The 69675-nt window shown below is 44.9% G+C and overlaps 2 protein-coding genes across 3 annotated transcripts; both read left to right on the top strand.

Annotated features, from left to right (window-relative positions):
• The first annotated feature begins 30998 nt into the window (after nt 1-30998).
• Nucleotides 30999-47982, top strand: MAT1A (methionine adenosyltransferase 1A). Its single transcript, XM_070781976.1, has 9 exons — nt 30999-31323; nt 34974-35051; nt 35865-35987; nt 38785-38897; nt 39236-39379; nt 43354-43572; nt 44606-44788; nt 45123-45256; nt 45894-47982. Exons 1-9 carry the CDS (start codon nt 31230-31232, stop codon nt 45994-45996), a joined length of 1191 nt encoding a protein of 396 aa, XP_070638077.1. The 5' UTR covers nt 30999-31229; the 3' UTR covers nt 45997-47982.
• A 141-nt stretch (nt 47983-48123) lies between these two features.
• Nucleotides 48124-67877, top strand: LOC109553947 (pulmonary surfactant-associated protein A). Of its 2 annotated transcripts, XM_070781978.1 has the most exons (6): nt 48124-55863; nt 61902-62053; nt 64622-64816; nt 65067-65186; nt 65923-66000; nt 66446-67877. In XM_070781978.1, the coding sequence occupies exons 2-6, from the start codon at nt 61939-61941 to the stop codon at nt 66820-66822; spliced, it is 885 nt and encodes a 294-aa protein (XP_070638079.1). In that variant the 5' UTR covers nt 48124-55863; nt 61902-61938; the 3' UTR covers nt 66823-67877. The 2 variants fall into 2 exon arrangements, with proteins under 2 accessions (XP_070638079.1, XP_019809836.1); XM_019954277.2 differs by lacking the exon at nt 48124-55863 and having other exon boundaries at nt 61910-62043.
• The last annotated feature ends 1798 nt before the right edge of the window (nt 67878-69675 follow it).

Genomic DNA, 69675 nt, shown 5'->3' with positions numbered 1-69675 from the left:
TTCTCCATTGAAAGGTCTTGGCACTCTGTTGAAATCAATTAAGATAATGTATATGTATGGGTTTACATACATTGTGGACTCTCCATACATACATTATGGACTCTCCATGCTATTCAATCAATCTATATTACTGTTTTTGTCCCAGTAATACCCTCTTTTGACTATTGTAGCTTTGTAATTTTTATGAGTTTTGAAATTGAAAAGTGTGAGCCCTCCAACTTTGTTCTTTTTCAATGTTTTGGCTATTAGGCCCCCTTGACATTGCATATGAATTTGAGGATTGTCTTTTTCATTTTTGTAAGGGAGGACACTGGGATTTTGATGGGGATTTCATTGAATCCTTAGAAAGGTTTGGGATATATGGTCATCTTAACAGTGTTAAGTCTTCCAATTCACAAACACAAGATGTTTTTCTATTTAAGTTTTCCTCATTTCTGTCCAAAATGTTTTGTATTTTTCAGCACACAGGCCTTCTTGGTTATATTTATTCCTAAGTATTATTAATGCTATTATAAATGAAATTATTTTATTGATCTCTCTTTTACATTGTTCATTACTTATGTACTGAAATGCAATTGGTTTTGTTTATTGGTCTTATATCCTGAAATTTTGTTGAATTTATGTATTAGCTCTAGTAGTTTTTTTCTTTTTGTGATTGCTTAGAATTTTTTATGCACAAGATCATGTCATTTACAAAGAGAGATAATTTTACTTCTTCCTTTCCAATTTGTGCCTTTTTATTCTTTTTCTATTCTCTCAATTGCTCTGGCCAGAACTTTCAGTATAACATTGAACAGAAGTATTGAAAGCAGGCATCCTTGTTTTGTTCCTGATTTTAGGGGAAAAGCTTTCCATCTTTCATAAGTAAGTATTATGTGACTGTGGTGTTTTATAGTTTTTTTTTTATCAATTGAAAATTCCATGTATTCATGATGTGTTAAATGTTTTTATCATGATATGATCCTTTTTATGTTTTTCTAGGGCCAATTTACTGGGAATTAGTTAAGGATATTTGTATCCATATTCAAAACAGATACTGGTCTATAGTTTTCTTGTGTTGTTCTTCGCTTTGGTATCAGTTTAATACTGGTTTCATAGAATAAGTAAGGAAGCATTGCTTTTTCTTTTGTTCTCGGAAGAGTTTATGAAGGATTAGTATTAATTACTCTTTAATTGGTAGAATTTTTTTAATTGATAGAATTCACCTATAAAGCCTTCTAGATCTATACTTTTTTTGTTGGAAGCTAATGATTACTAATTCATTCTCTTTACTTCCAGTATTTCGGTTTCTTTTTGAGTCAGTTTTTGTAGTTTATGTCTTTCTAGGAGTCTGTTCATTTCACCTAAGTTATCTAATTTGGCATAGAGTTAACATACAATCCTTATAACCCTTAATGGGGTGCATATATATTTTTGAGTTAGTGTATTAATTTTCTTTGATAAATACCCAGAAGTGGAATTTCTGGATCATATAGTTTTACTTTATTTTTTTGAGGAACCCTGTACTATTTTTCATAGTGGCTACACCAATGTACAATTCCCAAAAGAGTGTACTGGGGACTCATTTTCTTTACATCCTCCCCAATACTTGCTATTTCTTGTGTTTTTTGATAGCGTCATTCTAGTGGGTATGAAGTGCTATCTCTTTGTGGTTTTTATTTGCATTCCATGATGATTAGTAATGTTGAGCACCTTTTCATGTTAGCCATCTGTGCATCTTTGAAAAAATGTCTATTTGGATCCCCTGCCTATTTTAAAAATTTTTTTGATATTGAATTGTATGAATTCTTAGCAGATATATGATTTTTCAAGTATTCTTTCCCATTTGGTAGGTTGCCTTTTCCTTTTGTTGGTGGTCTCTTTTGCCATGCAGAAGCTTTGTAGTTTGACATAGTCTCACTTGTTTATTTCTGGTTTTGTTGCCTTTGGTTTGATGTCAAATTTAAAAAATAATCACCAAGAATGATGTCAAAGAGCTTACCACCTATGTTCTCTTCTAGGAGTTTTATGATTTGGGGTCTTTAATAATTTTGAGTTAATTTTTGTAAGTGATGTAAGATAGTGGTTTCATTCTTTTGCATGTGGCTATCCAGTTTTTCCAACACCATTTATTGAAGACACTGTCCTTTAAAAGAAATATGTAAATAAATAATACTCTGGTTTAGAATAATGCCTACTTAATTTTATTTATTTACAGAAACTGCTTCTACATAGCTCTATTTTCTCCCTCTTTTGTGCTATCATTGTCACAGAAATAACACTTTCAAATTTGTATGCCCATTAACACAGATTTTTAATTGTTGCTTTTAAATAATATAGGAGAAAAAGTTACAAACAAAAATACATAATTATGGGTATAAATGTTCATTATTTCTTCATGGGAATTCAAATTACTGTCCAGTTTCATTTCTGCCTGAAGAATTCTCTTTAGTATTTCTTGCAGAGCAAGTCTGCTAGCAATGAATTCTGTTAGCTTTGTTTTAATTTCTCATTGATTTCTGAAGGATGGTTTTGTTGAATATAGAGTTTTATCAGTGTTTTCTTTTAGCACTTTGAATACGTAATCCCACTGCCTTCTAGCCTCCAAGGTTTCTGATGAGGAATTAGCTGTTAATTTCATTGAGCATCCCTTGTATGTGATAAGTTGCTTCTCTGTTGCTGCTCCCAAGATTCAGTCCTTATCTTTGGATAGATTGGTTATGATTTCCTTCAATATGCATCTCTTTGAGTTTATCCTACCTGGAGTATACTGGGGCTTCTTGGATTTGTGGTTTAATATTTTCTTTAAATTTGGGAAGTTTGGGACCATTACTTCTTCAAATATTATTTTAGCTTCTTTTTCTTTCTGCAACTCCTTTATGCACAGTTGGTATAATTGATGGTGTTCTATTTGTCTTTCAGGCTTCATTATTTTATACTTTTTTTCTTTCTTTGTCTCAGAGTGAATAATGTCAATTGACCTATCTCCATAATATTGATTTATTCTTCTGCCAGCTCAATTCTGCTATTGCATTCCTCATATGAATTTTTCATTCTAGTCACTATTTTTCAACTCCAGAATTTCTATGTTTTCTTTAGTTTTTATGGTTTATTTTAGCTCTATGAACATATTTAAAATACTTGATTTAAGGCTTTGTCTAATAAATCCCACACTTGGCTTTTCCTTAGGGACAATTTCTAATTATCCTTTCTTTTTCTGAATATGGGCCATACTTTCTTGTTTCTTTGCATACCTTGCAATTTTTTGGAAATTGGGTATTTCAAAACATATGTATTATATATTATAAAACACTGGTGAAAGAAATCAAAGAGGACACTAATAGATGGAGAAATATACCATGTTCATGAATTGGAAGAATCAGTATAGTGAAAATGAGTATACTACCCAAAGCAATTTATAGATTCAATGCAATCCCTATCAAGCTACCAACGGTATTCTTCACAGAGCTAGAACAAATAATTTCACAATTTGTATGGAAATACAAAAAAACCTTGAATAGCCAAAGCAATCTCTAGAAAGAAGAATGGAACTGGAGGAATCAACCTGCCTGACTTCAGGCTTTACTACAAAGCCACAGTCATCAAGATAGTATGGTACTGACACAAAGACAGAAATATAGATCAATGGAACAAAATAGAAAGCCCAGAGATAAATCCACGCACATATGGACGCCTTATCTTTGACAAAGGAGGCAAGAATATACAATGCATTAAAGACAATTTCTTTAACAAGTGGTGCTGGGAAAACTGGTCAACCACTTGTAAAAGAATGAAACTAGAACACTTTCTAACACCATACACAAAAATAAACTCAAAATGGATAAAGATCTAAACATAAGACCAGAAACTATAAAACTCCTAGAGGAGAACATAGGCAAAACACTCTCTGACATACATCACAGCAGGATCCTCTATGACCAACATCCCAGAATATTGGAAACAAAAGCAAAAATAAACAAATGGGACCTAATTAAACTTAAAAGCTTCTGCACAACAAAGGAAACTCTAAGCAAGGTGAAAAGACAGCCTTCAGAATGGGAGAAATTAATAGCAAATGAAGCAACTGACAAACAACTAATCTCAAAAATATACAAGCAACTCCTACAGCTCAATTCCAGAAAAATAAGTGACCCATTCAAAAAATGGGCCAAAGAACTAAATAGACATTTCTCCAAAGAAGACATACAGATGGCTAACAAACACATGAAAAGATGCTCAACATCACTCATTATCAGAGAAATGCAAATCAAAACCACTATGAGGTACCATTTCACGCCAGTCAGAATGGCTGCAATCCAAAAGTCTACAAGCAATAAATGCTGGAGAGGGTGTGGAGAAAAGGAAACCCTCTTACACTGTTGGTGGGAATGCAAACTAGTACAGCCACTATGGAGAACAGCGTGGGGATTCCTTAAAAAACTGGAAATAGAACTGCCTTATGACCCAGCAATCCCACTGCTGGGCATACACACTGAGGAAACCAGAAGGGAAAGAGACACGTGTACCCCAATGTTCATCGCAGCACTGTTTATAATAGCCAGGACATGGAAGCAACCTAGATGTCCATCAGCAGATGAATGGATAAGAAAGCAGTGGAACATATACACAATGGAGTATTACTCAGCCATTAAAAAGAATACATTTGAATCAGTTCAATTGAAGTGGATGAAACTGGAGCCTATTATACAGAGTGAAGTAAGCCAGAAAGAAAAACACCAATACAGTATACTAACGCATATATATGGAATTTAGAAAGATGGTAATGACAACCCTGTATGCGAGACAGCAAAAGAGTCACAGATGTGTAGAGTAATCTTTTGGACTCTGTGGGGTGGGGGATGATTTGGGAGAATGGCATTAAAACATGTATAATATCATGTAAGGAATGAATCGCCCGTCCAGTTCAATGCAGGATACTGGATGCTTGGGGCTGGTGCACAGGGATGAACCAGAGGGATGGTATGGGGAAGGAGGAGGGAGGAGGGTTCAGGATGGGGAACACGTGTATACCTGTGGCGGATTCATGTTGATACATGGCAAAACCAATACAATATTGTAAAGTTAAAAAATAAAATTTAAAAAAATCTAAAAAAAGAAACAAAACATATGTATTGACAATTCTGAAAAACAGATTCTACCCTCTCCCCAGAATTTATTATTGCTGATTTGTTCTTCTTCTTGTTGTTTGTTTGTTTAGTAACTTTTCTGAATTAATTTTATAATGTCTGTATGTTTTGTCATATGTGGTCATTGAAGTCTGCTTGGGTTACTTAGTCAGACTTTGATTTGACAGAGGTTTCTTTTCATGTTTGAAACCAATAAATCTTTCAGACTTTGTTGTGGTGTGCATTCAGTGCTTAGGTATGTAGTTTACAGCTCTGCTTTAACCTTCACTTTCTGATTGTGTTGAGCCTCCTCCAGTTGAGAGCTTAGGGTCTTCTTGGGTCTTTCTTAACTGTGTATATAGCCTTAGGCATGCAACCCAGCAAACATGTAGCCTTCTCAATTTCTAGCAATATCCCAGAACTTTTAATAGTCCCCTATGGAATCTCATTCTTAAGCTTTTTGACTTAAGTTTTTGGTCATCTTGTTCTTTGTCCCAGTCATTATCACTGCATCAGTCAGCTATAATGTTAAAAAAAGTTGGTGCTGATTTTTTGTTTGTAATAGGTGAACTTTGAGTCATGTCAAATATAGTTTTTCAAGTGGGATTTTCCATGGAACTTCCAGGCAAGTCAAATAATGACTATTTTCTGGGAATTGGCCTTTAGATAAGTTCCATCCTGATTCTGCCTTTTTTTTTTTTTTTTTGGCTAATAGGTCATTGATTTTCACCATGGTTTCAACATGAAAGCTCTGTTGGTTTTCAAGACTACCATAGACTTGGGAGTAGGGGAATGGGAATAGAGAAAGGTAAGTAGCCACAAAGTTCATGCTATTCTTAAGATTCAGCTATTTTTCTTGAATGAATATTCCCTGAATTTTTGCCAGTCTTTGGTTAATTTTAAGAGTTCTGAAAAAGTTGGTTTTGACAGTTTATACCAGTATTATTACTGTTTTTATGGAGAAGAGGATTTTTGGAGATCTTTATTTTTAGAGATCTTTATTTTTGGAGATCATTATTTTACCTTTATTTTATTTTGTTTTTTATTTTTTTTACCTTTATTTTAAAATTGTTTATTTTTGTTCTTAGGCATCCTCATGAGATAAGGCCAAATGGTACATTTCTTTCTAACATTAAATGAAATCTATAATCATCTATCATGTAAATGATATGAGATGTAAGCCTTTGAATTTTGTATATAAATGTTTTCTGGATTTTAACATTTGTCTTTGAGGCAGTTTTCCACTGCTTATAAAATTGTAAGTTGACAGTTTTTTCTCTTTCAGTATTTTAAGGATGATTTCTTGCTCTCTTCTCATTTGCTTTGTTTTTGATAAGAGATCTAATATCACCCTTAGCTGTTCTTATGTAATATATATATTTTCTCTGATTTTAATATTTTATCTTTATTACTGGTTTTGAACAATTTGATTTTGATGTGCCTTGGTGTACTTTCCTTCATGTTTTGTATGCCTTAGGTTTATTTGAGTTTCTTGGCTTAGGTTTTTATTAAATTTGAAAAAAGTTTTAGTCTTTATTTCTTAAGTATTTTTCACTATCGTCTCTCTAGGGTGAACTGAGCTCACTGATGTTGTAATTCCCTCTTTTTGTTTTTTTGCCTCTCCATGTTTCATTTTTGAAAGTTTCTGTTGCTAAAGATTTTTTTTTTTTCTCTGCGATATCTACTGTTAATCCTGTCTGGTATATTTAGCATTTATAGTTATTATTTTTATAATATCATCCATCCTCTACTTAATATGTTCATTCTTTCCTCTAGCTTCTAAAATGTATAGGAGACAATTAGAATGATTGCATTAATGTTTCTGGTTACTAATTCTGTTATTGCATTGGGACAATTTTGATTTATTTTTTCCTTATTATAGGTTATTTTTCTTCTTTGCTTGGTAACTTTTTATGTGAATTTTGTCTTCTTGAATGTTGACCATTTTTATTCCTACAGTAAATATTTTCGAGCTTTTTACCTAGGTGCAATTAAGTTACTTGGAAATAGTTTGATATCTTTTCAGGTCTTAGTTTTAAGAAGCTTTGTGAATTGGGACCAAGGGTGATTTCAGTCTTGGGCTAATTTTGCCCTGCAGCTAAGGCAATAGTCTTGAATGTATGCTACCCAATGCTAGTGAGTTATGAGGAGTCCCACTTTGGCTGTGGGAAGATCAATTATTTTATTGTAGTTTTGAAACCACTTTATTTTTTCCAATGAAAATCTATTATTTTAAAAAATTAGTTATTTTACTTTTAAATTTTATTGGATTATAGTTGATTTACAATTTGTGTTAGTTTTAGGTGTACAGTCAAGTGATTCAGTTTTACATACACATATATTCATTCTTTTTCAGATTCTTTTTGCATATAGAAAAACCACTTTATTGATGTGTGATTGACAGGAAGAGAACTTTTTCCTGAGTCTTCTTGAGCCATGCTGTCTAAGCATTTCAGGGGGTTCCTTCTTTAGCTTTGTGTCATTTCCTCTTACACAGACATTTATTACCCAGCTGAAGAGGACCGTCTGTAGGTTTCCCTGTGCTGTCAGTTCCTTTTCCTTCAGTCAAGGAGACACCAGGCTTCATATACATCCCCTTCCCTCACTGTAGTAGAGAATACTTTTTCCTCATTTCTCAATGGTTACTGTCCCTTGCTGCTCAGCCATCGCTGTCTTAAAATGTATTGTTTCAGGTATTTTGTCCTGGTTCTGTTTCATGTGCAAGATCTGTCCCTTTTACACCAGTCTGGCTTGAAGCCAAAGATCAAACCCTATAGACTTTTCCTCATGAAAAACTGTTCCTTTGCTATACTCATCTTTCTTAATTTTATGAAGTTTAGTGTGATTATTTTCTGAGGACTTTAGGGGTCCTGAATGTACCTAATGATTTATATCTCTTATCCTGTTTGAAACCAGGCATAAGGGGCCAAATGCCCCTTATGAGTCAAAGAATCGACTTCACATGTTAATTTCATCAAAGAGTGCCCTTTGGACACTGGGCCAAAACAGAGTGTTTCATTCCTCCTGGTTAGTCTCAAGAAAAGCAGCCGGGGAGCTGCAGTTCTGTCTGTGTCAGGTGGAGAGCCTGGCCTATTGGCTTCTCAGGGGGAGATGAAAGCACAGAGGGTCTTTGGGGTCTTTGGTTGGTTTGGTTGGCTGAGACATTGAGAAGCAAGAGCTCTAAGTCCCAGGTGGGCCTGGGGCCTTTACACCAGACCCACTCATTCTCCTCTTGGAAGAAGCAAGAGAGGAGGGTGGTGCAGAGGTAACCTGGCTATTCTGCCACACACATCACTCCATCCTGGGAAATGATACCATATTAGTCTTGTTTTGGCTGAAATAACTTAAAACCCCAATTCAGCTGGCTTCAGGGATCAGATAACTAATCATCTCCACAAGAAGTGCAGGCTCCAAGCATGACAGATCAGGGCTCTAGCTCCCTCGTCTTGGCTCTGTCATTCTCTTCTATTGGCTTCATCCTCAGATTTCTCACAGCTTGACTGCAGTAAATAAATCCGGGTGTTATATTCAGATACAGCAGCATCTTATTTATGTAAGAATTAGGGAGCCTCTATCTTCCTGGATGCTATTATATCCCTAAAAACTGTTTAGCAAACTTCTTTTCCTGTCTCACGTGATTGCACTATATATATATCATCTCCAATCTCATTTCCAACAAAGATGTGTAGTTATCACCCAAAGTACTTACACACCATTGATTCATTCATTGATTCATCAGTTTATATTCTTTTATTCTCAATCTGTATCGAAGACACATCACTAGTTACAGGGCAGGGCCAGGGTGAGGCAAATGTGATAAAAGTTTATGTGCAAACTCTGTAATTACAGGAACCTGAGAATGCCTGGCTCTTACATTTTGCCCCCTAGGCACTCTGTTTGCATTGCCCTAGTCCTGCCCTGCTAGTTACTGTAGGAAATAAAAATAAAGTATTACTTTTTCCCTGACAGAGCTTTTGTGTCACTGAAAAGCATAACCATGTGCACATATTTGGGGCAGTGTGTTTGAAGCAATTAATTGGCACAAATAGGACCAAAGAAATTAGAGGAGGGAGTTATTTTTTAAATTCAATTTATTTTTAATTAAAGGATAATTGCTTTACAGAACTTTGTTGTTTTCTGTCAAATCTCAACACGAATAAGCCATAGGTATGTATACATATGTCCCCTCCCTCTTGAACCTGAGGAGGGAGTTATTTGAGCAAGCTTTATGAAAGGGAGAGCCTTGAAAAGAATCTTAAGGAAAAGGTAAGTTTTGAACATGTGAAACCCATGGGGATGTGAAGTGAAGTGAAGTGAAGTGAAAGTCGCTTAGTCGTATCCGACTCTTTGCATCCCTGTGAACTGTACAGTCCATGGAATTTTCCAGGTCAGAGTGGGTAGCCTGGAGTGGGAATTTTCCACTGGAGTGGGTAGCCTTCCCCTTCTCCAGGGTATCCTCCCAACCCAGGGATTGAACCCAGGTCTCCTGAATTGCAGGTGGATTCTTTACCAGCTGAGCCGCAAGGGAAGCCCATGGGGATGTGAAGGAACTAGTCAAAGAGAGGGCTAGAGGGACTCTTAGGAGCCAGATCACGGAGGCCATGGATGCCAGCCTCCATGGTCTAGACTTGAGATACTGGAGTGATGTATGGAAAGACCCATGATGGTTCTTGAGGGCTTTTTACAGTTTTCATGAAGTATGTGGATGTGAAATTCAGATCATATGGTTAAGGCATAAATTTTGGTAGAGAAGGGAAAGATATTGTAAAGCTATTCTTTGGAGAAATTTTGTGATGAAGAAAAAGTGCTTGAGAATTTTGCAAGGTTGAGAAGGGATTCTCCTTTGGGTAGAAAAAAATTTCATGTTTTTGTCAGTAGGCAAGAGGCCGTTGAGTCAACTTGTGGGCAAGCTGAGAGGCAGAGGCTGGAAGTGTGGTTCAGGAGACTTAGAACAGGGTTCCTGGAGAAGGAGAATTAGGTGTGGAACAAAATTACAGGGGAAGGAAAACACTTTGGGAATTACTCTTTTGCTCTCATCCAGGGGTGGGAAGTAGATGTTCTGAGTGAAGGGGAAGAACATTTGGGATAGTGATGCATTCTAGAATTTGCTGGAAGGACTTCTAGTCCTCTTGGTAAAGAAGGAAAGGAGGGCAGAGTTTGGTTATGTACTTGAGTGAGGATGAATTTTAAAATATCTGCTGGGGGAATGGATGAATAAAATGATTGTTGGGTGACTCTGTGCACCCACTTTAAATTTATTCATTCTGAAAACACTTTATGGATACCTTCTCTGCCTCACTTCCCTTATCTGTGTAAAAAGTTATGATGCCTGCTTCTTACGGTTGTAAAGATTAAATGACTTAATTCATATAAAGCTTTTTTAGCATTGCCTAGCATTTAGTAGGCTCTCAAGTAGTGAAGTTGTTACCACTACCATGTTATTTCATTCCCTGGTGGCTCAGATGGTAAAGTGTCTGTCTACAATGGAGGAGACCTGGGTTCAATCCCTGGTTTGGGAATCTCCCCTGAATAAGGAAATGGCAATCCATTCTAGTACTATTGCCTGGAAAACCCCATGGACAGAGGAGCCTGGTAGGCTACAGTCCATGGGGTCGCAAAGAGTCGGACACGACTGAGCAACTTCACTTTCACTTTCACTCTGCTAGGTAAGAAGAGACCTCATCAGCATTCTTAAATCATATGCTCCAATAGCCCGTTACAAACTCAGAGGTAGGGCAGTCAGGGGGTAATGGAGGTGCCCTAGAGGTGATAGTTGGTGGATATCACAAGACCATGGGGTCTAGAGTCCAACAAGAACCACAGTGGGGTGTGTGGCTCCCAGGCTTCCTGTCATCTGGATGGAGGTGAGTAGCCTTGTGGCTCTAGGGGAGGAGGTGAGTAGCCTTGTGCAAAGAAATGATAGGAGAGGGGTGGGGAGACAAGAGCAAATAGTATAGCTCACGGTAGAGGATTTTGCAAAGATTTGGCCCAGCCAAGGAGTCAGTGTTAAGGAAGGATTCTGACCCTACCAGGGAGCTTGACTGTAAATCAGAAGCAGGACCAGTGCCCATTGTCCAGCCTAAACACACACTCTAAGGATGGGGGCAAGACAGAAGTGGGTTTGTGAGTGGGTGCGAAGGGGTGAGGTGCGAAGTTAGTGAAGGAGAGGAAGTGCACTGAGTGCTTCTTAATGTTGAAGGCTCTACTCTGAGTTTACAGGATTGTTGATGTGAGCCTGTGTTTGAAAGGAAGTTTCAGAAAGTAAGTTCAGAGCTGTTCACCTAACGTGTTGGAGCTGGCCTTGTTGCCCAGTTCTGTGTGACATGTTTAAACTACTGAATGTACTTACCTGTGCTGAGAGTGTTACAAAAAGCTACATCTGAAACAGACTTGACTTTATTTTCCTAGAAGCTCGTTCTCCTCCTCACCTTTTGTCCATCACTCAGTCATGTCTGACTCTTTGTGACTGCATGGACTGTAACACGCCAGGCTTCCCTGTCCTTCACCATCTCCTGGAGCTTGCTCAAACTCATGTCTTTTGAGTCGGGAATGCCATCCAACCACCTTATCCCCTGTTGTCCCCTTCTCCTCCTGCTTTCAATCTTTCTCAGCATCAGCTCTTTGCATCAGGTGGCCAAAGTATTGGAGCTTCAGCCTCAGCATCAATCCCTCCAACGAATATTCAGGATTGATTTCCTTTAGGATTGATTGATCTCCTTTCAGTCCAAGGGACTTCAAGAGTCTTCTCCAACACCACAGTTCAAAAGCATCAGTTTTTGGTGCCCAGCCTTCTTTATGGTCCAATTCTCACATCCATACATGACTATACCTACTCACCTCTGCAGTATCATAAATGGCTTCATTACTGTTCAGGTGCCAAATTTATGATGGAAGAGTCCTCCCTGACCCTCTTGTGGTTATCTTTCATCAAGTACAGGGAGCCTGATACTCCTCTTTCTCTCATGTTCCAAAGCCATGTGATAGGTTTCGTGGCTTGTCACCTTTCTGCTGGCACTGTCATCAGTCTTTCATCAAATTATAAAACATTGCTTGTTTAACACACTATTCAGAATCATGTGCCAGCTCCCTTCAGATAAAAAATGGTAACAGCCTATCCCAACTGTGATCAATGGCCTCCCTCCCTTTACCTAACTTTCCTTATTTCAACAGGTTCCTCTTGTTGGCTCCCCTCTGAGGACTTAGAAAATCCTACCATAGACTTTTGTGAGAGATTCTCAGAGCCTTGCAAAGCCCTCTGCACGTGGTGAGAAAGAGCATGGACTAGAAAGTAAATAATGATGGAACTGCAGGCAACCAGTTGGGTAGTTAGTGCTCTGAACTGTTTACATGGATAGAAGTCACTTAGAGATTCATGGAATTGAGAGATCAAAACAAAACAAGACACACACAAAAATAAACAAAAAGGTACAGAACTGATTGTGGATGAGCAGTAGAAATGCGAGCAGAGAAATGAAGGTGAGAATGCTGCAGGATGCCTGAGAAATAGTAGATCTGTTCAGTGATGAGGTAGGAGGGACACTATGACAAATTCCATAAGCAAACTTGGAAGCTGACTGTAGGAAGAACCCTGGACTAGAATAGTGGTGGGGCCATTGAGGGTTTAGAGGGATTATGCAGGAGGAGCAGATCAGGGGCAGGAAGGGATGCCTGGCAGTTGGGTGTGTAGCGGGGTATAAGGGAGAAGCTCAAAGCCTCTCTGCTGCTGCTCTCTCTGACCCAGAGTATGGGATGGCAGGGGTGCCCTTGTTCGGGGATACTGGAACTAACATTACTGAGACATTTTTCACAAGACCAGCGACTGAGATATATAGTTAATAAATATGAGATGATAACCTTATTCCAAAGTGCCCTCTCCATTAAAAATATTCAAGAGTAGATCATTTGGGCAAACTCCGGGAGATAGTAAGGGACAGGGAGGCCTGGCACGCTGCAGTCCGTGGGGTTGCAAAGAGGCGAACACAACTTATCAACTGAACAACAATAGACCACTGAAAACAGAAATAAAAAGCACAAATTTTAAAAGTTTTGTGAAATTTATTTAAACCCAGAAATCAGGTACATTGAATCAGATTTGTTTCTAAATGTGTATTGTTAGTAGCTCAGTCCTGTCCAGCTCTTTGCAACCCCATGGACTGTAGCCCACCAGGCCTCCCTTAAATCGTAACTATTACTACTACCACTAGATGTCACAAAGATTCAGTTTTTAAAGGTCCTACACCTCTTGTGGCTGTGGCTTTGAAACATTCCTTTTTTTGTACAGAAATAAGATTTTCTAGTATTACCGAGTATAATGAAATACTACTTTAAAAATTTTTAATTATTACAAAATACCCCAAATATACACAAAGGTACACAGAAAAATTGGAAAAGGAAATTGCAACCCACCCCAGTACTCTTGATGGGAAAATCCCATGGACAGAGAACCCTGGTGGGCTGCAGTTCATGGGGTCGCAAAGAGTCGGACAAGACTGAAGTGACTTAGCATGCACAGCACACAGGATAATACAAGCAGTATCTTTCACCCCAACCCAGACCTAACAAATATTAACTTCTCATCATATATGTGACATTTCTCTCATTTCTTGCCCACAGATAACCATTCCCTTGAGATCAGTAAATGCACTGCCCAGGCATGCATCCTTGATGTTTTCATGCAAATGCTTATTGATTTATTCAAAAGTAGCATTGATATTTTGGGGTGAGATTGAAAATGTTAAATGGTATCAAACTATAATAGGTGTCATTCTGCATATTGCTTTTTTCATTCCTGCTATATTTTCAAGATTTATTTCTGCTAATTCATGGATACACTTCATTTATTTTAACTGTTGTACAATGTACCATTGTACCCATTCTTCTATTGGCAGCTGTTCAGACTGTTTTAAATGCTTTATTTGTCATATACATCTTTGAATGTATCTCTGTGGAAATGTGTGCACTTGAGGAAATCTGATTGTCTGCATACCATCCCTTGACACTTAGTGACTCTCTATCCTACATCCCTTTCCAGAGAATCTATCAACCAGGGACCATGTCCCTAGTATTCTGACACTATGTCCTATTGAATGACATCATGTCCTGTGAAACAGGTGAAAACTAATATGTGAGAGCTTCTCTGGTGCAGTGAATCTGAAACTCAAGCATGCATCAGAATATTTGTGAAGTCTTTGAATGCACCCCTAGTAAGGCAGTAAGTCTGGGCTGGGGCTGGAGAATTTGCATTTCTATTAAGCTACCAGGTGTGGTGTTGCTCCGGCTCAGCGATCACCATGTTGGAAAACTGATCTGAGAGATGTGAGGACCCCCGTGTGTGATCCTGGTCCCTATATTCAAGCTTCTAGATGATGGGAAATTGATTCCCACAGCAGTCGTGCGAGTGTTCTGTATAGTCCTGCTGGCAGGATATGGGGTTCCTGGTGTGTCATTCCCTTCCAGTACTTGGTAATGTCACGCTTCAATATTTTTGCCCATGACAGAACTGTAATTTGCTAGCTTCTTTGTCAGTCTGAATTTTTCCTGATGCTTAGTGAGGTTACAAATCTTTTCATGTTTACTGAACAATGGGTTTGGTCTTCTGAGAATTGCTTGTTCATATTATTTATTTATATTTTTTATTGATTTGTTTGTCTTTTTCTTATTGACTTTCTTAGTTGTATGTATTGGGAAATCTCTCAGTTGGTGTGTTGCCTTTTAACTTGGTTTATGGTATTTCTTGTTTAGTAGAAATGTTTTATTTTAGTTAACTGTACCATTTTTTCCATTCATGTTTTATAATTTTTTGTCTTTTAACAAATTGATGAAGCATTAAGTCTGAAAAATTTATATCCAATCTGATTTAAAAATTATCTTTATAAATTATTTCCATGTATTTTAATTTAAATTTTTTAAATTAATTTTCTTCAAGTATAGTAAATTGACAATTTAAAAATCAGGCTAAAGCATGATTTTACCAGTTACATTGAATAATAAAATGACTCTTCAGTTCAGTTCAGTCACTCAGTCGTGTCCGACTCTTTGCAACCCCATGGACCTCAGCACGCCAGGCCTTCCTGTCCATGACCAACTCCTGGAGTCAACCCAAACCCATGTCCATTGAGTCGGTGATGCCATCCAATCATCTCATCCTCTGTCGTCCCCTTCTCCTCCTGCCCTCAATCTTTCCTCTTCACATCAGGTGGCCAAAGTATTGGGGTTTCAGCTTCAACAGCAGTCCTTCCAATGAACACCCAGGACTGATCTCCTTTAGGATGGACTGATTGGATCTCTTCGAAGTCCAAGGGACTCTCAAGAGTCTTCTCCAACACCACAGTTCAAAAGCATCAATTCTTAAGTGCTCAGCTTTCTTTATAGTTCAACTCTCACATCCACACATGACCACTGGAAAAACCATAGCCTTGACTAGACAGACCTTTGCTGACAAGGTGTGTTTCTGCTTTTTAATATGCTGCCTAGGTTGGTCATAATTTTCCTTCCAAAGAGTAAGCGTCTTTTAATTTCATGGCTGAAGTCACCATCTGCAGTGATTTTGGAGCCCCCCAAAATAAACTCTGACACTGTTTCCAGTGTTTCCCCATCTATTCCCCATGAAATGATGGGACTGGATGCCATGATCTTAGTTTTCTGAATGTTGAACTTTAAGCCAACTTTTCAACTCTCCTCTTTCACTTTCTTCAAGAGGCTCTTTAGTTCTTCTCTTTCTGCCATAAGGGTGGTGTCATCTGCATATCGGAGGTTATTGATATTTCTCCTGGCATTCTTGATTCCAGCTTGTGCTTCTTCCAGCCCAGCGTTTCTCATGATGTACTCTGCATATAAGTTAAATAAGCAGGGTGACAGTATACAGCCTTGACGTACTCTTTTTCTGATTCTAGTTAATAACTTGTCCATTGATGATGTTGCTGAAATGATACTTTCAGTGCTAAAAATGAGCCTATTGTAGTATAAATACCTCAGCCTATTTCCACCACTGCTAATATTTTTTGCCTTTTACTTTGATGATTAGGCACTTTCTTCAAGGAGAGAAGAAAAAGAGCTTTTGAATCAGATGACTCTGAAGCATAATTTGGCATAGGAGAGTTTACCAGGTGGGGGGTGTGCAGTGTGTGACTTTCAGGCTGGTAATGGTGTATTTTTCAAGTCATAAGAAGTGCTGACCTACTCCAGGATGTCTCCTATGTGGCTCCACTGGTTGGAGCAGCACCTCCTAGATGTTTATTTGCATCCACACTGTTTTGAAATTCAGTTATCTCTGACGTTGTTGGCTCATTTATTCAAAAGGAGGAGAAGGCTTACTGTGTGCCAGGCATGGTGTGCAAGGTACTTTGCAGTAGTATGTGTACTCCCTCTGCAAGGTAGGGATTTCCCTTGTTTCATGGAGGCAGAAATGGAAGTTCAGGGAGCTTTTTAAGCTTCTGAGACTCTCACTGCTAATCACTGACAGAGCTGAGATATAAACCCAGATTTCTCTGACTTTAGAACTTTCTTGCTACCACTGTGTTCTCTCAGTAACATTCTATCAGAGAATGTTTGTAGGCATTAATAGCTATTAATACTTTAGTGAGACTATTTGCTAAACATTAAGTTATTTTGCTAAACTGTGAAACCTAGCTGAATTGGATATACTAGATGAATTGGATACACCAGCTGAATTGGTTACACTAGGGGAATACATGAACAGGTGGGCTGTTGCTGGAGGGTTTGAACTTGGCTATAACACCTTCTGAGAGCCTGAAATACTGGTGCCCAAAGACTGCATGGGGTGGCAGCTAGACAGGAGGAGTTTCACACCCTTTGATCTTTTTCCTAGTGTAGTGCTTCTCAAATTTTAATTTCTTTTTAAAAATCTTATTTTTTTACTCTTTTGAACTTCTAATTTTTTACTGGAGTATAGCCAGTTAACAATGTTGTGATAGCCTCAGGTGGACAGGAAAGAGTCTCAGCCACACTGGCGGGATTTTGTTAAAGCATAGATTCTAATTTCTGAGTCTAGGGTGGAGCCCTAACATTTTGGATTTCTAACAAGTGGGCAGGTGATACTGAGGCTGCTCATTAGGGAACTACACTGAATAACAAAGGTCCAAAGTATACTCAGAAGGTGTGTGTGGAGGGTAATGCACTGGAGAGGAAAAAAACTGTTTGGTAGACACGTGGGTGGCTGGAGGAATTTGAGGGCCGAGCAGTAGTGCAGCAGTTTTAGGAAGGTGGTGGAGGCTGGGTGGTGGGATGGGGGAGGTGGGTGGCAGGCTCTCTGCTGTAGGTTCAGAGCCCAGGCTGAGCAGCCTCACTTGTCCATTATGGGGTCTGGTGAGTCACTGGACATGGTGCTGCAGTACAGGTGATCCTCATGGCTCAGAAGCCAGTGAAAGCAGATCATGCTGAGCAGTGGAATTAGAGATGTGTTTGCTTCATCATCCAAGGACCCTTTGGGTATAATTCTGGAACATTCAATGGCAAGCTTTCTACAACTGAGGCTATGAGAGGCTTTTTTTTTTCATAAGCTCTGGTAGCAGAAAGGATCAGAGTAGCTGGCAGCAGATAAATAAGCAACCACAACTTTGTGGGTATTTACTTTTTTATTATCTTGAATTAGGGAAAAGTTGAAGCACTTTTAATAGGCAACACAGTGTGGGTAAAGGAGAGAATACTTATAGCTGGAAGGACTGAGTTTGAGTGTGGTGTCACTTACCAGTTGTGTGGCCCAAACTAAGTCATGGAATCTCCCTGGATGTCCTCCTCTGTTAAATGGGGATGGTAGCCTGCTCAGTTACTGTGAGAGCTGACACTCTCAGGAGTGCTTTGTAAACTGCAAGACTTTCTGTGTACATTTATTAATATGGAATATTAACGTCAGAGACAGTAGGAATGGGAGGTTGCTTCCACATAGCTGTGTGTTGCTTTCCAAAATAGGTATTCAAAATCTGTTCTCAGCCCCCCAAATGAGACAGTTTTGTAGACATTCCCAAACATGAAATACTTCTGACCCAACTTTATTTACTTTTGGATGGGAGGCCTAAATTAACTAAATAATTATTTTAGTTTCTTATTTCATTTAAAATATTTAGATCTCAACAATACTATTCAGTTATATAAAAATATTTTCTAGAGTAAATAAGGGCTTTCCTTGTAGCTCAGTCGGTACAGAATCTGCCTGCCTATGCAGGAGACCCAGATTTGATCCCTGGGTCGGGAAGATCCCCTGGAAAAGGAAATGGCAACCCACTCCAGTATCCTTGCCTGGAAAATCCCATGGACAGAGGAGCCTGGTGGGCTGCAGTTTATGGAGTTGCAAAGAGTTGGGCACGACTGAGTGACTAACACTTCACTTCAGAGTAAATAAGGGAAAGACAGAATATCAAGAGAAACTAAAGCCAGATGACTTAATGACTGTGATTTTCTTTTTCTACAATTTTTGCCTCTAAAGTGTTTAGGTTTGGGGGATGGAGATTTGTTTAGCAAAGAAACTGTATTCTGGGGGAAGGTGACAACTTCAGTCTTTTCCATACCCTTTGGCTGTATTGTGAAACTGTAGGTCAGCGATTTAACCCCATTAAGTAAATTGAGGACTGAGGTCAGGTCACTGTCAATCCATACACTTTCCGGATTTCCTACCGGTATTGATGAGTTTAGAGGGCAGGACATGATATTTTAAATTTCTAGGGTCAGTTGGGATAACCTTCAATTTTTAAAATAGAACTTATTTATAATGACTGACTACAGCCATGCTGATTTTAATCAAAATGGAAGTTATATGTGTACATGTAGTCCTTAGGGTCCTTAGCCTACACTGACAGATGTCTAGATACATCCTAGCTAACTTCTCAGTTTAGAGTTGAGAGGTGATGGCTAATTTCTTGAAATCATGCATAGTATATTTAACATTCATATTGATTGCTGTGAATTGATTCATAGATTTGACTCATTATTTTTCTACTTTAAAAACGCTAAATCATCTACAGCAAAGCTGTTTTTAGCTGAGTAGAGGGCTCCATAGGAGCGCCCGCGATTTGTGATTCCCTGTCTAATAACGGGGCCTCTGTGACCCGCCCCTTCCTTCCCTCCAGCGAGGCGTCACTATGCTGGGAGATCAGCGGGCCAATCCCATGCTGCTCTTCCGACCCACCCATCTTCCTGCTTTTTCCTCCAAAATTACTGGCTGACGTTAAACACACCCATGCTGGCTCCATTTTTACTTCAGTTATATATTTACCTTGGCAAGTGTACTTGCTTATGTAAAATGAGTAGTGTTTATTTCATGATAACAGTAACCTTCAGAATATTAGTTTTTAAATATAGAATCGCATATTTATAGAAATTCTTGTAGAAATGGCTTTATTGATCAGAGTATGGGATTATTTTCATACTTTATGTCTGTAAAGACTTTCAGTTTTCTGGAGGCTCATTTAACATAACCTGACCTGTAGAGTAAGACATGGGGAATGTGCGTAACAGGCAATGCTGGTATTTGCAGGGTAGGAGATGGCGCAAGTCCCTGAGAGCACCCAGTCCTCCCCAGAGCGTCAGTACTCACCCACCTCCTGGCAGGGTCTAATTCATCCTGAGAACACACGGTGCTTGTATTTATTGTCATTATTACTCTACTTCGGCATCCCGTGTGTTCACCCAGGTCAGTCACTTGGAAGTGATCCCTGAATCCTCCCACCTTTTTGCTTCCTACGTCCAATGAGGTATCAAATCCCACTTCTGCTTTCCATCTATGCCAAGTAATCTCTCTGCCTCCAGGACACACAGCTCTAGTTCAGTCAGTTCAGTCGCTCAGTCGTGTCCGACTCTTTGCGACCCCATGAACCGCAGCACGCCAGGCCTCCCCGTCCATCACCAACTTCCAGAGGTTACCTAAACTCATGTCCGTTGAGTTAGTGATGCCATCCAACCATCTCATCCTCTGTCGTCCCCTTGGGTGGGCATAAAACAGTAGCAGCAGCTGGCAAAATGGTTTCCATGAAATGTCTCATCCATGCACATCTTTTTTTTTTAAATTTAAATGTATTTATTTTTAACTGAAAGATAATTGCTTTACAATATTGTGTTGGTTTCTGCCATTTATCAACAAGAATCTGTCATAGGCATAAGAATGTCCGCTCCCTCTTGAACCTCCCTCCCACCTCCTACCCCATTCCACCCCTGTAGGTTGCCACAGAGCAGTGGAGTTGAGCTCTCTGTTTCATACAGCAAATTTCCACTGGCTATCTAATTTACATGTAGTAATAATGTATATGTTTCAGTGTTACTTTCTCAGTTCCAGGCACATGCTTGAAACCCTTCATCAACTTCCCTTTGTAATTAGGAAAAAGTCTAGACTCCTTACAGGAACAACAGAGCTCTTCATGATCTAGCCTCTGCCACCACCTCCAGTCTTCTCTCTGGCGGTTCCCCAGCCCACACCCCAGCCTCACCAAATAACTTGAAATATCAAAAAGGCCTCATACTCTCTGTAGCTGTGGGTCTCTGTAAACAATCTTCCCAGTGCCTGGAACATTTTCTCCCAGTGTTGGCTGGAATATTCAGGAGGGCCTGCTCTACTCCTGATATAGAGTAGGCATTTAGTTCACATTCACAGAATGAATGCCTAGCATTCATATGTGAACAGGGAAAGATGGTAGATGCGTGGGTCCCTGGGCAGCCTGGGGGAGCCTGTCCTGGCATGCTGCCCTGCTCCCTTCCTACCGCTGCTGAGATGGCACCCCAGCAGGGCATGCAGCTTCCTATCCACATCTTGTCCCTCAGTACAGACTGGCTTACGGAGAGATGACAGCTAGCCTGATCTTCCGGTGTAAACTTAAACTCGGAGGAATTGTTCCTGCTAAGGCCAGGGGCTGGGCCTCCTGCTAGAGATTTAGCTCCAGAGCACCTTCTTCCTCTTCTTTGGAATTCCTGCTCCTTGGCTGTCAATTGTCAGATTGTATGGTCTTCAGTCTGTGCCTTTAACTTCTCCAAGATTTTTCTTCCTCTTGTGTTTTTTAAATAATTTTATTCAGTTAGTTATTTTTGGCTGTGCTGGGTTTTCGTCGCTGTATGTGGGTCCTCTCTGGTTGTGGCCAGCGGGGGCCATACTCTAGCTGTAGTGCGTACGCTGCTTCTTGTGGTGGCTTCTCTTGCTGCAGAGCACAGGCTCTAGAGTGTGCAGGCTTAATAGCTGTGGCACATGGGCTGAGCTGCCCCGAAGCATGTGAGACCTTCCTGGACAAGGGATTGAACCCGTGTCCCCTGCATTGTGCGGCGGACTCAACCACTGGACCACCAGGGAAGCCCTCAAAGGTTTTTCTCAAGAAGATAATTTTTAATTTTGAAAGTGGTGACACTTTTTTCTGTGACTTGACAATGCCTTCGTGTTATTTCTTTTGTTTTCTGCTGCACTGTCAGCTCCTTGATGTCAGGAGTCATGCTGGGTTTTGTTTTGCTGTTTGTATTTCCAGAGACTAGCGCAGTATCTGGAGCATGACATAGTAGGTGCTCGGTAAATAATTCAGTGAGTCATGGGAATGAATATAGGGGTGAAGGAGCTGAGATAAATTCTCAATTTTTAAAAAAGTTTAGAACTCTTCTTGATTTACAAAATTATTGCAGAGTTAGTACAGAGTTTCTGTATACACTGAATCCCCATTTCCCCTATTATTAGCATCTTACAGTGTTGTTGGATCTCTTTCTCGAGCTCTTCCCTCTGTGATCTTTCCAGTTTTTTCCCCACTCTGGGCTTGCCCTTTTTATCTGTTGTCCAGAAAACTGGCTTTTAGTTACCCTGCTCTGCTGTTCACTTTGTGTGGCTAAGCCCGCACCTGAGACTTAGCCAGGTGCCCAAGAAGAAACAACAGGGGTTGGTTCCGCTTTCTTGGGATTACAGCTCCTCCACTTGGAGAGAAATTTCTCCTCCCTCAGGATTTTAGGCGCCTACAGGCCCAGCTGCCAATTTTGTCACCCTGGAATTGTCTAGGGGCAGGGGCTCCAGAGAACGGAAAAAGGAAAAGAAGTACAAATGATTTCCCTCCACTGTTTCAACTTAGGAATCCCTTTTCCTGCTCTTGTGTCAATAAAAGGGCCTCTTCCAGAGCTTTCTCTGTGTGTACCCCGACACCCACTCCTGAGTTTTGCACTGCCTTGGGGCCAAGCTACAGGAGGGGGGAAAAAGGGGAACCTCCCTGCCTTTTCCGTGATACTTTGAATTTTGTCTCTTCCCCTGTTTGTCTACTACTGTTTACTTTGTAGAATCCTCAAATAGCTACTTCATGCATTCTGTGAAGATGTTATAGCTGCATTCAGTGGGAGAGACAGGGTAGAGCCTGCTTATTGTCCTGCCCCCTCTCATCTGGAACTAGGACTCAGAAGGTGTAATTAACTCTCAGATTTTTAATCTAAGTAACACATACAGGGGACTATACTATAGAGATACATGGATATATTTCCTTCAGGAGAAAATATGCCAACATATTAATCATGCTCATCAATCTGTGAATGGAAGGATATAATATATTATTTTTCTTTTCTGTATTTTCTGAAACTTTCCCGCAGCTACCATAAATTACACCAGAATAAAACTCAACTTTTTTTTTTTTTTTTTTTAGAAGGCCTACTACGGTTGAGTGCTATAATTAGAACCCCACAGCACCATTTAATCTGGAATGTTTTATTTTTATTTCTCTATGAGAAATGAGCCTGAGACAGCCCAGAGGTTTGGGAATGATGTATTGCTTTCTAGTTTTGTAAACATTTTGTTTATGTCAGTATCGGACACTGTTTTGATTACTGTAGCTTTTGTTAGTAAATTTTGAAATTGGAAAATGTGTGTGTTCTCCAACCTCATTTTTCTTTTTCAAGATTGTTTGGCTATTTTAGATCTTTTTCAATTCCATATTAATTTTAATATAAGCTTTTATAATTCTGCAATAGATGCCTCTGGGATTTTGATAGAGATTGCATTGAATCTATAGATTGCTTTGGGTTCTATTGCCATCTTAACAATTTGTTTTTGAACTCATATATGTGGGATGTCTTTCCATTTACTTAGGATTTTTTAAAACTTATTTCAGAAATCTTTAGTAGTTTTCCACTGTAAAACCTTGAACCCTGTTAAATTTTTATTTTATTCTTTCTGATGCTATTGTAAATGGAATAATTTTCTTAATTTCCTTTTCATGTTATTCATTGATAGTATATAGAAATAACTGATTTTTGTGTGCTTATTATATACCCCAAAGTTTTGCTGAATTAGTTTATAACCTCTAATAGTTTACTTTTGTGTGGATTCCTCAAGATTTTCTATATGCAAGATTATGTTATCTGTAAATAGAGATAGTTTTACTTCTTCCTCTGCAGTTTCAATGCCTTTTTTTTTTTTTCCTTGCCCATTTTCTCTGGCTAGAATTTCCAGTACATTGTTGAATAGAAGTGGTGAAAATGGATATCCTTCTCTTGTTTCTGATCTTGGAGGGGAAAGCTTTCAGTTATTTACCATTGAGTGTAATGTGAGCTGTAGGTTTTCCAAAATGCTATTTATCATGTTGAGGAAGTTCCTTATACTCCAAATTTGTTGAATGTTTTTATCATTTTGATTTTTAAGTCCTTTTTCTGCATCAAATGAGACGATTATGTGTTTTTTTCCCTTAGTTCTATCACTATAGTGTATTACACTGATTTTCATATTTAACCACCCTTGCATTTCTAGGGTAAATCAACTTTGGTAATGATGTATATTTCTCTTAATATGTTGCTGAAACGTGTTTGCTAATGTTTTGCTAAGACCCTTTCATCCATATTCATAAGGGACATTGGCCTATGGTTTTCTTCTCTTCTGATATCTTAGTTTGCCTTGGTATCAGTGTGATGCTGGCCAAATAGAATGAGTTAGGAAGTATTGCCTCCTCTTTTATTTTTTGGAAGAATTTGAGAAGGATTAGTGTTAATTATCCTTTAAGTATTTGGGGAACTTCACCAGTGAAATCATCTAGATCTGGGGTTTTCTTTATTGGAAGGTTTTTGACTGGCAATCCAATCTCTTGTTAAATTTTTTTTTTTTCCTTCAGATTTTCTATTTCTTTTTAAGTCAATTTTTTGTTGTTTGTGTTTCTAGAAATTTGCTCATTTCTTCCGGTTATCTAATTTGCTTACAGTTCACGTATGCTCTTATAGTCCTTTTTACTTTCATAAGGTCTGTATTAATGTCACCAACTTTATTTCTGCTTTTAATAACTCCAGTCTTCTCTCTTTGGTGTCTTTTGGCCCATTGAGCTAAATGTTTATCAATTTTGATTTTTTTGAACCAACTTTTTGTTGATTCTATTTTGTGTTCCTGTTCTCTCTTTCATTTATCTCTGTTCTAATCCCTGTTATGTTGTTCCTCTGTTAGATTTGGGTCTAACATGCTCTTTTCCCCTAGATTTTCAATAAAATTAAGTTATTGGTTTGGGATCTTTTAAAATATATATATAAGCATTTACAATTATACATTTCACTCTGAGCACTGCTTTTGGCTGCATAACAAATTCTGTAATGTTCATTTTCCTTCACATCAGAGTATTTTTTAATTTCATTTGCAATTTCTTTTTGATTCATTTTTATTCAAGATTGTGCAGGTTAATTTTCATGTTTTTGTGAATTTTCTAGTTTCCTTCTGTTATTGATGTCTGTATTCATTCCACTGTAGTCAAAAAAGATACCTTGTATGATTTCAGTCTTTTCAGATGCATTGAAAGTTTTGTACCTAGCATATGGTCTACTCTGGAGAATATTCCATGTGCACTTGAGAATAATCTATATTCTATTTTCAAATCGACTTTTCTATATACATTAGTTAGGTCTAGTTGGTCTACAGTGTTCTTCAAGTCTTCTCTTTCTGTATTGATCTTCTGTTTATTCTACATATTATTAAAAATGAATACTTCAAATAGTTGAAATCTCCAACTATTTCTACCTTCTACCTTTAATTATGTCAGTTTTGCTCTGTATATTTTGGAAAGGCAATGCCAAAGAATGCTCAAACTACTGCACAATTGCACTCATCTCACATGCTAGTAAAGTAATGCTCAAAATTCTCCAAGCCAGGCTGCAGCAATACATGAATTGTGAACTTCCAGATGTTCAAGCTGGTTTTAGAAAAGGCAGAGGAACCAGAGATCAAATCGCCAGCATCCGCTAGATCATCGAAAAAGCAGGAGAGTTCCAGAAAAACATCTATTTCTGCTTTATTGACTCTACCAAAGCCTTTGACTATGTGGACCACAATAAACTGTGGAGAATTCTGAAAGAGATGGGAATACCAGAGCACCTGACCTGCCTCTTGAGAAACCTATATGCAGGTCAGGAAGCAACAGTTAGAACTGGACATGGAACAGCAGACTGGTTCCAAATAGGAAAAGGAGCATGTCAAGGCCTCTTGAGAAACCTATATGCAGGTCAGGAAGCAACAGTTAGAACTGGACATGGAACAGCAGACTGGTTCTAAATAGGAAAAGGAGTATCTCAAGTATATTGTCACCCTGCTTATTTAACTTATATGCAGAGTACATAATGAGAATCACTGGGCTGAAAGAAGCACAAGCTGGAATCAAGATTGCCAGGAGAAATATCAATAACCTCAGAGATGCAGATGACACCTCCCTTATGGCAGAAAGTGAAGAGGAACTAAAAAGCCTCTTGATGAAAGTGAAAGTGGAGAGTGAAAAAGTTGGCTTAAAGCTCAACATTCAGAAAATGAAGATCATGGCATCTGGTCCCATCATTTCATGGGAAATAGATGGGGAAACAGTGGAAACAGTGTCAGACTTAATTTTTGGGGACTCCAAAATCACTGCAAATGGTGACTACAGCCATGAAATTAAAAGACGCTTACTCCTTGGAAGGAAAGTTATGACCAACCTAGATAGCATATTCAAAAGCAGAGACATTACTTTGCCAACAAAGGTCCGTTTAGTCAAGGCTATAGTTTTTCCAGTAGTCATGTATGGATGTGAGAGTTGGACTGTGAAGAAAGCTGAGCACTGAAGAATTGATGCTTTTGAACTGTAGTGTTGGAGAAGACTCTTGAGAGTCCCTTGGACTGCAAGGAGATCCAACCAGTCCATTCTAAAGGAGATCAGTCCTGGGTGTTCTTTGGAATGATTGATGCTGAAGCTGAAACTCCAGTACTTTGGCCACCTCATGCGAAGAGTTGACTCAATGGAAAAGATCCTTATGCTGGGAAGGATTGGGGGGAGGAGGAGAAGGGGACTACAGAGGATGAGATGGCTGGAGGCATCACCGGCTCGATGGACACGAGTTCGGTAAACTCTGGGAATTGGTGATGGACAGGGAGGCCTGGCATGCTGCAATTCATGGGGTTGCAAAGAGTCAGACACGACTGAGCGACTGAACTGAATTGAACTGAATTGGCTTATCTTCATATTCACTGACCCTTTTGTCTGCCTAAATGTGCTGCTGAACCCCTGTAATGAATTTTTGATTTCTGTTATTATACTTTCTAGGAGTCGGACAGGACTAAGCTACTTCACTTTCACTTTTCTCTTTCATGCACTGGAGAAGGAAATGGCAACCCACTCCAGTGTTCTTGCCTGGAGAATCCCAGGGACAGGGGAGCCTGGTAGGCTGCCGTCTATAGTGTCGCACAGAGTCGGACATGACTGAATTGAGTTAGCATAGCATAGCATTATACTTTTGAGCTCCAAAATTCCTAGTTGGTTTATTTTTATAATTTTGTCACTTTACTGATATTCTCTATTTGGTGAGACACTATGCTGACTTCCTTTAATTTTTTTCATTCGTGGTTTCTTTGTATCTTTGAGAATATATAAGACAGTTGATTTTAAGTCTTTGTTCCAGTAAGTACAATGCATGTGCTTCCTCAAAGGCAGTTTCTATTAGTTTCTTTTTTCCCCCCTTGCACAAGGGCTATACTTTTTTGTTTCTTTGTGTGCCTGGTAATTTTTTGCTGGAAAATGGACATTTTTTAATGTTATAATGTGGCAACTCTGGAAAAAGATATTCTCCTCTCCCTGCATTTGCTGTTGCCATTTGTTGGGTCACTGTTTCTTTTATGTTTTCCTGAACTATTTTGTATTCTGTACTTTTGTCCTGTGTGGCCAATGAAGTCTGTGTTTCATTAGCTTAGTAGCTGGCCATTGTTTTGACAGAGTTTCCTTGTATACCTGGATCCTAGAAAATAGAAAAGATACCCTCCCAGTTTTTGTGGATTGTCTCTGTCTTAGGGCATTCTGACCAACCTAGATAGCATATTCAAAAGCAGAGACATTACTTTGCCAACAAAGGTTCGTCTAGTCAAGGCTATGGTTTTTCCTGTAGTCATGTATGGATGTGAGAGTTGGACCGTGAAGAAGGCTGAGAGCGGAAGAATTGATGCTTTTAAACTGTGGTGTTGGAGAACACTCTTGAGAGTCCCTTGGACTGCAAGGAGATCCAACCAATTCATTCTGAAGGAGATCAGCCCTGGGATTTCTTTGGAAGGAATTATGCTGAAGCTGAAACTCCAGTACTTTGGCCACCTCATGCGAAGAGTTCACTCATTGGAAAAGACTCTGATGCTGAGAGGGATTGGGGGCAGGAGGAGAAGGGGACGACAGAGGATGAGATGGCTGGATGGCATCACTGACTCGATGGACGTGAGTCTGGGTGAACTCTGGGAGTTGGTGATGGACAAGGAGGCCTGGCGTGCTACGATTCATGGGGTTGCAAAGAGTCAGACACGACTGAGCGACTGAACTGAACTGAACTGAGGGCATCTATAACTCTGCCTTATCCTTAACTTCCTGTTTTGAGAAGCCTGAAGTTCAGCCACAGATGATAAACATGGTCTGCCACTTGTTATTTTTGACATTTAGAGATTCCTCAGGGGTAAATCCAACTGAAAGTGGTATTTTCAAAGCCAAGTTTCTTCAGAGGTTTGTCAGCAAAGCTTTAGAGTTGAAGGTTGTTGCATGGAAATGAGATCAACTTTGGGCCTTCGACACACTGTATTGGGGAATAGGTAATCAGTGGGGCTGGTTAGGGGACATTAGGACAATTCATGTGTAAGGGAGAATGGGACAGTCTGTGCATAAGGGAGGCTTTAATTTGAGTTTATGATGGTAGATTAGGGCTATGTAGTTCTCCTAGCTTCAGCTTTCTAGATAATTACATTGTTGCTAATATCTGCCAGTTCCATCTGAAAAGAACAGATTGATGCTGCTATTTTGACTCTTGGTTGGAGTGCTGTTTCTGTTCTCTAACTGGGTAAAATTTATTGCAAAAGGGAAATCTTTGATCTAGTTCAGGGTTACCAGGGCCTTGCATTTTGTCTTGTTTTTTAAAGCATGCCAATGATTAGTATTTTCTCTGCAGCATCATGTTGACATTAAATAATTAGAGAAGTTGAAAATATCCAGCCACTGGGAGCTGACTGGTTAAATAAAGTATTTTATATCCCCATGTGGGATACTAGTCAAGTGCTAAAAATGAGATGTAAAAAGAGGACAAAAGTATATTGTCAGGAAAAAAACCAAGATGCATATAACATACATACAGATATCTACTTTTTTTCCAGGAGAAAATCATGTACATAAACGTATAAAGTGCTTGTGTGCTTACTCTGTCACTCTGCAGCGCCATGAACTGTACTCCACCAGGCTCCTCTGTCCATGGGATTTCCCAGGCAAGAATACTAGAGTGGGTTGCTACTTCCAACTCCAGGCGTTCTTTCTGACCCAGGGGTTGAACCTGCTAATGCCTCCTGGGAAGCCCCTGTAAGGTGATTAGGTAATATTTTATTAAATCCTTATTATGTGCTAGCAGTATGCTTAGTACTTAACATACCCATGTGATTTCATATAGTTCTGACAACAATGCTATGAGGTAGGAATTATTTAACCCCCTTTAAAAGATGAGGAAACAACACCCTTAAGAGGGTAAGAAACCCACCCTAGGGTGCTAGAAGATTAGAGGCAAAACAGGACCCCAGCCCTGAAGCCTGCACTCCTAACCACTGTGTTCTGTGCACTTTTTGTTAACATTCATCTGCTGAAAGAGTATATGGTGGCCTAGTCTTTAGTAGGAATGTCATACAAGACTCATATAAAGTGGATTCTCAACTAGGTGCCTTCCAGATCCCTCCCTCCCTCTGAATATGTATCCAGGCTGCAGAACCCTCCTGCATATGTTTCTGAAGTGCCACTTCTCTGGAGAGGACATTGTCCCTTCCACTTCCATTCACTCCCCCTCACCCACCCCCTGCCTCTTTACCCCATAATGCTATTATTAATTTTGGAATTCAGAGGGCAATTAGACTGCTTTGTTTTATGACTTCTTGCTAGCTCTAGGAATCTGGATGCATATCTTGTTCTTAAAGCATATTTAGAGCATAATGACTATAGTTGTTAACTGCTAGTGTAATCCAGGTCTACAGTTCACATTAAACATTAGCTCATATTGCCTCCAGGTTTGAAACCAATGTACCCAGAAGAAATTTACAAAGGGACAATGATGTTGAAATATTTTAAGTGCAAACAGGATTCCTGTGTGTTGACAGGGACAAGGCCATGTTGTCTAAAGTCCCTATTTTGATTCCTAATTTTCCATTCCTTTCCAGTGGCCTTTTCCTCTTTGGACATTCTACAATCTTGTGACTAAGCATTCCAGCTCCCTCTTTGTGAAATGCCTCTGATTGAATGTGTATATATAAAATCTCTTACTTTATCCCAGCAGAGGTGACTTTAATATGGAGGGATGCTACTGCCACTGTTGACCAGTTGGAAAACTCAGCGTTTGGAGCACTGGAAAATTTTTTTTAAATGTTCATCTTCTAAGTAAAGAGGGAATTCGGTTGCCAGAATTATTAGTTCATACAACCGTGTTCTACTTTTTGCTTCCCACAGAGCACTGTTTGGTGCATGAGGTTTTGGTTGATTACGTTTTATTGCATTCTAGTGGGAACCAGTTTCTCCACCCATTCTCACTCTCTGTGCTTTCAATTCCCTTTTGTTCCTTGGGCCAAAGGATGCAGCTAGATCTGAGAGCTGGAGAGAGTGAAGTAAAAGATGCTGGCATTAAATGCAAGAGTTGGTTCAGTATATAATCCTGTCTACTTCTTTTCTTGGTCAAAGCAAAAATAATGCAGGCATCTTGCAAGAAGGATGTTTATCAAGTGTATAGGAACTAATGTGTAGATGCTTAGTTTATCATATGTAAGCTTTGGGAAACTGGAGTCTGATGATTTCCCTATAACGAATCTGCCTCTCAGGATTTTTTTTCCCCAAAAATCATTGTTCTCCATAGCCTATCCAGATATTTTTTAACATCTTGCTTGTTAATGTCACTGCCAGCATCTTAGAGAAGTTGACAGTTTATGTGATTTCTATTAGCAGAAAAAAGTGGGCTCAAAAGCTTTTTCTCTAAATGAATCTATTGTTGAATGTCTAAACTGACTCAGAATACAGGTGCATGCTCTGAGAAGGTAGAAGGGGAAGAGCCCAATCCAGACAAGGTATGTGGGGGGGAGGCAGGGAACCCAGAAGCAACGGCCAGCCACCCTGTGCTGTGATCTCAGCCTAAACCATATCCCTGGGAAGGAGTTTTTTACTTCCTATTTGTATCCCTGGGCAACCACAGACCCCCACCTCCTACGTGGGATGTTAGCCTTGGAGCACTGAGGAGATGAGCTGCAGAGCTAAAGCAAAGTCCCAGAGGAGCTTCAGTTCTGCAGAATCTATGCAGCCTTCTTTGCCATACATTGATCACACGCTTAGGGCTTGGGAGATGAGAGCTGAGGGCTGAAATTCCTCAAGGTAAGAAGACCCCCTCTCCCAGAAAATGGACTCCTCCAGTTTTTTCACATGATTATTCAAGTACTTTCACTTTCCCATATATAGGAGTCCCTCAGGAGCAAGCTCTGACCAGTCAGAGGGAGTGACACATCGCTCTCCAGTCCCTCCTCCTCGCCCGTCCGCACCTTTACTCACGTGCTGGCGGACACTTAGGCAGAAGTGAGCCCCGTGGCTCTGCCAAAGACGAGCCTGTTGGCTTTAAAGGAGGAAAATTAAAAAAACCTTAGGCCAGGTCCCAGCATTAAAATTGTTACCTTGAAGAAGCTGAGTGGAGAAGTGTGAAGAGATGAATGGACCAGTGGATGGCTTGTGTGATCATTCTCTAAGTGAGGAAGGAGCATTCATGTTCACATCGGAATCTGTAGGAGAGGGGCACCCGGGTAAGTAGGTGGTCCTGGACGGATGGCAACCTATACGGGGTAGGGGGCTGTTACTGGAGGCCTGGAAAACAGTGTGCATAAATTACTACAAAGGATCTCAAGAAGAACAATATGCAATCTTTTTTATTTTATTAATTTGCAGTTTTGTAAAACATTCACTTGTTATGCAAATAATAGACTGTAAGTTAATGAAGCCAAGGGTCTGTGCAGCTGCCCACCACCAGCGTTTCCTTGGGGCTACAACAGAGAATATATGGTTAGTTAGATAAACATATTGTATGTGTAGAATATATCATCAGGTATTCACTTTATACAGAGTTTTGTTTTGTTTTTTTGGTAAAGCTTTTTTTTTTTTTTTATCAATGAGCAGCTTAAGTCAACAGAGAATGTTCCCACAAACAAGACCACGGGTCACTAAGTTTCGAATGTAAAGCGTGTAGAGTTTAGAAATGAACAGCAGTGCATTCTAATAGGGGCTGAGACAGATCTCGAGGTCCTGAAAGAAAATTCCAGCATTTATTTTTTTTGATCTCTGAGAAGTGCGATGTGGAGGAATGAGAGAGGCTTCCGTGAAGACCACGATGGGAGCCTGCAGTTTCTGGGACAGTGGTTCTCAGACTTCAGGGTGCATCACCATCACCCAGTGGGCTTGTTAGAACACAGAGTGCTGGGCCCCACCCCCAGAGTTCCTGATTTAATACGTCTTGGGTGAGGCTCAAGAATTTGTGTTCTGAAGAAGTTCCCAGGCAATGCTGATACTGCTGATGTGGGAGCCACACTCCGCGAACCACTGATCTAGGAGAACCCTGGGGGTTCACGGATTTATGTATTTAAGCACCTCTTCGAAATTCACCAGAGTATTTGAAGTTTTTGGTGACTTATCATCACCGAGTTTAACTTTTTTTCATCTTCCTCATCCTGGCTATTTCTCAAAGAGCTTTAGTTTTCATACCCTGTAGCTCAGCTTTAGATGTCTCGGTGCACTGCCCCTTCCATATGCTTTAGCCACTGGTTCTCAACTGGGGAAAGTTTTGCAACCCTTTTCCCCTAAGGGCATTTTGTAAGATCTGGAAACATTTTTTGGTTGTTACAGCTATTCCAGGGGGTCGAGGCATGGCCTGATACCAGCAGTCTGGAGAGAGGCCAGGTGTGCTTCTAAACACAAGACCATCCCCCACAACAAAGAAATTTTCCAGCCCCAACTGTCAATAGTGCTGCTGAGAAATCTTGGCTTAAACTGAATGTTGTTTGTAGCTTAGCTCATTTCAATGTAAACAGCATCTTTCATTCTGCATGACTTTATAAAGTTTCTAGGCTTATTTACTCATAGTCTCAGGTTCACTGCTATGTCTGATGTATTTTGGACAGCGCCATGACTTATGAAGGCCATCTACAGGTCAGAAAATGGCCATATATAGAATGTGCTCCACGTGGAGGAAGTGGGTGCTTCTTCAGACAGCTGCCAGTGGTCCCACTGTACACACAGCTATGTGCTCAGTGGACAGAGAATGAAAATTGCAGTCAGTTGACTATTCTGTCTGCTTAATGGCAGCCCTTCAATTTGTCTGATTTAGCTTACCACTGTACATTAGCTGTCCGTGTAAAACAGTTTTCTTGGTGGTTTTCTTCTTGTCATTCCAGTGCTGAATTCGTCTCCATCAGAAAGATAGAATTAATGCTTCCTTTTCAACTTCCAAGAAAACTATTAGCTATCTTAAGGCTACTAAGTGATATTGATAGAAAATTGGAAAGCCTTAAACAGTTGAGAAAGGACCTCCTAAGGCATTATCTTAATCTATGCAGCTATCTCAGTACCCTTGCTCAACTCCAGCTTATCCCTAATATCCCTATCCCATTTCCCTGTGTGTACTGGAAACATGTGACCTCTGTCCTCTGAGCGAGCAGAGTCATCCATGGTCAGCATGTGAGTGGCTCCTAGGAGTCCTGGTGGCTGGGTCTAAAGTGATATTTGAGCAGCAGGTGGCCTTTACTGGTAGGTGGTTGCAGGGGCATGAACTCAGGCAAACCTTGATTTATAACCAGGATCAGCAGGGAGATGGAAAAACTCAAATATATATTTAGTAGCAGCTTCTGAAGGACAGATTAGAGAATTAACCTTCAGATTAACATTTTAACCACAGAATTTCATATGCACTTTCAAAATCAGAAGTGCTTGATTCTGGGCCTGCATTCTTAATTTAAAAACCTAGAAAATGACAAAAGGGACACAAGGAAATTTGAGAGGTGATGGATGTTTATTAAATCTTGATTGCGATGATGGTAACACAAGTATGTACATATGACCAAACTTGCCAAATTTACATACATTAATTATATGCAAATTTTTGTATACCAATTATACTCCAATAAGTCTGGGGAAAATCTTATTAACTTGCAAAGAGTGGACTCTGTGGGTATTTTGAACACTAAACAAGATGTAATATGTGCAAATAGACGTCACTTTTATTTCTGAGTTTGTAAACATTGGCAGTACACATAACTCCAGAGCAGGAGTGGATTTCTCCACAGCGTCTACATGCTTGACCACGAGGAGTCTTTTTTAAATTATTTATTTTGGCTGCACTGGGTCTTCGTTGCTGTGCACGGGCTTCGTCTAGGTGCAGTGAGGGGGGCTGCTCTCTAGTTGCCGTGTGCGGACTTCTCACTGTGGTGATTTCTCTCGTGGAGCACGGGCTCTAGGCACAGGGGCTCAGCAGTTGCCACACCTGGCTTGCTCCAGCATGTGAGATCTTCCTGGACCAGGGATTGAAGCTACGTCCCCTGCATCAACAGGCGGATTCTTAACTACTGGATCACTAGGGAAATCCCATTGATCATGGGGAATATTTAAGGCAAATCATAGAAGAATAAGATGAAGTACCAGCCCGTGTTGAGCTTTTCTCAGTCCCGCCTTGATGAGGAGGTCAGACCCAGCTGCTGGGACATCTGGCCTTCAGGAGGCTGAATGATGGGGAGGATCTCCCAGCGGCTTGTGGAAGTGCTCAGCAAAACAGCAGGGGCAGTGATGTGTGGAGGTTCTCTTGCAGGAGTCTTACAGGTGGAGTCATGGAAGTGGGCGTGGCTTTATGCACCGTGCACTGTGGCTGCTGGGACCAGCGGTACTGTGCATCTACCGGATCTGTCCTCTTCTACCTGCCGCACCTAATCTCACGGACGTCATTAGTGTTTTACATTCTGTTTCTAGGACTTTCCTTGATGTTAGAATTTAAGGAAATATGCTGAGGAATGAGATATTTCTGTGTGTATATCTTAGTTCCTTGTACATCTATATCTATTATTTATTTAGATATAGTTAGATATTCCTATAAATCTAGTTTTCTATGAATAGATACTTTTTAATTGGAAGACTATACGTGTATGTATATGTGAATTACTATAGACTCTTGTAACTGGCTTTGGAATATACTTTTCTTTTAGGGAATTCTATGACTTTATATAATATACATCATCCAAAATTAAGGCAAAAGTGGGAAGAAATAAAAATTCCAAAAATTTGCAATTTCTTATACTTTAAAGTGTCCTCTTGGGTAGACTTAATGTGTAAATTGACAAAATATCTAATTATTTTAACATTTCAGTTTTTAGGCTTAACATGTCTATGAATTTTACTCATGTTCATTCTTGTCCAGATAAGATCTGTGACCAGATCAGTGATGCAGTGCTGGATGCCCATCTCAAGCAGGACCCCAATGCCAAGGTGGCCTGTGGTAAGAAATGCCTGACCCTTCCTACTGGGGACCTGAGTGGGCTCAAATTGAAACCTGTGCCCATGTTGAAGCTCTCGGCACAGCAGAGAACTGGGGACTTCAGGGCCTAGAGGGCCCCGGGGTGATAGGACTAGTCTCTTCAACTTTACAGAGGGATCTTGGGTATCCCTTGGCCAAGGTCAAGGGGTAAGGGTCCTGGTGTGAAGACCAGAGCCCCAGTCTCCTCACAGTCAGCACCTTGTTTTGTCCGATGCTCAGACCCACCCTTCCCTCTCCAGCACCACCCTAGTCCTCAGAGTGAGCGCTGTAGGGACCCGTGTCCCTCTAAGGGTCAACTTCACCCTGACATGTTCATAAATAACTTGCCTTGATTCTGTGCTCAGGACCCCATACCCTAAAGCCTGCAGTGGAGCTTTGGCAGTAAGGGGGCAAAAGAGGCCTCATGTATGTTGGCTGCATTCTTTATGACTGCATACGGCATTGTCTCATTGTAATGCACACAGCAGTCTTATGATTATTTCCGTCCAACAGCCGAGGCTGAACAAGCAGTTCAAGATCGGGTAAGTAGTAAGTGCTTGGTATAAAAACTTGGAATTCGTGTGACCAGTTCTTTCCAAAGTGCAGTTCTCTGAGCAGCCTGTGAAGATGGTCAGAACTTGTGCTGGGCTGCACTGTCTGTTATCACCATGACTGTCCTTCTGGAGCCCGTTCCCGGAGTGGCCTCTTGTGTGGGTCTGTGTCAGCACCGTGAGAGGTCCAGGTGTGGAGCCCCTTAGCCGGCACATGGCCACTAGCCTGCCTCTTTGCCTTCAGAGACGGTGTGTAAGACGGGCATGGTGCTTCTGTGCGGGGAGATCACCTCCATGGCCATGGTGGATTACCAGCGTGTGGTGCGGGAGACCATCCAGCACATCGGCTACGACGACTCCGCCAAGGGTGAGGCCAGGGTCCCCGGGATGGAGCCCACCTAAGGCTCTCCATCTTCTGGAAGAGCAAATGCCTCTACCTCTAGGCCCACTTGCCAGGGTCCAGGTCCAGGGCTCGCAAGCTCTGGCAACAGTATGGCAGCCCAGGCAGACTGGCCCTTGTCCATCTGTTGCTGACTCTGGTCTTGTTTACGGTCCTAACTTCTTAGAAGAGGAAGAAGCTCTGGGTCCCAGGGGCTGCCCTCTCTTGGGGGCGTGTTGTCTGCCAGGTGCTGGGGCAGGTCTGTGTGTGTGTGTGTGTGTGTGTGTGTGTGTGTGTGTCTTCCTACCTAATTGTTGGAGGAACTCTGCTCCACTCCCTATGATGCAAATAAGGAAATTGAGGCTTAGAGATGTCAATAACTCATATAAGGTGGTACAATCAATAAGTGGCTATCCCCAGTTGGGACTCCTGTGCTTTCTGCTAAGCTAGGCTACTCTTCCCCACATACAGAAGGTGACTCAGTCCAGTACAGGTGTCAAAAGCAGGTGGAGGAGACAGGCTGGTCCAGGGTGGCTCCAGTGCCAGGCAGTGTGGGAGCCTGCAACCCCAGGAAAAGGCCCAGGCACTGGCTGGAGTTGAGGAGGAGCCCTGTGATGAGGTGGGGGTGAGAGAACTGATGGCCCTGAAGCAGATGCCTGCACGGTAGGAACAGGCAGGCCAGGAAGGAGCCCAGCCTGGAGGGTGTCAAAGGACAGGGCACAAGGGCCCGATTCTAGGGCTGGGGCACACTGGTCTGCTTATTGGTTGTTTGGGATGTATTGTGGCATCTTCCAGCTGCGGTGACATGCACGTGTCTTTTATGTGAGAGAGGCCCTCTCTGTGTGAGGGCATAGACACATAGAAGCTCAGTGCAGCCACCTACCTGCTGGCTTGCCCAAAGGACTCACTTGAGCATACGGAAATTTTGCAGATGTATCAGGAACCTCTGGGAAGAAGAAACCAGTGAGTACAGGCTGCTTCTCGCAGCCAGCACAAAGGGTGTTCACAGAGCAGGCACGTTGTCTCAGGACAGCAGCTCCCTGCCACGTTACCTTGCAAGCCTTCACCCTGTTCTGCCAAGAATAGCCAACTTATTATTTACTTATTCAAGAGCAAACTTTGTTCCGCGTTAGGTAGCAGGAAAGTCGTTCCCCCAGGGGTGTCACATCCCCTAGAAGAGAGAAGCAGGAGTGGGCCCAGCTCTTCTTGTCAGCACGCCTGCACCAAGGGGACTGGCAGGCTGCAGGCTGGGCTGCAGTCACAGGGCCCCCGGGCTGGAGGCCCCCACTGCTCTTTGCTGCGGAGTTGACCTTTCTAAGCCCTCCTCCTCTCCCCTTAGTGCCCTGAACTGTTTTCCCAAGTGACTTGGAGCCTTTCATTACATCTCAGCACTGAGATTTATTATTTAGACAGGAAGTGTAAGGTAAAATGGGGATTTGGTGAGTCCTTGGTGGCTGAAGGCTGTTCCCTGGTTTGTGTATTCAGAAGCCTTCACTAGGAATGGGGGCTGCAGAGGACAAGGTGGCCTGGCACTCCTGAGTAGAGGCACTGCCTGGCATTAAGTGGGATGCGGTACGAGACGCTCGGCAGCGAGTCCGCGGCAGAGTGTGCACTGAAGAGCTGGGGTGGGGGCCATTCAGGGGTGTTTACTGAGAGCTGGATGGGCTTGTGGAGGGGACGGGGGTCAGAGGAGGAGCTTTCTAGGCAGAGGGTCCTCGTGGAGGTGGAAAAGGAGGTTGTGTTTAAGCTGAACCTGAGTTCACTTTGGTTGAGGGCTCAGCTGGGAAAGCCTGGCTGGAGCTGAGCAGGTTCCAATTTACTGCCTTTGGTGATAGGTCTTTACTTGAAGCTTGTAGGTAAATAGTAGGTTGAACCTAGGGGTATTTTTGTGGTTTTATTTGTTTTAATAAGCCCATTCTGGCCACATGGGTGGGAGAACAGATTGGGAGAGGGTGGCAGTCACTGTGTCACTGATACTTGACTTTGTGGTGCATTTTGGCTCCTCATTCATATCCATCCTGTAGCTGAGCCCAGCAAGATGGGGAAAACCACTTTGGGAAGAGTCTGCAGTCTGCCTAGTGGCTCCCTCTTGGGGCTTCTTGGCCTGAGCTGCTGCTACCCAGGATGTCTGTGTCCCAGGCCCCCGCCCACTGTCCCCAGCCTGGGCCAGGCAGGAGGAAGGGACTTACCTCCATCTCTGTGCTTGAGCTTTGGGTATAGGCTGGCAGGGGCCTCAGCCTCCAGAGGTGTGGTTTTTCCATTTTGCTCCAGGCCCTGTGCATACCTCGGGCTCAGAGCACTCTGACTCGGGAGTGTCTCTGGATGGTCCACACGCACCTATTGTTCAGTATGTTTTAAACTTGGGTTTGGTGTATATTTTTGATACCTGGGCTCTGACAGGCAGTGTTGGAAGGGCCCTTGATGTTCACTTAGTGCAGTGATTTTAAACCTCAGGGAGAGCCTAAGGGGGCAGGCCCTTGGTCATCCACCGCCCTTCTACCAGAGCAGCTGTAACTGTTATCTGGTTTTCATACTGCCGTTCTGCGTAGGGTATATATTTTTAATTGAGGTGTAGTTTAATACACTGTGGAGGGTTTTTGTTTTGACTAAAGAGTTCCATGTGATAGGATGAGAAGGATACTGACATTCCCCATCCTAGGCCTCAGTTCTGAGCCCAGACTGATGGCAGAAACCACCACCCCAACACTAAATGCCCTCTTGGGTGCCAAGCAGGCCCCAGGAGCTCCAGCCTCCCTCTGCTTAGGCCCGCTCTCCTTGTGCCCAGGCTTTGACTTTAAGACCTGCAACGTGCTGGTGGCTTTGGAGCAGCAGTCCCCGGATATCGCCCAGTGTGTCCACCTGGACAGAAATGAAGAGGATGTCGGTGCCGGAGATCAGGTCACTAAATACTAAGCGTGGGCACCACATCAGAACAGCAGTGCAGTGTGCTCTGTGTCACAGGGCTGGCTGTTCATGTGTGATGGTCTGAGTGCGCTGTGGGGCGGAGCTCCCCCGCCCCAATGTCTGGAGTCACACAGCCCAGCTGGAGGGCAGGATGGCTTGGGAATGCCTGGTGTGGCCTGTCTCCCTACCTAGAGTGTTGGGTTTGGGGACCCTGTCTTCCCCTCCACAAGTACCCAGTATAAAAGTCATATGCCTGGGAGGGTGGAGGGCCAGCAGGGCTTTAGATTTGAAGAGAGTTGTCACCTGTAGTCTGAAATGGGTGTCTGCTACAGGGGCTGATGTTTGGCTATGCCACGGATGAGACGGAAGAGTGCATGCCCCTCACCATCATGCTGGCGCACAGACTCAACGCCCGCATGGCAGAGCTGCGACGCTCAGGGCAGCTCCCCTGGCTGCGACCTGACTCCAAGACACAGGTGACCCCCTGCAGGGCTCCAGAAATGTACCTCAAACAAACCGCTTTCTCTTGATTCTGGTCATATGTTAAGATCAAAATGTTCTGTCTGGGCACTCAAAGAATTGTTGAATCTGAAAAGAACTATTTATTTGAAAAATCTTCTGCTCCAGATAAATCTTTTCTTTTCTCCCCTGATCCGCCAACATTTTAGTATGAAAAAGTTTTAAATACAGAAAAATGAACAGTTCTAGATTTTTGGGAGGCGGGACTTAGCATATGTTTACTCTAGTAATATGATTCCCCAGTTCCTACCACAAACCTTCGTAACTGGTTTCAGACTTTTGGCCACTGCCTGTCAGGCCTCCATGTCTTGTGCAAAGCTTGAATACCCCATGAACAAGTGCTGTGTGTAGCTCGCTGCAGCCCTTTTGCTTTGCTTCTCACAGAAAGGATTTACCTTTGCTGATCCTGATGCTCTGTTGCCAGTGGCCCTGACCCCGTGTTCCCTGCAGTGATGAAATGCGCACTGAATCCGGATTTGAGAGCTGGCAGTAATGCAAATGCTGGCACATGCCAAGGCCTCTGCCTGCCTTCACTCTCCACATCCTGATAACCCTGATGGCCTCTTTCCTTGGAGCTCCTTTCCCAACTCTACTTCCGCACTCCAGTGGGGTCTGGACACTTCCTTCTACATTCTCTTTCCTCCTACCCACACTTGTGGGTTATTTTCACGTCTGCACACTTGGTTTCCAAATCTTCCACCTGCAGGCCTATCTGAATCACCAGCCCTCATTTCTCACTCATCCTGCAAACACATGGGCCCCAGGAGTGCTCCTCAGCTGAAGGGGTTTCATGGAGCCCACCTTTCCCCGGCCCTCTCTGTCTCCACTCTATCTGGGTTACTCTTGTCCCTATGGAACATCCCTTCTACTCTGGCCTCTTTTCCCAGGCCAGGCTTGGCTATGTCCTCCTAAAGGCTCTCTCTGCCTGGAAACTTCAGTTAATTTGCTTTGGACTTCACTTTTAATTTCCTTATATCTGCTCAGAACCATCTACAACTTTCTACTTCCTACTTGAGGCGAGAGGAATACCCATTTGTTATTCTGGCATTTGGCAGGCATTTACAGGTTTTCTAGCTTTTCCTTCCTCAATCCCCACCCTAGTCTTTGCTCAGTCCATATGCTTTCACTCACATTCCCTTCGTTTCCCAGTACTTTGCACCTGTGTGCTCACCCCTCACTTTCCTTGGAATCTTTCTCTGGTCCCCACCTGTCCTTCAGTGGCCAGCCTGGTTCCTGCCTCCTTCTGGTCTCCCCTGATCACTCTCAAATGGGACGTCTTCTTATCCTGCACTTGGAATTTGGCTCTTGTGGTTTTATAGTTCAGCACGGTGCTTGTGACTCTGCCACATTACTCCCCAGGCGTCAGGCTGCCCATGATGGAGGTTGCATATTGGCTGTACCTGGAGCAACAGAGTGTCTCTGTGGCCTAAAGGAAGCCCTTGGGACTTCAGGTGTTATCCACATGACCCCCACACTGGGAAGTGGGATCACTCAGGTGATCTTCAAGGTGGTGGGCAGAAGAGCTGAAATATGTAGGTTGTGATGGTACCAAAAGAAAGGAGCCTGCCCTGCCTGCTCCGTTCTGTGCCAGAGCTATGTGGGGATGGGGAAGAAGGGTGGAGATATCCTAGAACACAGATGAGAAGAAGTAAGTGGAGTGGCTCAGATTTCCTTCTCTCTCCATGAGGGTGAGCACTGGAGGGTTCACACATCAGATTCCCTGATATAGCAAAGGCCTCCTGTGTCTGCTTAGTAATAGGAGGTTTCCGAGTCCAGAGGGCAGTGAGGGAGGGAGGGGAAGATGGGCCCTTCCAGGCCTTCCCTTCTTGCAAGGAGACACTGAATTCTCTTATAAATGTCCCCTGCCGACCTCCACAAGGCTGCTGCCCTGGGAGGGGTGCCGTGCCGGAAACGATGTCTGGGCCTTCTCGTCTACTGGTAAAGGATTTTAGTCACCTGCCCCTGGTGTTCACTGTGAACAGAATGAGCCTTTCCACCTGAACAAATTTTTGCTGCTGATAACTAAGAGCGGAGTGGCAGTACAAATGGCTATTTTTGTACCTGGCCAGGGTTGTGTTTTCCGCGGCGTACTTTTCTCCACATCTTGCTGACGTGATGGGATAAGCACAATGCTTGGGGCCCTTCGCTCAGCCACAGCTCTGCTTGGGGTTTGCGGCAGAGTTGGGGAGCCCAGGAGCAGTGGAGATGGACCTCAGCAGCAACTCAGGAAGCGAGCCTTCTCTGAAGGCCTCCCCTCTGGAGCTCCCAACCCCCCAACTCCAGCTCCTCTCCCAGGTCCGGGAGTGCACGCAGCCCAGCAGGAAAGGTTCTGTGCTCGGGACACAGCTGGTGCGCATGTGCCCATCGCCCTAGGATCAAGCCTTGTGCAGCCAGGGCTCTGTCTCTTCCTTTTTCTGGACCCCACCCTATTGTTCTTTGGACCAGGCAGGACATCGAGTTTGATGGATATCGAAGGGGTCTTTGCCTTAGGCAGAGCCCCAGGGAGACCCCGTTTGCTGCCTGCAGTCCTATCAAGGCCCTTGGGGTGGGAGCAGCCTGTGCCTGCTGGCCAACATCCCTGCCAGGGCCATCTGGCGTAGCTGCACTCCTGCAGGCCCCATAGCCCCTCTGGGCACTGTTCTTGTGGGTCCACACTGCCTTGGGTAGCAGTGGGGCCTGGGGCTCCAGTACTGAGGATCTTGGGTGACAGCCTTCTGCTGGGAGGAGCCCAGTTACCAGGCTGCACAGTTCCAGGTTACAGCCCACCTTTGCTGGCTGTGTGATCTTGACCGAAGTATTTACATTCTGGAAGCCCATTTTCTCTCGTCTTTGAAATGGGGCTGGTAGCAACCTCTCATGGCGTCTGGCATGCCTTGTAGCACAAAGTACACACCCAGTCAGTGCCAGCTTCTTCTTCTTTTTCCAGCCTCATCTGCCTTCCTCACCACCTCCTTCCCTCACTCTGTGTGCAGTCCAAGGTGCGCAGGCTGGGGCATGGGCTCTTGTCCTCCCTGGTGTGTTGGGAGTGGACAGGGTGCAGAAGCATTCTGTCTGTGCCGCTGTGGCAGTGACACAAGCTGTGGGAGCAGGCAGAACAGCTATTGGCTCTTGGGCTTTTCACTAACTGGCCTGTGACTTCAAGGAAGTTGTTATTCTTCGCAGAGCCTGACTTTTCTCATTTGTAAAGTGGTGACAGTATTGCCCATCTTGCTGGGGTGGCTTCAGTATTCATCAGTAATGCATGAAACAGGCACAGAACTGACCTACGCTGCGGGGAGAGAATCCCAGCTCTGTCCTGTGGCCAGCCCTGCAGGGGAGCTGCAGACAGGATCCTGCTCTCCTTGTGCCCTCGGCTCTTCCTTGCTTTTGCCCAAATACCCAGAGGCTGGCAACCCAGGCCTTGCTGCTGCCTCTTAGCTCGATCACCCTGGCTCAGGTCCCTCCACCAGACAAGGTCCCTAGGCACATATGTTTCCAGAGACCCTCCGTTGAGGAGCTGAGGCAGTGGGCATGTGGCCTGTGGACTCCCGTGTTCCTTAGCAGAAGCCTGGGTGTCTTGCCTAGAGCCATGGAGGGTCAAGACAGGGATTTAGTGGAGGGACATTTGCTGGCGCACAGGACCCTCTGAGACAGAGGGAGTCATCTGCTGAGTCACAGAGGAGACTCTGCAACACCTGGGTCTCCAAAGTGGCACTGATTGTGGTTGCGTGGGAATAGCTTGTGCCTCGTGCCTGATCAGCTCATGGCACCAGGCAGTTATTTGCTATAAGAATGTGATGAGCTTCCCTGAAGGCCCTTTGAGGACAGGAGGCCGCCCCCCACCCCCCGGCTTTTGGGAGCCCTGTCCACCTCCTGGGCACCTGTGCCCGGCAGCGGAGTGTCCTGAGGTCAGGGCAGGAGCTCACATTTCCTCCCACCCTGCCTCCCCCAGGTGACAGTGCAGTACACGCAGGACAACGGTGCGGTCATCCCTATGCGCGTCCATACCGTCGTCATCTCCGTGCAGCACAACGAAGACATAACGCTGGAGGACATGCGCAGAGCCCTGAAGGAGCAGGTGATCAGGGCTGTCGTGCCAGCACGGTACCTGGATGAGGACACCATCTACCACCTGCAGCCCAGTGGGCGCTTTGTCATTGGAGGCCCCCAGGTGCATCCCTTTCTCCGAATGAGCCCTGATTTTGCTTACGTCCCCAGCACGAAGCCTGCAGGACCGACTTGGCCCTGAGTGAGATGTGAAGTCGGCTCGCTCTGTGCAGCCTGCTATGTGCCCTCAGTATAGGAGGGTGGGGGACATGTCCTGGGAGGTTCCTGGCCAAGGGACTAGCTAACTTTCCATCACAGGCACTGAGCTTGCCCTGGTGGGCTTGCCCTGGTGGCATTTCCCAGGTCTTGGCCACATGTGACCTGCAGCTCTTGTGGGCACCAAGGTGCGGACACAGAGTGGCCCCTTTCTCCTGTGCCACAGGCATGAGCAAGCAGAGAGTGGCCTAGCCCCTTGGAGAGGCCACTGACCACTGCCAGGCATCTCTGCTGTGGACATGTTGCCATGTAACAGAGCTCTCGGGCGGGGTCCTAGGCCAGAGTGGCACAGAAACGCAGGGTGAATGGAAGTCCTGTATTTTCCTGCAGAACTTCTCAGGGCTTTGGCATGCTCAGGGCCTTGGCATGCTGCTTAGAACTGTGGATTTCTAAGCAGGGCGGGTTTTGTGGTGCTATAATATGCAGACTTTCCCCACGTCATTTAATATAGAGCCCCCTCAAACATCTTCTGTGGACTGGCATTGCACGGAATAGACACCTGAGCAAATGGGGGATGATGTTTGCCAGGAGGCACCAGCCGGGGCTCCGCCCAGGGTGTATTGGTCCCAGCACAGGTCCCTGCTGAACTCGGGTTTCTCCATTATGATGGACTCCTACAACAAAGGCTTGGTGAGTGGGCTGAGACCCCCGTGGCCCATCTGACGAGGGGCCAGCTGGTGACCTGACTTCAGTGACTACTCAGTGACTGAACTGGGATTAGAGCCCAGGGTTTCTGGCTGACTCTCAGCCAAGGGGGTCTTCGGAACACTCGCTCCTAGAAGCTTCAGAGACTGTCTCCAAGCCGTGGTCTAGTGTCCAGCCAGTGTTTCGGCCACCCTTCCCCCAACATCTGCCCTCCGTGTCTTCCTTTTCCTCCGCAGGGGGATGCCGGTGTCACTGGCCGAAAGATCATCGTGGACACCTATGGCGGCTGGGGGGCACACGGCGGAGGCGCCTTCTCTGGGAAGGACTATACCAAGGTGGACCGCTCGGCGGCGTACGCTGCCCGCTGGGTGGCCAAGTCCCTGGTGAAAGCAGGGCTCTGCCGGAGAGTACTTGTGCAGGTGGGTGAAACCCCACCCTGCTCGCACCCCCACACCTGCCCTCATAGGGACGCACTGGCCTGGCGCAAGGCCCAAATGCTGGAGGACGTGACTCTGTTCCATGTTGGGTTTTGTGGCCACTGTCCTGCAAACCGGGAGTGGGACAGCAGAAGCCTTCAGGCAGCAGGGCACGCATGGAAACTGCAGCTGTGAAGTGGCGGGTGTTTCTAGGGAGATGAGGGCCGGGGCTAGGGAGAGTGTATTGGGCAGGGCCTGTGTGGTTTCAGCGGCCTCTCCCTGAGGACATCAAGGTCTCCGTGAAGGGCCTGTCCCTGACCCTGGGCTCTTCTGACAGGTGTCCTATGCCATTGGTGTGGCTGAGCCACTGTCTATTTCCATCTTTACCTATGGAACCTCTCAGAAGACAGAGAGAGAGCTGCTGGATGTGGTCAATAAGAACTTTGACCTTCGGCCTGGTGTTATCGTCAGGTAAAAGGGCCGCCCCTGCAGTTGGGCAAAGCCCTCTTTCCCCACCTGGTGCTTGCTTATTGGAAAGAGAATCAGAAGGAAGGATGTTCAGCCTCCCAGAAGCAGGAGAGGCTTCAAGTTCTTGGCGCAGCACAGTGTAAACCCCAAATGCAGAATGTCTAGTTTTCAGGTTGAAGGAGCCCAGCATTGACTTCAGGGGGCCCATCTTTGAGCAGGTGGAGGATCTTAGGAAGATAACTGCAAGACCGGATGGGGGGAATTGAGTCAGCAAGTCTGGCCCCAACTGCTCTCGCTTCTAATGCCACCCCTGCTTCTTGGAGCTTGCGGTGTCGATGTTGGGCTGTGCCAGGTCAGTGGAGCAGAGTGTAGGCCAGAGTTCAAATCCTGATTCCTGGTGCATCTGTCTGTCTGGTTGATCAGGCTGTCCTGGAACCCTGAGACTGTTTCTTAAGCGCCAGTGGCAGTCACCTTGTAAGGTGTGGCATAGCAGAGATAGGAAATTTAGGGAGAATTGCTCTTGAGTGGTTAATACCCCACACATTCATAGTCTGTTAATTACTCCTGTGCCCCAAATTCAGGGAAAGACACTCCACTCCTTTTCCATTAAAACTGACCCTTTGTTCTACTGAACGTGCAGGGACTTGGACTTGAAGAAGCCCATCTACCAGAAGACAGCATGCTACGGCCACTTCGGGAGGAGCGAGTTCCCTTGGGAAGTTCCCAAAAAGCTTGTGTTTTAGTGCTGGTGGGGGCCACTCCAGCTGGTGAGCCCTGGAGGCTTCAGGTGGGACAGAGCCATGCTCTTCTCCTCCAGGACCCTGACTCTCAGATCACCCACTGCCCCCTTCCTGGGCAGAGCCAGGCCCCTCTGACTTAGCAGGAGGAAGGGGGCCTTCTGGTGCCAGGACTCAGATCTCCTCATGAGGCCAGTCACTATGTTTCCCTGCCTCTCCCCCAGACCAAGGTGATGTGAATTTAGTGGAAATAGCATCCCTGTCAGAGGAAACCTGCTCACTCCCCTGCCCCCACAGCCTGGACCCTGAGTGGCCCCTCCCTCCCTGGTGTGTGCTGGGAAGATCTTAGGGCTCCATGAGGGTCTGGGTGTGCCGGGCCACCCTTCACGTCTGCAGCCATTTGGTCACCGTCCTGAGCCTGAGCCTTCCCACGGGCCATCCCAGGCCATGCTTGTGGCAGGGATGACAGCAGCTAGCGTGTGAGAGACCGAGCTCATCACTGATCTCATTTCTTCTTCACTGCAATACGATGAGGTGACACCTTGTGTTATGAGCATTTAAGGTGAGGAGGCCGAGCTAACTTTCACAGGGCCCACAGCTGCATGGGTCAGGGCCTAGACATGCGTCTGGGATCTTTGAATTGTGAGCCCATACACCTTGACCCCTCACCCTCAGCACCGCCCCCCACCCCGATCTCATGCTAGAAACAGGTCTGAGTGAAGAGATGAGGCTGTGACCTCTGTCCTGAAGACCTGAGGTTGCTGGGAGTTAGGGGATCGAGTCCCTTGGCGACCCCTGAGCAGTGATCTACAGAGCCAAGTCAGAACCAAAGGGATGTTTCCTTTGCCTCTGTAATTTCAGAAGATAGATTAGGGTGTGCTGGATATCCTGGCCCCTGGGGCTGCGCTGGAGTTTGAAATTAAGAGGCACCTATGTTATCCCAGCCCCTGACTACTCAGGGACATGCAGGGTTGGGCCCATGGACTCCTCCGATGAGGGTCCAAGGCCAGTCCTGTCCCATATAGGGCTTCCTAGAGCAGAAGCAGCAGCTTGTCCCTTAAACCAGGGATGGAACCCTGTGTCCTCCACATGCTTCTCTCTCTCTGACCCCTTTCTCTCATTTCTCTCTCTCTTGTAACCCCTGCAATCTGAGTGCTGTTGGAATAAGTGGGTGAGCCTCTCAGATCCCCCTTCCAGAGAGGACAGCCCAAAGGCCTGAATTCAAATGTTAAATGGTGACTGAAGTGGCAAGTCTTGACTCCTAGAGGGAGCTAAGTTGGCTGAGGTGTCATGAGGAGATTTCTGCCTTTGCCAGGTGACCTCTGGGGCCAGGGCTACCCCTGAGGTCTTGGGTGATTCTTGGCACATTAAGGTCTTAGAAGCTATGCATTCTCTTGCTTTCCTTTCCATGGCCAGTACCTCCCTGTACTCCTTCCCCAACCTGGGCCTCTGACTGCTGCACCGCTACCTTATCCCCAGCTCCGCAGACCACAGGTTCAGGTAGGAGCCTCCACAGGTCCCCGGAGAATACTGGGGTCTGGCTTCTTCCTGTGGCACTCGGTTGCCAGCTCCAGCTGAGATGCATAGCTCAGGAAGCCTCATCTGGGCAGCAGACAGCCTGCACTGAACTGTAGGCCTGAAGCACAAAAACCTTTGCTTTCTCTTTCCATCAGGGGAAAGGCAGCAGTTCAGGGCAGAAAAAGAAGCCCAGATGACCGTAAACACCTAAAGCTGATGTGTGATATGGAAGCTCAGGAGTCTCACAGGGCTCTGGTCACCTGGGAAGTCTCTAGTTCCTTTTCCTTTAGGTTTGCAGGTGGCTGAGTTCCTCTAACTTGGGCCACATTTGAAGTGAAAATGCAAATTTTTATACTTTCTGCACCCCCTGGGAGAAACAAGGTTTTCTTGGGTCAACACTGTTATATGAAACTCGAGTCTTTATTTGTTAATAGTGCGTGCTAAGCCAGTGAATAAAATCTTGAGAAGCAACTACTCTATGCTTAGTTTCTGTCTGCAACCGCCCTAGACACCTCACCTCCAAGTAGCGTTACCTCATCCACCCCCCAGCGAAGCGGCTGTCCTGCCCTCGGGTTACCCAGCGAAGCCTCTGCCATCCTGTCCGCGTGGGCTCTGGTGCCTCACTCCAGCTTGTGTGTTATCACTGCCTCACCTATTCATTCCACACCACACTGCCTGGAGGCGGGCGGACCCAGGAAACCCCCGTTACTCGTGGACACCTTGAGGCAAACCGAAATGGGTTAGGACCCAGAGTGGCTGACAGGTGGCTTCCCCAGCCTTCAGGGTGTGCCCCTCGTCCTAGCCTGATTTCTCCTGCTTCCCCTTCCTACGTGTTGTCTACAATGCGCTTGGCACAAAGCAAGTGTTCAGGCAGTATTTGTCCATCGGTTCAGTGACTGAAGTCAGGTGAGGTGAGTGAGCCAAGGGGGTTGGTCAGCAGAGTTGGGAGTTTGGTCTGGGAGGTGGTGGTGGATGGAGGAGTTGGGGAATGAGAGGGGACTGGAAGAAAGAGCAACCCAGCAGTGGGTGGCTGGGGTTAAAGACTTGAATGGGGGACTTTAAGAGAAATTTTCACCTGGGACAAATTCCCCAGAGCTGATATGACTGGAGCACAGTATCAGAAACAATGACACAATAGCCAAGATATGGAAACAACCTGAGTCTGCCAATGGATGGATAAAGATGACGTGTTGTATGTGTGCAGTGGAGGGTCATTTGTGAACAAGAGGGAAATCCTGCCATTTGCAGCAACATGGATGAAATTTTAGGGCATTAGGCTACATGAGATAAGTCGAAGACAGACAAACGGTATGATGTCACTTATGTGTGGAATCTACAAAAGCCGACCGAGAGTAGAATGGTGCTTATGAGGGGGTGAGATGGTGGGTAGATGGAATGGGGACATGTTAGCTAAAGGGTACACACTTCCAGTTAAAAGTTCTGGGGAGCTGATATATAACAGTGATATAGCTAATAGCACTGTTCAGTTCAGTTCAGTCACTCAGTTGTGTCCGACTCTTTGCGACCCCATGAATCGCAGCACGCCAGGCCTCCCTGTCCATCACCAACTCCTCGAGTTCACTGAGACTCACGTCCATCGAGTCAGTGATGCCATCCAGCCATCTCATCCTCTGTTGTCCCCTTCTCCTCCTGCCCCCAATCCCTCCCAGCATCAGAGTCTTTTCCAATGAGTCAACTCTTCACATGAGGTGGCCAAAGTACTGGAGTTTCAGCTTTAGCATCATTCCTTCCAAAGAAATCCCAGGGCTGATCGCCTTCAGAATGGACTGGTTGGATCTCCTTGCAGTCCAAGGGACTCTCAAGAGTCTTCTCCAACACCACAATTCAAAAGCATCAATTCTTCGGCGCTCAGCCTTCTTCACAGTCCAACTCTCACATCCATACATGACCACTGGGAAAACCATAACCTTGACTAGACGGACCTTTGTTGGCAAAGTAATGTCTCTGCTTTTGAATATGCTATCTAGGTTGGTCATAACTTTCCTTCCAAGGAGTAAGCGTCTTTTAATTTCATGGCTGCAATCACCATCTGCAGTGATTTTGGAGCCCAAAAAACAAAGTCCGACACTGTTTCCACTGTTTCCCCATCTATTTCCCATGAAGTGATGGGACCAGGAGCACTGTACTATATACTTAAAAATTGCTATGCGTGTAGATCTTAAATATTCCCACCACAAAAAAGAAATGATAATTGCATGACATGATGGAAGTGTTAGCTAATGCTCTGGTGGTAATCATTTTGCAGTGTATTAAGTGTATTAAATCAGCTCTTTGTACACCTTAAACGTATCTATGTTATAGGTCAACGATACCTCAGTAAGTCTGTGGGGAAAAGCAGTGGGACCGGTGCCTGGTTCCTGGACTCTGAGGTCTACTGCCTTCTTACCGTGGCATCTTCATGAAAGAGGTTTTAGGGAAATAAGAGAGGCTGTGCTCTGCGTTTGGCTCCTATCAGCGTTGGATGCCGAGAAATGTGGGTAGGAAAATAACTCCATGTAAGAGGAAACTAGCCAGAGGGAACCAGGAGAGTGGACAGCCCCAGAAATCTGCATCAAAGGTGCCACTGGACCTCCCCTTACGATACGGGAGTTCTACAGACCCATTTGCTGTAACTGTCGCCAGACAATGTGAGCCTCAAACGTCATAAGGGAAATCATTCACTATATCTCATTTCATAAAAAATTTTTGTGCATTGGAGAAACACAAAGATATAACATAAGTGACAAATGGAAAATATTTGCAATGTCAAATTTAATGAACCAGAGATCAATAAGAAAGCATCCAAAACCCCAGAGGTAAATGAACAAAATACAAGAACAGGAATAAACAGATGTCATTAAAGTAATGGAACAAACCACCAGAAATGAGTGTTGCTCAGCTGTACACATTTCAAGAAATAACTTTTAAAAAATGCAATATTAGATCTTGGCAAAGAAATGGCTGGCGGGTGGGGTGGGGAAATAGTCTTAAAATTCAGAGCTGGCCAAGTATAAGGAAGTACACATTTCCAAATACAGTCCGTGTGACTTGTTTACAAACTTACAAGAGGGTACTTGGTTCTTTTGTTCGTAAAATTTAAATGCCATGTTTGTCTGGTTTGACCTTTGGGTCAGAGGTGCCATCAAAACAGGGAGGGAGTGCTTTGCTCCCTGAACTGTGGGTCAGGTGGCCATGCCCCATCCTGAGGACGACAGGAAGGCAAGGTTGGTGTGTGCTGAATGGATCATGGCGGTGGTGGTAGGGTGGGCATGTGACTCTCTTGGGAAACCCACGTCTAGGCTACCTGAGAGCAGAGCCCTCTCGTATTGCCAAGGTTGAAGGAACTACCTCTAGGGTGTTTTGTGGAGTCCCAACAGGGTGGCCCTGGGACACTGGGGGCTAGAAGGAGCCCCTGTCCTCTACAAGCCAAGGCTGTAAGTGCTGAGGCATTTGTGTAGCCTTAGAGGACTATTCGCAATGGCACCCCACTCCAGTACTCTTGCCTGGAAAATCCCATGGAGGGAGGAGCCTCGTAGGCTGCAGTCCATGGGATCGCTGAGGGTCGGACATGACTGAGCGACTTCACTTTCACTTTTCACTTTCATGCATTGGAGAAGGAAATGGCAACCCACTCCAGTGTTCTTACCAGGAGAATCCCAGGGACGGGGGAGCCTGGTGGGCTGCCGTCTATGGGGTCACACAGAGTTGGACACGACTGAAGTGACTTAGCAGCAGCAGCAGAGGACTATTCAGATCCCCAGGTTACAGAGGAGGAAACTGAGGCTCAGGAGGGTGGGGCCACCTCTGAGGATCCTCACTCCATAAAGGGCTGACCCTGTCCCCAGGCAGGATGGGAACCACAGGTGTGGTGGCCGAGTCCCCTTCACTTCATTGCAAGAAGTGGCTGGATCCTGTCCCACCCAGCACTGGGCCTCGCCCTGCTGCTCTGGAGGGTATGAGGACCCTCCAAGCTGTGTGTACTCTCCGGTAAGAGGGACAGCCCTGGGCCCCTGGGGAGGAGTAGGGAACCCCCTTTCACTTACCCCTGGACCCTGAGGGGCCCCCCCACCTCCAGGGTCCCTGACCCCAACCACCGGCACACACCTCCCTCCTCCTGACAGGAGGTTGGGTGCAGTGGGGTGGGGGCCTCTTGGTATTTGTGGGTGACGTAAAGCTGGTTGGCTGTTCTGTTGGGCTGAGGGTCTCCTAGCCTGGCCAGGGCTGTTGGGCAGCCCTGGCCAGGCTGACAGTGCTGGCTCCCCATCGCCTCCTCCAGGGCTGCTCCCCCTCCATCTCCCTCCATGCAGCTCTGAAGAGAAGTGCCCCACTCCTGTGGCCAAGATTGAGGGTCCTACCTAGGAACTTTCTCCTAAAAAAAAAAAGAAATGTGGTGCGGGGAGAAGGAAAGAAGGATCACCTTTAATTACCTCTGGTTTTGGCACCAAATATCCCAAGGTCACGAGTTCCATGGTATCTCACTTGTTTCTATCTTACTTCTGTTTCTCTGCTTTTCTTACATTTCAGTTTCCATTTCTAACTTTCTGAGCTCCAGATAGATTCCAGTGGTTTCTAGATCCAAAATTTACCCCAGAGATAGTTCTACAATTTCCACATGGTTTTCTGCTTCAACTTTTTCACTTGTTTCTAGTTTCCCTGACAGGCAATTACAGAAAATAATCTCTGTTACTTCTATTTTTCAAAAAATTTTGAGGTTTTTGTTGTAGTCCAAAATGGTGAATTTTAATCTTATGTGATGACCTGATGTCATTAGCATGTAGATTTGCATCTATTTCAATTTGTTGTTTAAAATTATACAAGATGCATTTATATTTTAAATTATGTAAATCAGATACTCCAATGGACAGTAATTTTAAGCTTTCCTGAGGGAAAGCTATGGATGAGAGAGAACAGTAATATGTGAATGTTCAGGCATGGCAAATGGTGGTTTCCGCCCTCCCCTTCTCTTCCTTCCCTCCTGCCTCACACCCTCTCTCTGCCTCCTAACCATCCCTCCTTTTTTCTATCTTTTTTTTCCTTCCCTCCCTCCTATCCACAGAGGGTCTCAAACAAGATGAACCCAAACAGACTTACACCAAGATATAACAAGATATCTAAATTAAAAAAGTTAAAGAAAATTTTGAAGGCAGCAAGAGAATAACCAATTCACATATAAGGAAACCTTCTTAAGACTGTCAGCCGATTTTTCTGCAGAAAGTTTGCAGGCCAGACGGAAGCTCTTGTAACAATATGAAAACAAACAAACAAATAATGAAGAAATGGGCAGAAGACCTGAATAGATATTTTTTTCTAAAGAAGACATTCAGGTGGCCAACAGTCACGTGAAAAGATGCTCAACATCACTAAACATTAGGAGATGTAATCATAACTCCAATGAGATATTACCTCAAACCTGTCATAATGGCTGTAATCAAAAAGAGAATAAATAGGGAGTTACCTGGTGGTCTAGTGGTTAGGACTGTTCTTCCCATCTCTTAAGAATTTCCACAATTTGTTGTGATCCACAGAGTCAAAGTTTTTAGTCAGTGAAGCAGAAGTAGATGTTTTTCTGGAATTCCCTTGTTTTCTCCATGATCCATGTTGACAATTTAATCTCTGGTTCTTCTGCCTCTTGGAAACCAGCTTGTATGTCTAGAAGTTCTCAGTTCATGCTGCTGAAGCCTAGCTTGAAGGATTTGAGCATAACCTTGCTAACATGTGAAATGAGCACAATTGCATGGTAGTTTTAACATTCTTTGACATCGGAATGAAAACTGACTGTGCAGAAAAGGTCTTAATGACCCGGATAACCATGATGGTGTGGTCACTCACTTAGAGCCAGACATCCTTGAATGTGAAGGCAAGTGGGTCTTAGGAAGCCTTACTATGAAAAAAGCTAGTGGAGGTGACAGAATTCCAGCTGAGCTATTTCAAATCCTAACAGATGTTGTTAAAGTGCAGCACTCAATATGTCAGCAAATTTGGAAAACTCAGCAGTGGCCACAGAACCAGAAAAGGTCAGTTTTCATTCCAATCCCAAAGCAAGGCAGTACCAAAGAACTACCATATGATCCAGCAATTCCACTCCTGGGTATTTACCTGAAGAAAATAAAAACACTAATTCAAAAAGATACATGCACCTTAATGTTCAGAGCTAGGGCTTCTCAGGTGGTGCTAGTGGTAAATAACACTCCTGCCAATGCAGGAGACATAAAAGACGAGGTTCAACCCCTGGGTCTGGAAGATCCCTGGGAGGAGGAAATGGCGACCCACTCCAGTATTCCTGCCTGGAGAATCCTGGTGGGCTACAGTCCTCAGGGTCACAAAGAGTCGAGCATGACTGAAGCAACTTAGCACGCTAGCATGCACGTTCACAGCTGCATTATTTACAATAGCGAAGATACGGGGCAAACTAAGTGTCCATCAACAGATGAATGGACAAAGAAGATGAATACACTTTATGACATGTGAAGTGAAGTGTTAGTCAGTTGTGCCCGCCTCTTTGCGACCCCATGGCCTGCAGCCCACCAGACTCCTCTGTCCATGGGATTTTCCAGGTAAGAATACTGGAGTGGGTTGCCATTTCCTTCTCCAGGGGATCTTCCCAACCTAAGGATCGAACCTGGCTCTGCTGCACTGCAGGCAGATTCTTTACCGACCTTGGTTATTCAATCATAAAAAGAACGGAATTCTGCCATTTGCAACAACAGGGATGGACCTGAAGAGTATTAAGCTTAGTGAAACAAAGACAAATACTGTACGTCATCACTCCTATTTGAAATCTAATAAAATGTTGTATAACAAGAAGGAAACAGCCTTATAGAGAACAAACTAGTGGTTATCAGAGAAGTGGGGAGGGGCGAGAGATTAAGAGGTAAAAACTATGTTTCAACAGGTGACAAGGGAATATAGTACAGCACACGGAATATAGCCAATATTTATATTAACTTCAAATGGGGTATAATCTATAAAATATTGAATCACTGTTATATACCTGAAGCTAGTATTATAAACCAACTCTAGTTTAATTAAAAAACCACAGAGATTCTAGATTTGGGTCACACATCTAATGAGCCAGATGGAATATTTGTCAGGGAGGACATGTTCACTGAGCCCTGGACACATTTCTTCTCCCTTCCTTGCCTGCCAGGCATTCTCTGCTTCTCATCCTCCACACCATCCTGTGAATGCACATGTGAAGTTCATGGCAGCAGGATGTTCCCTTCTTTTCCTCCAGGAAGCCAGGGTGGGCCCTTGATCTAGCTTCTCACCAAGGGGTCATTGTTCTCCAGGTCCTCCCTTGGGGGGCTGGGTCTTCCCTGCATTCCCTCAAACAGAAAGTAGAAATGGATTACCTCTTGGCTTTGTGACTCTGCGTGGGCTTGCTAATCCAAATCCCCAAATGACCCCAAGGCCCAATGTAGAAACTCACCTTGTCCAAATGTATTTTTGAACTAGCTATATTTGTTTTTAGTTTAAAGAATTGTTTTTACGTAAGTCTTTTTTTTTTTTTCTTCTCATATTGCATCTCCGTAGTATTATAAACAAAGTTATGGATAGTATTTGGCAGGTAGTGGTTTTTAAAATGATTCCCATTATATTTTAATCTCTAGAAAATGTAACGAGTTAAATTTAAGTTGATGATGTAATTCACTATTTCTTAACTATTATCTGGGAAAAGTTCAACCACCAAAGACATTAGACATATCACAACACTGTTTCTCTGTCGAGGCTTCTGTGTGGCTGGGCAGTAAAGAGAACAGCGGAGGTTATGCCATGGCATCAGGGGCTCCTGGTGGTCTGTCTGGGCCTGGCAGGGCTGCTGCCCTCTGGTCACCAGGGCTGGACTGAGTTCAGTTACTTAGGGCTGCACACGGTGCATGCAGGTTGGGATTCTCACCTGTCCAGGGCTTCTGGGCCAGGGAGGCCTTCGGCCTTTTCATCGAGAGTGAAGAGCCATCCCTGATGGCACCGCTGGCTGTGCACCTGCTGAAGGCCTAGGAGCAGCCTGAGCCAAGATCTGGAGCAGCAGCCTTTGGACTGGAGGCTGGGGCATGAGTTGCTGTGCCCAGTAGTCTAGCTGATCCAGGATCAAACATGCTCGGGGTGGATGTGGATTCTAGGCAAATAGCAAGGCTGGAGCTTCTGGCTGATACAGCAAGCAGTCCTGGGACCTGAGGCTTAGATAAGGTCTACCTTGCAGAGTGACTGTCCAAGAGGAGTCCATCCAGAGCTTAAGCCAAGGCTGTGGGCAAAGGATGCACTGGATCGTCAGGGAAATTTTGCCCAAGATTCTGTCAGATCAGATGGGAAGAAGTTCAAACCTGACTCTAGAACCTGCAGACTGTGCTACTTCTGGTAAGTTATGGAGCCTCACTGAGCCTCGGTTCCTCTATTATTTAAGGGAGTAAAGATGGGCCCTGTGAAGGATATGGTGGATGTAAAGAAACCTAACAGGTGCTCAGGAGTGGACACTGGTTCACATCCGCTTCTCCAGGGCACAGCATTGAGCCAGCCTCTGTGGAAACAGGGATGGAACGTCCAAGGGTGAAGACTCTATCAGGCTAGGTCAGGGGGAAAGAAGATCCTCATGGTAGAGCCAGGAGAGTGAGAGGATTAAGTCAGGACTTATCAAGATCCCTGATATAAAACTTCCCTGGTGGCTCAGAGGTTAGTCCGTCTGCCTGCAATGTGGGAAACCTGGGTTCGATCCCTGGGTCAGGAAGATTCCGCTGGAGAAGGAAATGGCAACCCACTCCAGTAATCTTGCCTGGAGAATCCCATGGACGGAGGAGCCTGGTGGGCTACAGTCCACGGGGTCTCAAAGAGTCGGACACTGAGCGAATTCACTTTCACTTTCGTGAAGGTGGCATGACTAAACAGGGAGAGTGTGATGGTGTGACGTTTGTTTTCAGATCGGCTCATTTGACTGCAATTTTTCCTGCAGCCACCAGAGGGCAGAGCTGACCCATATATTTCCTATGGGAGAGCCGTGGGCTGTATGTTGTCACCCTGATTATTTAACTTATATGCAGAGTACATCATGAGAAACGCAGGACTGGATGAAGCACAAGCTGGAATCAAGATTTCCGGGAGAAATACCAATAACCTCAGATATGCACGTAACACCACACTTATGGCAGAAAGTGAAGAACTGAAGAGCTTCTTGATAAAAGTGAAAGAGAAGAGTGAAAAAGTTGGCTTAAAACTCAACATTCAGAAAACTAAGATTATGGCATCTGGTCCCATCACTTCATGGCAAATAGATGGAGAAACAGTGGAAACAGTGACAGACTTTATTTTGGGGGGCTCCAAAATCACTGCAAATTGTGACTGCAGCCATGAAATTAAAAGACACATACTCCTTGGAAGAAAAGTTATGACCAACCTAGACAGAATATTAAAAAGCAAAGACATTACTTTGCCAACAAAGTCCATCTAGTCAAAGCTATGGTTTTTCCAATAGTCATGTATGGATATGAGAGTTGGACCATAAAGAAAGCTGAGCACTGAAGAATTGATGCTTTTAATCTGTGGTGTTGGAGAAGTCTCTTGAGAGTCCCTTGGACTGCAAGGAGATCCAACCAGTCCATCCTAAAGGAGATCAGTCCTGAATATTCATTGGAAGGACTGATGCTGAAGCGGAAACTCCAATACTTTGGCCACCTGATGGGAAGAGCTGACTCATTTGAAAAGACCCTGATGCTGGGAAAGATTGAAGGCAGGAGGAGAAGGGGACGACAGAGGATGAGATGGTTGGATGGCATCACTGTCTCGATGGACATGAGTTTTAGTAAGCTCCGGGAGTTGATGGTGGACAGGGAAGTCTGGCTGTAGTCCAGGGGGTCGCAAAGAGTTGGACACGACTGAGCGTCTGAACTGAACTGAGCTGTGGGCTCCCTGTTGTGAATTCTATTGGAAATGATGAGCCTTAGGCTGGAGAAGACTCTTGAGAGTCCCATGGACTGCAAGGAGATCCAACCAGTCCATTCTAAAGGAGATCAGTCCTGGGTGTTCTTTGGAAGGAATGATGCTAAAGCTGAAACTCCAGTACTTTGGCCACCTCATGCGAAGAGTTGACTCATTGGAAAAGACTCTGATGCTGGGAGGGATTGGGGGCAGGAGGAGAAGGGGACGACAGAGGATGAGATGGCTGGATGGCATCACTGACTCAATGGACGTGAGTCTGAGTGAACTCCGGGAGTTGGTGATGGACAGGGAGGCCTGGCGTGCTACAATTCATGGGGTCGCAAAGAGTCAGACACGACTGAACGACTGAACTGAACTGAACTGAACTGAAGGCTCAGGGGTTACCTTCCGCCTCTGTAGGTACAGAAGCCATTCACAGACCCTGAGAAGTCAGAACCCTTTTCTTAACATTCCATCTCTAGAGCAAGCGCTTTTCCCCAGGGTGAGGGATTATGCACGTGAGAGACTGACCCTTAGGTTCCTCACGAATCCTTATGGAACACACATACCATCCAACTTTCGCGTCTGCTCTTCAGTGCACTTTAGAAGGCAAAGGGAATGCCTGATGAAGGACACTGAAGGCCCTGCCCCAGGCACCATCATCCCCCACCCTGCAGCAAGCCCGGCCTCAGGGGCACAGCTGGGAACCAGGGCTTCCTGAGTAAGGGTCTCTCCAGGGTTGTGAGACTCAGGCACAAGCAGGAGGGTTTGCGGCACTGTGTCCTACCACCCCCTGACCTTTCATTGTGTGCACCAGCCTGGGTTTCCCTCCCGCCTTGGGCCCCTCTGTTCCTCTCATGTGTGTCTCCCAATCCAGCCAACTCTCCTCGGTTCTCTGGGGCTGTGGAGCAACGCTCTGCTGGCCACTCGGTTTCCTCTACACCCATGGTGTGGCTTGCATCCTTGTGGGACTCTGTTCCCTTCCCTGGTTCGTGTTTATCCGAGACACTTATCCTCAGCCTGCTCTTACGCACTTCTTGGGTGCAGGCTCTTTCTCCTCCTCCCTATTGGTCTTTGGGCCAACTGGGATCTCATGAAGAATCTTTGTTTGTCCCATGGATGTCTGTAGAGCTGTGGGCATACAGAGCCATGGCAGAGGGCACAGCCCCAGGACAGGACTGCTGGTTGCCGAGACAAGGCTTTTTTATGGAAGCAGACATAGCTGGTGGCCAGTAGCCCTGCAGGGGTCACCTGCCATAGTTGAATTCCTGAAGGCCCTGCTTCTCTGAATGTCCCTGCAGACCTGGCTCCTGGTCTTGGGCATGTGGGGGCCATGGCCAGTGTGTGCCCTCTGGTCTTGAGTCGGGGCTTAGCCATGTAGCTATCCACTCTAGCCATTCCAGTATTCTTGCCTGGAGATTCCCATGGACAGAGGAGCCAGACGGGCTACAGTCCATGGGGTCGCAAAAGAGTCTGACACGACTGAGCGACTAATAGAAATGCTTTCACTTTCATGTCGCTTAAGGGGAGTCCCAGCTCTGGCAAGGATGGGCTGTGCTCAATTTGTAGCAGGCTGAGCTCCTCTGGCTCAGGTCGTATATGAAGCGCAAATTCAGTTTTTTACATTTATGCTTGTAGTCATAATTTTCATATTAACACCATCTCCCAGTAAACCAAAATGTGTTTGGTTGAAGCTGTTTCAGAGACATATTGATTGGAATCTGGAGTCTTTACTTGTTCCTAGTCAGTTTCTCCTGGGGCAGTGAATAACAACCCAGCAGATCCTCCGGTACATGGGATGGAGGGATTGGAGGCAGCAGCAACATAGCAGAGAGCAGTTTCAGAAGACGGTAGAGTTAGGAGTGATGTAGAGACCAGGGAATCCTTGCTTGCCCCTCAGAGGGCGGACACTGGGCTAGTGTGTGAGGGGCTGGCCCTGCTCCCTACAGATGTGGGACACTCCATCAAAGATCAGATTTCCCCCATATCCGTCCCCCTGCCAGGACCACTACCTGAATTGTCTCATCATCTTTTCAGTGAGGTGGGGTAGCCTGTGGTCTGACTGCCTGCCAGGGTGCTGTGAGAGAGCAGGGTGGGAGGTGCCGAGACCTCCTTCTCAGCCCCATTCTTGAGCTACTTTAAGTTGAAAGATCCAGAGAACATCCCCTCTTGAACATTAACCCAGACCATAGCCAATCTTAGGCCCACATCTTGGCCTGAGGAGACATTGTTCCAACATCCCGGGTCACTGGGACAAGCGTTGCAGAATATTCGTGCCCAGAGGCTTTGGGCCCTTCTGAAATGTTTTCTAAAGTCTAGGATGGATGTATTGAGATATTCTTGCTGTAATCTGAGGTTAATTAAGTACAGGAGGGCTTGCAGAAGGGCACTGCATAGGGGAGAGTAGACCATGTGGAAGGACCCAAAAGAACGAGCCTCTTTAGAGAGCTCTGTGCAGACTCACGCTATTGACTTCATGGTGTTCTGGGGCCAGGCTCCCAGGTGGAGGCCAAGGCTGACACAGGAGGGTTACTTGTGTATCAGCATGTGGGCTCCGAGGTTCTCTGAGGGCCAGTGGAAGGCCTGGATGAATGTAATAAATGAATATAATAAATGTGGGGGAGGCATGGGGAGATACATGATGGGAAAGTCCCTTCGACTCCAGTACAGGCGTGAGGCTGGAATCAGCCAGATCGGAAGCTGGTGTTTCCACGAATCAGGGGGAAGAGAGAGTTCCATGTTGTCCTGAGTGTGGGATTCCTCCCAGAACCCTGTAACTGTTCAGAGCACAGGATAATGTGCGTGTTTGATTCTGATGACTAGGGCCTCCTTGATCCTGGGATAAACTAGGGCATTGTTTGTGAAGAAGCTTGCAGGCTGTTGAAAGTCCTCTCCCTGTCACAGTGTAGGTGGCAGACAGTCTCTCTAACTCCCTGAGGCTGGGATCCAGAGGTGGCCCATCCTGCATCCTTCCCGGGGATGTGAACCCCAACCTGCTTGCTAGTCCCTCCGTCCACCTGTCCTACCCCATAGGCTGCATTCAGCTTTGCCTCCAGCAGGCAGTCACATGTAAATAAGCACCAGAATCTGAGCCCTGGCTGCTGCCTCCTCTCTGGGCTGAGCATGTGTGTTTTGCAAGGTGTCTGAAGCCCACTGCCCCAGAGAAACGGACTCTTTGACTCTGTGAGAAACCTCTGCACATGGTCAACATCTATGCTTTGATGGACACTTGTCTCCCGGAAGGCTGGTCAGGCACTCTGGCCACACAGTCCTTTCCTTTTCTCTCTCCTACCATATCTTACTTCCCTGCCCGGCCTCCCGATGTAGCCATGGGAACTCCCTCGGGAGAGTCACTCTTGTCCAGGTGGAGGCAGGGTATGAAGCAAGCCCTGAGCATTCTCACCCCTGGCTTCTGGGTATCCCTTGCTACTTCAGGAGAACTGGGGCTTGTTTTATTTTTTATTTTTTGACCACACTCCACAGCAGGTGGGATCTTAGTTCCCTGACCAGGGATCAGACCCACGCTCCCTGCATTGGAAGCATGGGGTCTTAAGCACTAGTCCACTGGGCAAGCCCTGGAGTTTGTTTTAAATAGCAGCCTCATTTGTACCCACACACTCTCCTGCTCACCAGCCACATAGAAGTCAGAGCCCAAGATGATTCACTTGGACCACGCGGTCCCAAATTAGACCCATGAGGTGACAGCAAAGCCAAAGGAGATCTCTGTTCAACCTCTGCAGGACCAGGTCCCTGCAGGTAGGGCTGCCAGATAAAATATAAGATGCCCAACTGCATCTGAACTTCGGATAACCAATGAGTAATAATATTGCATACTTACAGTAAAAAGATTATTTGTTCCTTTGTGTACTGTTGGTGGGATTGTAAACTGGTAAACAGGTCTAGTCACTATGGGAACCAGTATGGTGGTTCCTCAAAATTTAAAAATAGAACTACCAGATGATCCAGCCATCTCAGTATATATTCAAAGTATATATCTGAGTATATATTCAAAGGAAATGAAAACAGGTTATCAAGAGATATCTGTATTCCCGTGTTCATTGCAGCATAGCCAAGCATGGAAATAACCTAAATGTCCATTGATACATGAGTGGATAAATAAGATGTGGTGTATACATACCATGAAATATTATTCAGCCATGAGAAAAAGGAAATCCTGCCATTTGCAACAATATGGATAGACCTTGAGGACATTATGCTAAGTGAGATAAGTATTAGTCGCTCAGTTGTGTCCAACTCTTTGTGACCCCAAGGACTGTAGCCTGCCAGGCTCCTCTATCCATGGGATTTCCCAGGCAAGAATACTGGAGTGGGTTGCCGTTTCCTTCTCCAGGGGATCTTCCTGACCCAGGGATTGAACCCAGGTTTCCCACTTTGCAGGCAGACTCTTTACCATCTGAGTCACCAGGGAAGCCAAGTGAGATAAGTCAGAGACAAATATTGTATGATATCTACTTTTTTTGTGGCAGAAAATACAATCAGAACACTCCAGACAAGAGAAGAATCATGATCAAAGACATGGAAAGCAGCACTCAGTTCTGTGAACTTGGAGCATCATCCTCTGAGAAGCTGCAGAAGGGAGAATTGATGGAACAAGAGTTAAAGAAAGAGGTAAGGCCAGGTAAATAAATAATTCGTGATTTTATTAGAATTTTTATGACACACTTTTATATATTGGCATTAAGCTATGTGAGTAACTTGTTAAACAGATGACCTAAATGATTAAATAAAATACCCCATGATACTCTGTCACTGTTTAATGAAAGTAATATCTGAACCAGTGCTAATTTCTTCATTTTGATGTCTATGTGGAAAAATATTTTTGTATAAAATATAAATTAAGGTACTAGGGTGATGGAATATCATAGTTTCAGGAAAAAATTTGTACTTCCTCTGCATCTTTCCTATAGGCTTGATAGGAAATTTAATTTTGATTCAAATTTTTAAAAGGCTCAAGAAGTTATATAACCTGATCAAAACCACATGGATAAAGAGTGGCAGTTCCAAATCACAACTTGAGTATTTCTGACTCCTAAGTCCACCCCCTCCCCCACCAACCACATGGCCCCGACCTCCAGGCTGCCTTCCCCAGGGCCCTTCAAAATCTGCCCAAGAAGATCCTCCCTGTTCTTGTTCCTTCACCCCAAGAACCACACTCCCTCCAAGCCAAGTTGAAGTCCTTAAGCTGGACCTGCTCCCCACTTGCCCCAGTCCAGTGCCGGCCCTGGCTCCCCATCCCATGCCAGCAGAGTCACAGGCATGTGACAGGTGGCAGCAGGCAGCTGGAAGCACTTAGAGCTCCAGATCAGCTCTGACAGGCCTCCTGCTCCCAGGAGAGGAGTTCCATTAGCTAGGCTCCCACTCTCCCTGCGGACCTCAAGATTTTCAGACCACTCCCAGGTAAGCATGGAAATCTTTTCCTGTATTGGTTCTCCATTGTTACCATCCTACATTAGAGATTCCCTCCTAATTAAGTGGTTTGAAGAGGGAACCTCTTCCATTGTCTTCACAAGTCATCCTACCACTTAAAGATATCACCACTGCAGGTCATTAGACATCACCATGGTCAAGACAGAAACCATGGCTTCCTGCACTGTCTCCCTACCACTGAGCCTGCCGAGGCAAAAGAGTGGGGACCCGGCCAAGTGTTCACCTGTGCCAGTGAACCATGTACCCATCAACTCAGCCACAGACCCCAGAAGCAGGAGTTGGGAGGCTCAGTAGTGAGCCATGCCCCTTGACAGACAGATTGTTCCAGCTCAATCTGATGATCCTTTGGCTTGAGACATGACCTCTGCATGGTTTAGAGCCACAAGGATGCTTCCAAGAGCCAAAGAGGCTCTGGAACTGAAATGGCCCCAGTGGACAGCGCTTTACACCACTGATCTGTCTCTCTGCTCCCCTGGGAAAAGAGTCCAGCCCTGGTATGTTCTCTCCCACTGGTGGGCTTTTTGAGGGTAGTGATCCCAGGAGTGTGAACACGTCACTAGCCAGGACCAGGGGGGCTGAGACCCAGGAGGGAGAAGACTTCCTTTACCACATGCCTCCTTGTAAGTGCTCTCGTCCTTTACTGAGTGGTAAACTGGATGGATGGAAGGAGAGTGGGTGACCTCCGGTCCATGGGAAATTTCCCTTCTTACCAGCCTGGGGTTTCTCGTTAGATTTTCTAAGTGCCTCTCCAGCCTGAGTGCCTGTGAGGAAATGTTGCTGAGTAAACAAGATGGCAGCTTCCTGCCTGGCCCTTCTGGTGTAGAGGCCCTTGTGACAGGAGCCTCTATAGGGTGGAGGGGATGCCTGGGGGCCTACATCAGTATAAATGGCACCATCCACCTGGCCACACTGCTCTGGAGGCAGGGAGCATGGGCTGTGTTCGTGCAGGTGAGTTTAGCCCCGTTCTCTGGGTCTTCCCCAGGGTGAACCAGCCCAGCAGGCACAGGCTTCACCACGGGTCAGGTGGAAAGGAGGGTCCTCCTCTGTACTACTGGGAGCTATTCCATAGAGTCCTAACTGTGGGTGCAGGATGATGGGCTTGCAGATATCCTCCTTCTTCACTGTGCTCCTAGGCCAGGTCCCTTCTCCCCAAGGACTCAGCAGGGCCAGCAGGGTTCGGGCAGGGGGAGACACAGCCTGCCAAGGAGAAAGGGACACCAGAGCAGGGAGAAGGGGACTCCCTATCATTGACCAACTGGGAATGGCCAAGCCATGGGCCCTGGTCATTTCTCCTCATCCTCAGGATTGTGATCCCTTAACTCAAAAGGAGGGCATCTGAGAGACAGACAGAATGAGTGAGTGAGTGACCACTTCCTTCCTCCCAGCAGCCTGGGAGGTACACGCCAGGACTGCCTCCAGGGCAGACATGTTAGGGGAAGCCAAGGGAGTTCCCTGTGGTCACACAGCGAGGAACAAACAGAGACTCTATTAGAACCCAGGTCCTCTGACTCTCCAGAGCTCTTTACAACCCCTCACCTGCCCAGGTACCATACCACCTCCAGCCAAGGGGATGGGGCATAAGACCATGTTAGGTACCAAATGATGCTGGCAGTTTCCAAGAATAGTTTGGGTCTTTCCAGAGTTACTGTTTATACCAACCCAGCCCTCAGACCCCAGCATGTGCTGAATCTTGACAAAGCAGAGCAAGGGGAAACCCTGATAAATGCTTCAGAGGGGCCATGGCCCTTCCCTTCTGCAGGAGGAGCTGCTGGAGCAGGCGCCATGCTGCTGTGCTCTTTGACCCTTACCCTCCTCTGGATGGTGGCTTCTGGCCTCGAGTGCGATGTCAAGGAAGTTTGTCTTGGAAGCCCTGGCATTCCTGGCACTCCTGGATCCCATGGCCTGCCAGGAAGAGATGGGAGAGATGGTATCAAAGGAGACCCTGGGCCTCCAGGTACTGAGTGGGAGCTTGGGGACAGTGGCCTGATTTCAAGGGGACCACCTGCCCACATGGGTCCAAGGGTCAGCTGGATGGTGGGTATTTGCTGGGACCCTTAGACTGGAACAGCCCTGGATGGTCTATCCTCACAGTGCCCACGGAGGGCCAGGCAAGTCAGCCTGGCTGAAATGGAGGTCCAGTCACATCAGCCCCAACTCACTGTGGGTGACAGATACCACACATCCTCCTCCCCCTCTCTCTACAGGCCCCATGGGCCCCCCTGGAGGAATGCCAGGCCTCCCTGGGCGTGATGGGATGACTGGAGCCCCTGGCCTCCCTGGAGAGCGTGGAGAAAAGGGAGAGCCTGGCGAGAGAGGTCCTCCAGGTAAGCTGGATGGGGCCAACGGGCAGAGGCGACTGGACACCGTGCCCATGTGTTCAGTTACATGAGGAATGACGGGGGTCAGACAAAACTGTGCAAGTTCCCAAAGGGCATCCCAGAGGTGTCTGGGGTGTGGGTCATAAGTGCAGAGTCCGGTGGGAATTGAAAGTTTTCTGTGCATTACAACTGCTGACAGGAAGATACAGAACATCAGGTGTGGGAAATGGAATAGCAATGGGAGGAGGGGAGGCCCTTCCTGGGGCTGAGGTATATGGGCTCACATGGACCACGGAGCAGACAGATGATGAAATTGGGGGCCCTGCTTGCTCAGGGGACCTCTGGAGCTCAAGGTTCCTTACTATGCCTTATAGCAGCAATCAGGGTTCACCAGAGTACAGAAAGAACCACATTTGCTCTTAATGGAGGGTGGGAAAGGGCCCCTGCCCAGGAACTAGAAAACTCCACAGATACGGACAGACAGAGCCATGAGAGGACATGGAAGGAAAGAAGAGCAGGGAAGGGGCGAGCAGGTGCAAGGCTGCACTAAGGGATAAGCGTGTAGGGAACATGGAAACACACTCCGGCCTTGTGGACCCTTATGACCTGGGGCCTGGGTGGTGGCTGTAGACAAGTGAAGGGAAGAATTCCAGGCTTGCAGTTGATCTCAAATCTGCTTGGCAGCAAGTGGGGTTGTTATTGACCTGTTGGTCCTCTCATCTTGCCGGGGATCTCTCTACAGGGTTTCCAGCATATCTAGATGAAGAGCTCCAGGGCACACTCCATGAGATCAGACATCAAGTCCTGCAGTCACAGGGCGGTAAGGGGTCCCCCTTGGGGCTCTATATGGTAGGGGGTCTCCCATTAGTTCTCCTTATCCTCAGAACCAGGCTCCAGAATCTAGAGACTTGATGAACAAGTGTAGATGTGGAAGTCATTTTTTAGATGTTCTTAAATGGCCAGAAGTGAGAGAAATAGACACTAATTAGCTCCCTATGTCCTGGGGAAGCAAGGTCCCTACCAATATTGCTTTCTTTGATTCCCAGGAAATCGCACAGTTTATGACACATAATAAGTAATTGCTAAATGGGTGAATGAATAAATAGAATCATGAGAGCATAGCAGAGAATCCAGAAAGACTGGGGTTGGAAGGAGGGATGACAGAGACAGGCAAAGATAATGAGATTGGGGAGAACACAAAGGTGGAGAGCCTGAAGGGAAGAAGGCAAAGAGATCTGTGGCCTGACCTGGATTCTTGCTGTTAGTCCTCCGTTTGCAGGGGTCCGTGCTGGCGGTGGGAGAGAAGGTCTTCTCTACCAATGGGCAGTCAGTCAATTTTGATGCCATTAAAGAGTTATGTGCCAGAGTAGGTGGACATATTGCTGCCCCGAGGAGTCCAGAGGAGAATGAAGCCATTGTGAGCATCGTGAAGAAGTACAACACTTATGCTTACCTGGGCCTGGTCGAAGGCCCCACCGCTGGAGACTTCTATTACCTGGATGGAGCCCCTGTGAATTATACCAATTGGTACCCAGGGGAGCCCAGGGGCCGGGGTAAAGAGAAGTGTGTAGAAATATACACAGATGGTCAGTGGAATGACAAGAACTGCCTGCAGTACCGACTGGCCATCTGTGAGTTCTGAGCAGGCACCAAAGCCACAGGATGGACACAGTCCTATCTTTCCTTTTAGCCTCCATCCTGGGGATCCACCTGGTCTATGAATCAGGTGCTATAATTCCCTTGTGGCTATCAGAATTGAAGGCACTCTTGAGCACTCCACTCCTGGGTGGATCCTGACTCCTCCCCAATGATCACTAATCAGTCTGACTCCCCCAGAACCCCTTCTCAGCATTGCACTCTTGGCAGCCACTCTAACTTTGCCCTTCTGCAAGAGACAGAGGTTTCTTTCCTCCTTTTCTTGTCCAGTTCCTTTATTTATAGATGGCAACAGTAAGGTCCTGAGATGAAGGTTCCCTCCACAGCACCACACTGCCTACTTCCTGGCCCCCCTCTACTCTGTCTTTGCAGCTCACTGCTTGCCCAGCCTCATCAAGATTTAGCAGTGCTGCTCAAGCACAATGATAGATGTACTTCTGGGAAATTTCACACGTGTGGAGCTAAGGATACATTTGGGTTTATCTATCAACCTGAGATCTGTGGGGAGGCATCTTGTTAGGCTCTCCATGAAGTCAGAGGGCCAGGTGGTGCTCCAGCATGATGGAAGCCAACTTATTCCTAGTGATTGGCAGGTATTATCCACTTCCTTGAGTCTTAGGGTGTCAGCCAACACCTCTAAGGAAGATGTCACCCCCACCATAGACATTACCCAAGTACCTGCCTGCTGATGAACACATTCCCCACCTCTTCAGAAATCAGTGAGGAGTTCACGCTCCTTGTCACACCACCGTTTATTGAGCACATACTATATACCAAGCACCGTGACATGCACTTCTAAGACATATGATTTAATCTTCACACAGTGTCATGGGATGAGCATCATTTTCCCCAATCTTTTATACAAGGACACTGAAATTTAGAGAAGTTAAATGTTTTGCATTTTTTTTTTTTTTAACATGAAGCAATTGGCAGAGGCTGGTTTCAAACCCATCTACCTGGACCTAAAGCTTGTGCTCATAATTACCTCTCCTTCTCATTGAACAGAGATGATTCACGTGTAATAAATCATGAATGTGTTAACATGAGTTTCCACTGCTTTGGTTTCAAGGAACATTTCTGTATTTTTAGAAATCAAGTTAACTCTGGCTCTGAACCCCCACTTACCTGAGAAGTGGGAAGTTCAATCTCAGGTTAAATTTTCTTTGTTGGGTGATAGGGGCCACTTGGTTCCATCCTGGAAGCACATTGGGCACCATCATTCTCTCTACCACCCACACATGCAAAAAAAATAAGAGAAAAAGTTACTGCCTACCTTTCATTTTAAGAAGCCACCACTGTATGGCCAGGGTGATGATGAATCAGAAATTAAACAGATTTTAATGACAAAGCTAGGGGCAATAATCATTGGGACTATATTTTAAATCAACTCCATAAAGTTTGCATTCTAAGGAAAAATATATGTAAATAATTATGAGACTGTGTATTAGTTTGAGGAAAACAGTGAGCTTCAAGGCTTCAAGACTGTACCTATCTATAAGATTATTAAGATTCTTGAACTTGTTATAAAATTAGTGAGTTACATGGATGCACTTCTTAATGTTGAACAATTGCATTCCTGGAATATACTCAACTTGGTCTAATGGCTCATATTCTCATAGCACTTACTATGTGCCATATATTATACTTGTACTAACTCATATAATCCTCATTAACCCTAATATGTAGATGCTATCATTATACCCAATTTAAAAATGAATCAATTCAGTCACTCAGTTGTGTCTGACTCTTTGCAACCCCATGAACTGCAGTACACCAGGCTTCCCTGTCCATCACGAACTCCCGGAGCTTACTCAAACTCATGTCCACTGAGTCGGTGATCCCATCCAACCATCTCATCCTCTGTCATCTCCTTTTCCTCCCGCCTTCAAATCATTCCCAACACCAGGGTCTTTAAAAATGAATCAGATCAGATCAGTCGCTCAGTCCTGTCCGACTCTTTGCGACCCCATGAGTCGCAGCACACCAGGCCTCCCTGTCCATCACCAACTCCCGGAGTTCACTGAGATTCACGTCCATCGAGTCAGTGATGCCATCCAGCCATCTCATCCTGTGTCGTCCCCCTTCTCCTCCTGCCCCCAATCCCTCCCAGCATGAGAGTCTTTTCCAATGAGTCAACTCTTCGCATGAGGTGGCCAAAGTGAATACTGAGGCACATATAGGTTAAAATGATTTTCCGAAGATCATGCAGCCAGTTCATGGCAGAAGTGGGCTATAAATACAGGAAGTCAGAGTCCAGGGACTGGGCTATTAACCACTGATGCATGACTAGATTTTAATAACTATTTTTTACTTCAAGCTTCCTCGGGGGCTTCATATTTTCTCCACATCATTTAATTATCCTGATATTAGTGGCTACTAGGGACATATTCTCCTCACATTTAAAGCTGCTGTTCCCTGAGTGTCTGCTCATGGTCACACAGCCAAGTCAAATACCAGAGGGTCTAGGGTGTTTACTCCACACACTCTAGTGGGAGGTGCTACAAAGTACCATGGTAAAGGGCATGGCTATGTATTTCTATGAAAAGAAGACATGAAAAACCAGGAGCAATCATTCAAGCCACTGTGGACCTATCTGCCAAATATATTTGATTTTCCAAAGAACAAGGTTTTTGAAATTTTATTAATAGCTCTATAGTTTTTTCCTTATACTAGTTCATTAGTTCCACTGCTAAATTTTTATTTATATCTTTATTATTCCTTATTTATTCCTTACTTACACTTTTTACTTTTATTTTAAAATGTATTTACTTATTTGGCTGTGCTGAGTCTTAGTTGTGGCATATGAAATGTTCAACTTTCATTGCGGTGTGCGAATCCT

Source organism: Bos indicus, chromosome 28, assembly GCF_029378745.1.
Source record: "Bos indicus isolate NIAB-ARS_2022 breed Sahiwal x Tharparkar chromosome 28, NIAB-ARS_B.indTharparkar_mat_pri_1.0, whole genome shotgun sequence".
Lineage (NCBI taxonomy): Eukaryota > Metazoa > Chordata > Mammalia > Artiodactyla > Bovidae > Bos > Bos indicus.
The sequence above is the reverse complement of the archived record's forward strand: the minus strand, read 5'-3'. Positions and strand labels throughout refer to the sequence as shown.

Coding starts and splice junctions, on each gene's coding strand:
- MAT1A (XM_070781976.1), top strand. CDS start 31,230: ATGAATGGACCAGTGGATGGCTTGTGTGATCATTCTCTAAGTGAGGAA. Junction 43,573..44,605: donor TTGTCATTGGAGGCCCCCAG/GTGCATCCCTTT, acceptor TTTCCTCCGCAG/GGGGATGCCGGTGTCACTGG. Junction 45,257..45,893: donor CGGCCTGGTGTTATCGTCAG/GTAAAAGGGCCG, acceptor CTGAACGTGCAG/GGACTTGGACTTGAAGAAGC.
- LOC109553947 (XM_070781978.1), top strand. CDS start 61,939: ATGATCAAAGACATGGAAAGCAGCACTCAGTTCTGTGAACTTGGAGCA. Junction 64,817..65,066: donor AGGAGACCCTGGGCCTCCAG/GTACTGAGTGGG, acceptor CTCTCTCTACAG/GCCCCATGGGCCCCCCTGGA. Junction 65,187..65,922: donor TGGCGAGAGAGGTCCTCCAG/GTAAGCTGGATG, acceptor ATCTCTCTACAG/GGTTTCCAGCATATCTAGAT.